General features: G+C 39.5%; 2 protein-coding genes across 7 annotated transcripts; both read left to right on the top strand.

The window, feature by feature from the left end:
• The first annotated feature begins 37,353 nt into the window (after positions 1-37,353).
• mpv17 (mitochondrial inner membrane protein MPV17) lies at positions 37,354-65,585 on the top strand. 6 transcript variants are annotated; one of them, XM_034302036.2, is made up of 8 exons: positions 37,354-37,485; positions 38,345-38,463; positions 49,869-49,984; positions 57,722-57,814; positions 58,825-58,920; positions 60,049-60,081; positions 65,082-65,134; positions 65,292-65,585. In XM_034302036.2, the coding sequence occupies exons 2-8, from the start codon at positions 38,385-38,387 to the stop codon at positions 65,359-65,361; spliced, it is 540 nt and encodes a 179-aa protein (XP_034157927.1). In that variant the 5' UTR covers positions 37,354-37,485; positions 38,345-38,384; the 3' UTR covers positions 65,362-65,585. The 6 variants fall into 6 exon arrangements, with proteins under 6 accessions (XP_034157927.1, XP_026773761.1, XP_026773760.1 ...); XM_026917960.3 differs by having other exon boundaries at positions 37,473-37,606; XM_026917959.3 differs by lacking the exon at positions 37,354-37,485 and adding an exon at positions 37,492-37,688.
• A 1,451-nt stretch (positions 65,586-67,036) lies between these two features.
• Positions 67,037-67,444, top strand: uts1 (urotensin 1). Its single transcript, XM_026917961.3, has one exon. The coding sequence runs from the start codon at positions 67,037-67,039 to the stop codon at positions 67,442-67,444; it is 408 nt and encodes a 135-aa protein (XP_026773762.1).
• The last annotated feature ends 4,645 nt before the right edge of the window (positions 67,445-72,089 follow it).

Here is a 72,089-nt window from a genome sequence, read left to right as displayed (position 1 = left end):
AGGTTTACAGTTTTTTTAGCGAACGTCTCAATCCTGAAAAGCTATAGCGATTAAATTGACAAGCAATAGGTATGCTGTTAACCATGCTGATAACTACAGCTAAAATAAAGCCACAATAAGCTTGGGGAGTTGCTATCTATCCATCTTGATGGTTGACCACGGAACATAAACAGGAGCACTCTGACCAATGAGAGGACAGTTTACTCACATGTGACTTGCATAAACACATTTTGGTATGCTTTGAAATGTTGCCTTGTGAAAGTGAACCGAGACAAGGAGAAAATGTAACATTGTCACAATTTAAGTTCCCATTTTGGAACAAAGCACAGATGTACAGGTCTGAAAACGCCCTTAGATGGTAGACCAACCCTAACTATCTGTCTTAGCTTTTGAGTTCATCAATCTCTGGCTCGAAAACCGAGGAAAAACTGGCTCATACTTTTTTTGTGATTCCAATGTCGATTGTTGGCATTCTTAACTTTTGAACATTTTTCACATATTTTGTACGCATATTAAGATAAGATACATGAAGATATGGGAAAATTTGTCACCATTCACATCCACCTTGGGGATCTGCGGAGTTATTTCCACTAATTCACCAACAGAGGTGCAAGTCTATGGTATCCAGGCATCCACTGAACCATGAAAATGAGTCGTAATGCAGAAAGTCAACAAAGCAGGGAGAACAGGGCAGGAACATGGATGATGAATCAGGGAGGTCTGATGGGCAAAAGGAGTCACAGTAGTAGAAAACATTATTAGGCATGACAGAAGCTTGCAGTAGGCTTAAAAGTGTGTGTTGCAGTATATATTGTGATCATAGTGCAAGCAGAGATTTTGGTAAGTCTCACTATGATAACTAAAAGGGAGACCAGAAATTGACACAGATTCAGGGCACCCTGGGACATCAACATCCCTTCACTCCTCCGGGAACGAAGTGCTCACATGAGAGGTAGCAACTGGGGTGACAGAATCCAAGTGCAGTGAAAAAGGTGATGAGAACATTTAGATACAGAAAAATCATTTGTTCACATGGGCCCTAGGAATGAGGTTTGAATCACTGGACGACGTGGTGGAGATAAAGTTTATCTTATCTTATCTTATCTTATCTTAGGAAGTGAGTTCCACTATTCTAACAGCCTCTTTTTGGTATCGGTTTATTTTGCATATAATGCAGGTTATTGAAAGGTGTGGAGGTCTTTTTTAGAAAGCTTTCCTCATATGATGAAAAGCATAGAACTCATGTAGAGGGTAGTGTCTTGGATACAATTTCTTCACTGATTTCTTTTGACTCACTGATTTCATATGGCACTCGGTCTGTATTAAAATACAAAACCAATCTTTTGTAACAAAGTTTGCATTCAATTAAAAACCTATCGCATCTGTCACTGTCATTATGTAATTATATTAATTTAATTATATTAGTTTATTATTATGTGTGTGTAACAGGAATGGTAGGTTTATATTAATGTGCTCATATGATGGATGCTGCACATAATCTAAGACTAATAATAAACACGGCCAATCAATTTTATGGTACCAAGAGAGCTGAAAAGACCCCATTTGCTCCCTGACTTTTACATTTAAATTCTTGGCTATTGGTCTGCCCTCTTGTTTAATTTTCAGTCTCTCCTCACATAAGTGTCAAAAGACTTTTCTAAATTCAGGTAAACATTCACAGTGTTTAACTGCAATATTTACAAATGAAAAAGATCAAAATAACAAGATACTGTATACTAGTGTGTAAAACTGTTTTGGATTATGCTACTCAACTAACTGATACTGCAGCTGCAAGAGATTCTGACTAGTGCTGATATGTTTAAAATGTCACCAGTCCACCAGTCAACATAAGGACATGCTTCCAGGCAGTACGAAGAAAGAGTGCACTGACCAATAAACTTTTTTTTCTTTTCTTTTCTTTTTTTTCTCTTTTTTTGCAAAAGCCAGCCATCAATCCCATTCACCCCCAGAGAGGCTTGGAATCTGGGCGGGACTCAAAATGGTACTCTGACGCCATTGGTTATGCTGGTGCTGTTGTTTTTCTTCCGGGTGCTCCCATTAGGGGTCGCTGCAGCAGATCATTGGTCCATATATTTGATTTGGCACAGTTTTTACACCTTCCTGGTGCAACCATCTCCAGTTTTATCCAGGCTTGGGACCAGCACCGGGCACTGCAGTGGCTGGGGTTGGTTGGAATCGAACCCTGGCCGTGATGTTGAGAGCACCGTGGCCTAACCATTAATCCTCCAGAGACCTTCCATTGGTTATGCAGCTAAATAATTGTATTGCTAAATAAATAATTTATTTTCGTATAGGTGAGTCAGACGTACTTCCACTTTTTGCTTCTGAGAAAGTCTTCTCTTTTTTTATCAGTTTAGTAGTCATTTTGCACTTTCCACTCTGTGAACTTTGCCCTTTAGGCAATTTTGTGGTCATCACTAAATGCAAATCATCGTTACTACTTGCTACAGCATTCAAACATCCCAGTTTATCAAAACACTTTCTGCCAGTGAACTCCCCCAGATCTGCACCTTTACCTAAGAGAAATGTTATACCAAAAGGCTTGACTAAACAAATAGCTTTTCAGCAAAACCTAACATTTTACTTTCCAATTAAATATTTTTGTTATGTTGTAGGTTAAGTGTGTTGTAGGTTCAAGGGTTTGTAGAACACCCAAATGTTCTTTGAAAAGACTGGAAGAAGGCAACCACATCTTTTGACAAAGTGCAAATCCAATGCTGTATTTACAAGGATGTATTTACTTTTACAACTCTCTCTGAGCACAGAAATAAAGTCTTCACATGATCTTGCCCCAACAACCACATATGGTAGTGTATTAAATACAGGAATATGAATACAGGAACTTGTATTTCTTAGTTGCCTGTTTACGTTAATTCCAACAAGATCATAGAAATTACATCAACTGAAAATACACTAAGACCTGTGTTCGTGCATTATTGTTGTTTAGCACATACATACACCTTGCATCAAAGAAGCAAACCAGCACTTTTTCTTGTTGTGAGAACGTTCTACAAAATGTTGTTGAAATGTTCAAGTTTCATGTTACATAAAACATCCCTCTACTTTCCCCTTAGGTTGCAGAACCTTTTATATTATCTAGGAATATTTATTGTGTCCTATGAAAACTACAAGTAAACACATAGCTAAATTAATCTTAACTCCCAGTGATGGGAGGACAGCCTAAATTTGGTCTTAGTGGGATAAGAACACAACTGTAATGAGACAAACAAAGGTTACCACAAGCTGATAAAATCATAAAATCTTTTGTCACATTGTATTTTCACTGAACAATTTGAACTGCCTTGAATTGCCCTGACACACAACTGAGATTAATGGGTTTGTAGCATTTATGTGAATCTCAGGGTTAGATATTTTCCTTATGCTGATTCCTGCCAAGAGCAGTGCAGCTGCATTCAAATATTTGTCAACTCTCATTTGATACATTTAAAAGTAATAAAATTTATGGCTGTTGTTTCCAAAGTATATTGCCAGCAAGGTGAATCATTGAAAATGGTAGTAAATGCTATGACTGTTTGCCAGTCGCACCCTGGCACAAGTGAAATCAGAGCAGGGTTGTTCTGACTTTTATTTACACTAAGCTCAACTACAGAGATGTCGCAATGAGTGAAACCAATGTACTAGTAAATCTTTAGAGCCAGCAAAGCTTCCTTTGTGAGCCTAACAATTTATTAAAGAAAAGAAAAGTGAATAGGGCAAATAGGCAATAGTTGAATTAAATGGAAAGCCAGTTTTTTGAGTATTGGTTTGAGTATTTCAGAAACTTCACATTCTCTATCATCGCATTCTCTAGCATAGCATTCTCTAGAGTTTACACGGAATGGTGTGAAAAAACAAAAAAAAATCATCCTGTGAGTAAACAGTCTGCAGGATGAAACACCTTGTTGGTGAGAAAAATCAGAGGAGAATGACTAGACTGGTTTGAGCTGACAGGAAGTCTATAGTAACTCACATAAATTCTCTTTACAACTGATGTAAGCAGAAAAGCATCTCAGAATTCACAACACATCAAACCTTAAGGTGGATGAGCTACAACAGCAGAAGACCACATCAGGTTCCACTCCTGTCAGCCAAGAACAAGAATCTGAGGCTATCGTGCACACAGATTCACTGAAACTGGACACTTGAAGACAGGAAAAAGACCAGGTGATTTATTTTTTCCTAATCTTCAACTGTCCTGTTTGGGTGAGCTTGTGCCCATGATAGGCTCAGATTCTTGTTCTTGGCTGTCAGGAGTGGAACTTGATGGGGTCAAACAGTCTGATTTGTTTTTTTGTTTGTTTGTTTTTTGAAGGAGTAATTTAAATAAAAAGAAAGAAAAACAGAGGCCAATCATGCACCATCCTGGTTGATCAGAGATTGGTGAGCTATGCTCACATTTCAACATAGTGTTACCAGTTTCCTAAGCACTTTATCAGGTATCAAAGATTTTCCTGGTAATTCTTGTGGAGTTGTTGAAACCAAGTGTTCTGTTTTTATTTGATTGTTTTTTCCAGTGTTAAGGCCCAGTAGTGTATGCCTACACAATTTCATGTAAAATATTTTTCTTAGCTGCATAGATTATACTAAAGGTTTTGAAGTGTGGCGAGCATGTGTGAAAGAGTTTTATCTCTTCTATAGTCCTTTACAATCTTTTACACAATAAATAATTCAACAAAAGAATGGACTGAGCACTAAATCAGCCACTTTCAGCTTGATGTGCAATGACACTAACAGACGGCTCCTCAGGAATGCACTGAAGCAGCACTTCCAATATGGAGTTCCCATATGGCATAGATTAGTATCTGGAGACAGGTAAAGCACTGATATCATATGTCATATTTTTCCATGGATATCAAAACATTTTTTTATTTTAACTTATCGTTATATATTTTTAAACATGCAAAATAGTGACATTTTTGGCAGTGGATTGGCAGTAGATTACTTTTGTCATGAACAGTGCAAAACTATATTATAAAAATGTCATTGATGTGTGTGCTGTAACACAAGGCTTAAGGGAAAAAGAATTTCTATACCTATCTTATTTTAAGGCAGCTAATAGTACACAAAATACTCTTACTGTTAACTGTGATCAAAACATTCTTTTCATCCTACACACACCTGTTCCCAATCACCCACACCTCCTTGAATAACAGAGGCCATTGAGCCACTCTTTGCAAAGTCTCACTCCTATTCAGTTCTAGTGACATTAGTAAGTGTCTTGTGTGTGCATTTATAGTTATGACTCTGTTTGTTTGATACTCTGATCTTGTGTTTGCCCTAGCCTATGCTGATTGCGTGACCCTTGCTTGTTTTTTGAGTGTGCTTTAGGAATTATGTTTTGCATTGTCTACCTGATTTTTACTAATAAAACTGCACTTGCATCCAACCTTCCCTTCCTCTGTGACAGAAGCCTTTGCTGCCCATGGATGCAGTGCAGCACGTTTTAGTGACACAAGGAAAACTTGTGGAACAACAACTTCCAGCTCCCAGTCGTGTGGCCTGATCAGACAAATATGCCTGCGATCCAGCTAAATGTATGAGGTTTTGAATTTTACAATGCTCCCTGTATTTTGCAAGTGATGATGGACTTACTGAGTCACAAAATGTGTCTCAATTCATTAACCTGTTAGCAGATAATGCACTTACCTGCCATGTAGTCACAAGAAGGAGAGCTTCATTTATCATTTATCACAGAACTAGCACACTGGCAAGATCAGACATCTTTGGATTCTCTCACCTCTGCATTTATCTAGACAAGGGGTCTTCAATCATATCTGCAAAGGGCCAGTGTGGCTGCAGGCTTTTATGTTTTTTTTTGTTTGTTTTTTTTGTGGTACCATCCACAGTAATCACAATGATCTTTAGGCTGTCCATTTGGGGCCATCCTCAGCAGCAGCAAGTGATTTTCAGATGATGAGAACTTCAACCAGTCCAACCATTGTCAACAAACCTAAAAGACTGGAGTCAATAATCATACCAAGGTCTTTTTTGCCTTATTTGCATTTTATCATTGAAAAAATTCATGAAGTCATTGCTACTACATATTGATGGTGTGCATGCTTCCATGGTGGTCTTATTCCTAGTAAACTTTGCTACAGTATTAAATAGGAATCTAGGATTATTTTTGTTATCTTCTATTAGGCTGGATAGATACATTGATCTAGCAGCACTAAGAGCTTTTCTACAGCCCATGAGGCTCTCCTTCCATGCTGTTTGGAATAATACTAATTTAGTTTGATGCCATTCATGTTCTAATTTTTGAGTGGTCTGTTTTAAGGTGCGCACGTGATCGTAATACCAGGATGCTTGTTTTTTCTCTCTAATTAATTTTCTTTCTATTTTTCCTTCTTAAGGGGAGCAACATTATCTAGAGTATAGTGGAACGCTGACTCTATGCATTCAGTCGCCTGATCAAGTTCTGTGGGGTCAGATGGAGACCCAATGAAAGTTGATAACTCTGGGACATTATTGATAAAACGTGATACGTTTGACACAGTAGCGTGATGCATATATTATGACTAAAACATATTTTAAATGAGATGAGGTAATGATCTGAGATAGTTTCAGACTGTGGAAATGTGACTATATTTTCTATATTTAATCCAAATGTTAGTATTAGATCAAGAATGTGACCCACATTACTGTATGAGTGGGTCCTGTTATGTTCTGATTAACCCCAACTGAATCTAGAATGGACACAACCGCTGTTCTCAGAGGGTCTTCTGGGTTATCAAAATGAATATTAAAGTCTCCATAAATTAATGCTTTGTCTAAAGAAACAACCACGTTTGAGATGAAATCTGCAAATTCACAAAGAAATTCAGCGTCTATAAGTAATAATTAGTGGACTTGAGTGGTGACTGATGAAGGTGTATATCATTAGCTTCTATGTGGAAAAAACACCTTTGAAAACCCTAAGACCCTAAGATTACCTGCTATGTCTGGCACCCTGGCTCCTGGTATATACCAAACTAAAGCTGCTGGTGTCCCTAAATCCCTAGCTAATTTCATGTGTCTTAAGGTAGATTATCCTATAACAAGAGCTCTTTCAGGTTTCTCAGCAGGAGAGCAAACCTGTTAGACACGCGAATTGGTGAGGAGTGGTGCTCCTGTGGGCGAGCCTTAGCATTAGCTTTAGCTTTGCGATTATGCTGCGGAGTTGTCATCCATTTGCCCTGCTGTGAGGGCTTTAATGCCAGAGTTGGGGAATTTGCAAACTGTGCCTAAGGTATCCAGACTTTCCCCACAGAAACTATCCTGCTTTCACTCTCGCTAACCCTCTCTAGAGTCTGGATGTGCACTTCTAATGCTGCAAGCTTCTCCTTTAGAGCGCTAACTAATATACACTTAAAAGCTACACAAATAAAGCTACTATTAACGACAAAGGAAGAATGACTAAATATCCTGCACTCAACACACTGAAAAAGCTGAATGTTTGCCTGAATAAGCTGAAAAAAACTAAAGCGTTCTTTGAGAAAATGAAAATGCCACAGAAGTGGAAAGTGAAAAATACAACAAAAGAAAACAATAGTGCAGAATTATTGATGAAAACAGGAAAAAACTGTATAGTTTAAACACTGACACAGGCAAAAAACTCCCGGCAAATGATTCAAAAACAGGTAATACGTCAACAAGAACTACGCTACCCATATTAAATGGTTTCTATATTGTCATAAGTCATGTCTTCAGCAAACCAGCAACATTGAGGCAGGCATAACCATTGAGAACCCAGAGTAAAACTCCACCCATGTATGCTGAGTTTCAGGAAGTATTCAGCAAAGCCAAAGCCAGTGGATTACCTCCTCACTGACATCATTCCTGGCTCCTCTCCTCCCCGAAATCATATACATCCCTCTCCACAGCAGAACAAAAGGTATGGAAGAATATAAACCTGAAACTCTACAACAAGAGTACATTCTCTCATCTGCTGGTTTCTTCTTTGTTCAAAAGAAAGGAGGAGGAGGACTTAAACTTAGACTTCTAACGATTATTGAGAACTTAACCAAGTCCCAGTAAAGTACAGATATCTCCTGTCTCTCATTCCAGCAGCTCTCAAACAGTATGAGTCCATACTTCAGGCAGTCATTGATTGCAAAGGATTTGCATCCAAGTATTAAAAAATAATCATTACATTTCAGTTTGTCCAATTACATTTGAGCCTGTGAAAATGGAGCGACTATATAAAAAAATAGCTGTAATTCCTAAATGGTTGATGCAATATTTTTGCTAAACCCCCTTGAATAAAGCTGAAAGTCTACACTTCAATCACATCTTTTTCTGTAAAGCTGCTTTGTGACAATGTCCATTGTTAGTCAAGTCAAATCAAGTCAAGTGGAGTTTATTGTCATTTCAGCCATATACAAGTACATAGTGAAACGAAACAACGTTTCTCCAGGACCAAGGTGCTACATAAGACAAACACGGAACTACAAGGGACTACATAAATTATACAATAAAGTGCACAAGTGCAAACAGCACAAGACAGTACAAGACAGTACAGTGACTACTGGACAGACAGTGAGCATAGTAAGTCCCAGTGCAGCGCCGACCAGTACACAGTTCTGTTTAAAGTGAACCTAGTGACAATAGTGCAAATATAGTGTAAACATAAGTGTAAACGTAAGAGTAGCAGCATATGTACAGTATAATATAATGAGTTGTGTAGCAGTATAAACATGTGCAAAAACTTGCAAATAAATTGCAGAGAGGATGCTCAGTTGTGTGTGTATTGGTATGTGTGTGTGTGTATTCCTTCAGTCCAGTTTCTGAGTATTGGAGGTATGTGTGTGTGTTCCTTCAGTCCATTTACTGAGTATTGAGGAGTCTGATTGCATGGGGGAAGAAACTATTGCACAGTCTGGTCGTGAGGGCCCAAATGCTTCGGTACCGTTTACCAGACGGCAGGAGGGTGAAGAGTGTGTGAGAGGGGTGTGTGGGGTCATCCACAATGCTGGTGGCTTTGTGGATGCAACGTGAGGTGTAAATGTCCATGATGGAGGGAAGAGAGACCCCGATGATCTTCTCGGCTGTCCTCACTATCCGCTGCAGGGTCTTGCCGAAACAGTGCAATTCCCAAACCAGGCAGTGATGCAGCTGCTCAGGATGCTCTCAATAGTCCCTCTGTAGAACATGGTGAGGATGGGGGGTGGGAGATGTGCTTTCCTCAGCCTTCACAGAAAGTAGAGACGCTGCTGGGCTTTCTTCATTATGGAACTGGTGTTGAGCGACCAGGTAAGGTTCTCTGCCAGGTGAACACCAAGAAACTTGGTGCTCTTGACGATCTCCACGGAGGAGCCGCCGATGTTCAGCGGAGAGTGGTCTCTCTGTGCTCTTTTGAAGTCAACAACCAACTCTTTAGTTTTGTTTGTTTTTGTTTTTAAAAGTGCTATACAAATAAAATTGAATTGAATTGAATCTTAATTGCTTCATTTCAAATCCATTGCAGTGGTATAGAGGCAAAATTATGAAAATTGTGTCACTGTCTATATACTTCTGGACTCTACAGTTTACAATACTGTGCAAAAATCCTATTCTTTCTACCCTATTTTTTTTAAATATAGTTTTTGTCTTGAATGTTTCTTTTATGACTCATGCATTATGTAGTCCGTTTAAAAAACATTTTAGGTTTTCAAACAATATTTTTACAACAAAAAATATACATATTATGGGAAAATGTTTGTATGCCAAGTAACATGTTATGTAATAGACCACTTTTCAGAAAAAAATATAATGAAGGCAGGAATCACCTGCAAATACAGAAGCAATATGATGGTCTCCAGAGGAACTGTGGCAGATTCTCCAAGATACCTAGAAAAACTTGCCATTCTTGCCAACTGCACAAAGTTTTTCTTTATTTTTGAAGGCGTTTTTGCTTTATGTGCGCCGAAGACCTTTGCATAGTACTGTATATACAGTGAATTCAGATTCCTTGAATTAAATTGACTTTTTTGCCATTGATCTACACATACAGTAATAATCCACAATGATAGTGAAATATGTTTTAGAATTTTTTGCAAATTTATTAGGATTCAATAACTAGAATCTCTCATTTAGATAAGCCCTCAGACCTCTAGCTTTAGCATTTCTCAATTCACAGTGTGTGTCAGACCAAAAACCAAGCCCTGAAGTCAAACAAACACTCTATAGCCCTCTGGGAACAAACTGTTTCGAGACATAGATCTGGGCAAAGGTATAAAACCATTTTAAAGCTTTGAATGTTCCCAGGAGCACAGTGAGTTCCATCATTGTGAAATGAAAGAAGTTTGGAAGTTTGGATCAGGACTCCGGGAGCATGGCATCGAGGAGGGCGCAATGGAGTTCTGGCCAAGAGTCATTGAGGTACTTCTTATTGAATATAAAAAAATTTAAAAATAGCAGTTGTGTCAGCTTCTTTTTTCTTTCTTTAGGGCTCCTGCAATGGGGGGTGGGGGGGTGACCCATCCCGGTGCGTTGAGCTGACCAGATGAACCAGTTTTTTCCAGCACTGGCGGTCTTGTGCCAGCTGCTCTGCATCCTCCACAGCAACTCCGTATTGTTGGAGGTCCCCCGCGACGACGTCAAGCCACCGGGTGCGTCCAGCCTGCAGCCCTCGGGTCAAACTGGAGAATGGCTTTTGTCGGATGGTCAGGAGGGAGACGGAGGACATGACCGAACCAGCGGGTGCGGCGTTGTGCGACCAGGCCAGATGCTCTGGGCTGGCACGTGTGGGCTCTAAGCGCCTCGTTGGAGACTCGCTGGGGCCACCTGATGTTTTCGATGGTTCTGAGAGCCCTGCTATCAAAGCCATCTATTCTTGCAGCCAGAGTCTTGTTTAAGGGCCATGTTTCCGAGCCATATAGCAGGATAGAGAGTACGGTGGAGTTGTAAATCCGGAGCTTCGTCTTGCGTGAGATGATCTGGTGCCGCCAGAGTGGTTTCCAGAGAGACTGCAGAGCTGATGCTGACAGGGCTCTTCTGCGGAGAATCTCTGGTTTTAGGTCCCCGTTATCTGTCACAGTGGATCCCAGATATACAAACTTCTTGGCGGGCTCTACGATGTTGTCCCCAAGCCGAAGGGGAGGTGGGTCCGGTCCATCACCGACACGCATGAACTTTGTTTTTGTCCAGCTCACATGGAGGCCAAGCTTCTCTGCCTCTTCACTGTATACGCCCAGAGCGTCTCTCAGCTGGCTGTAGGATGTGCTGAGCAGGATGGTGTCGTCAGCGTACTCCAGGTCAGTCAGGTGGTAACTGCCAAAGGGCACTCCGGGGACCCGTTCACAAACCTTAGACATCAGATGGTCAGTGATGCAGTTGAAGAGATCAGGAGCAGCCACACAGCCCTGGCGGACGCCACTGGAGATGGGAAACCAGTCAGAGTCTCTGCCGTTCACACGGACACAGCTCTGTGCGTTGCTGTAAAGCAGCTTGAGCAGGGCAACAATCTTAGGTGGTGCTCCAAGGGCCTGTAGGATACTCCAGAGTGAAGAGTGGCAGACGGTGTCAAAGGCAGCCTTCAGATCTACGAATGCCAGGTATAGATGGTGATCTTTACGGAATTCGTAGGTCTTCTCTATGAGCAGTCGAACGGCGGAGATGTGGTCTATTGTGGAGCAGTTGGGCATGAAGCCAGCCTGCTGGGGACGGCGGCTGCTTCTGATGGCTGGGAGAGCACGTGTGAGCAAGATCCTGGTGAAGAGCTTGCCAGGGATGGATAACAAGGTAATGCCTCTGTGGGTGCCACTGACTAGCCTGTCGCCCTTACGTTTCCAGAAGGGCAGGATGACTCCTCTGGTCCAGTCACTGGGAAGCCTCTCTGTCTCCCACACCTGGTTAAAGATGTGGGTCGGCCACTCGACAATGCTGTCCCCGCCTGATTTTAGCATCTCTGCGGTTATTGCACAGATGCCGGGGGCTTTCCTGTTGTTCAATTTTTTCAGAGCGGCTCTGACTTCCATGGGTGTGACAGGATCTGTGCTGCAGGCATCACTAGGGGCTGCAGCGTTTGCAGCCACTAGGATGGTGGGATCAGCCGGGGTGGTATTGTGCTGCAAGAGGAGGCTGAAGTGCTCTTTCCAACGTTCGAGGCAGTTTGCTTCAGTCATAATAATGTTGCCATCAGAGTCTTTCACCAGGGCTGTCTTGATGCGTGGGCCATTACGGGCTTGGCGCAACAGAGTGAAGACACGGCTCATGTGTCATTCCGGCTCATTCCGTCAGGTCGCCTCAGAGCTGAGCCTCACACCGCCGCTCGATGATGTCCAGTGTCGTCTCCGATATCCAAGGCTTGTTTGGGGATGATTTTGAGGATCCAAGGACATTATGAGCTGACTGGATGACACTTTCCTTGAAAGTCTGCCAGTCGGTCACTTTGTCAGTAGCCAGGGTATCGAGGGTGAAGTTGTGTCAGCTGTGCCATTAAATTAAGGGTGACTGGCATTCATCAACATGAGCGTTTTGAAAAGCATAATAAAATCAGCGTTTACACACACACACACACACACACACACACACACACACACACAAAGAGAATAGTCTTATGCCAGGTTTGAAAGTGATGAGTATAGTGTTTGCTTCACTTCTATTTTCCTTTTGTCTTCACCAAGTGAAATACAGCAATTCTAAGCTGTGAGGCATAGAGAAAACCTATCATGAGCTAAAATAAAAGTTATATCAAAACCATGTGGCTTCACCAGCAGACTCTCCTCAACCTTGCAAGTACTCTCAGAGGGACAGAGAACATTATAAGCTATGCAGTTAATATCATTGGGCACTAACAGACTTTTTTTGCCATTTTGATATGCCTAAATTTTGCAGGCATATCCTGTGGTCCATCAGGAACAGCCTTAGTTTCAATTTAGTGTCTCCCAGAAGGCCTTCACTTCCTATTTCTAGGGTAAATTGTATAACCCTCCCCCCTTACTGCACACATTTAACTGCTTCAAAAGCAGGGAAACCAGGAGATAACACAGGAGATACAATATTTTGATTTCAGAAACAGATAGCACCTGAAACAGATAGAAACAGAAACAGCTCTAATGTCTAATTGTCTCCTTTAAAGTTTATATTCTGTCATAACCATAGTTTTTGTAATTTTCAAAATAACGATTACAATTTTATATTTATTTTTGGTGGCTTTTTTTTTACTTACAAAATGCTTTTACTGATAAACTTGTCTAACAGATGTATAGAGGGCAATGTAAATATTTCAAGACAGTCATATATCTTTGATAGCTCTGCACTGTTAATAATAATTTAAGTGGATCTATACTTTTTTAATAATCATCATTTCTGCAGTCTTATTTATGATAAGGGGTTTAGGAGAGATTAGAGGAGCACTGAACACTATTGTTAGGAAGTTGTTTTTCAAAGCACAATAATTAAAAATCAACATATGTAAATGAATTGTGGCACTGCAGAAGCTTCACAAAAAAGACAAATTCTTTACTTAAATGCTTCATCCTTATGCAAGATACATAAATGCTGCTTCATTTAATCTACGTATATTATTTAAGTGTTCCGCATAGACAGTTCTACTATGTATCACATCTGAACTTCAGCATTACAAAGCATTTTATAGGGCCTGTTAAATTACCATCTGGCAGCAAACTGAATACTCTCTCAGGGAGCTTATGTGCATTTAGAGAATGCCACTGAAGATCCCATTCATGGCACATAGTGAACTGGGGCAGCCAGAAAGAGCCCATAGCAACTCCCCTGCTGGAGTGGAGCCTGAGGCTTAATTAACATAGCAAGCATTACAAGGATGACGTTAAATAATCACCAGTGCTTCAATGACATACTAGTTCCTGCATTTCAGCAACACTGAACTGGTAACCATATCCAGGCCAGCTGCCCCTTCAGGGAGGTCAGCATGTTGAACTTGACCTTTTTGAAGTACAAGTGCTGGAAGAGCAAACACACAGAGGGTAAAACAATTCAGTTAAGTGACTGAAGTATATCAGCATTTACTTCTTTTATGCTCAAGCATAATATTTTTGCTTGTTTTTTTTTTTTTTTTCATTTAAAGATAACATTTATTTACATTTTTTCAACACTGTCAAATTTAGAATATCTAGACAATTAAAATATATTATTGTGTCTAATGCAGTATAAATACTATAATCTTCTTAACATTGTACTGATTACACTTTTGATTATAATGTAAAGTATAATCTTTAAGACAACATTGATAATGGTTATTTCCTAATTGGATGTAATTAAAATAACTATGCACCGGTGATGCATCATGATTGTATACACATTAAACAATGTCTCCCATGAGTGGTTCAGTGATTAGCCTTGAACTTAGAAAGACCATCAGCTCAAGTTTCCCCAGTGGAGTTGCCTTCACCCACTTTGAAACAGTCCCCTAATGTTCTAATTAAGCTGTGAGTGCCTTCCCTGTGGGAGTGTGTCATTCCAAAATCATTCGGTAAGTCACTGCTGTGTTATGTTCTCTTAGTTTGTTGGCAAACTTAATTATATAGATAATTAATACTTATTAATTAATAAGAAAATATTAATTATAAAGATAATTCAATTAATTAAACCAGTGAGTACAGGCAAGTTAGAACAGTTTTGAAGTCCAAATAATAAAGTGCCCCTGTACTTGCTGCTGTACCCAGTGGATTCAGGTGGTGTGCCTTTGTGCTTGTTTATTCCAGTTGCTCTCCTCTTTGTAATGTCTTCCTAAGGTCAGCCTTGCACAGGTGCAACTGGTATGATTATTGTTTACATTTTCTCCAACCAATAAGTGAGGCCAATTAGCACTTTTTGTCCACAGTTAAATGTCATTCGGTGGAAGTTAATGTCATATTGATTAAAATATCACAAATTCTAACTACAGACAACTACAAATCTTCATTATTGTAATTGGAAAAGGTGAAGATCTATTTATACCTACCTTCAGATTTTTCCACTTCAGCTCAGTAGACTGACACATCTGTTCTCAGTTATCAAAAGTGCAGCACAGCACATAGTATACTAGACCTAATAATCGCCCATTTGAATTTTAATTGAATATATTCAGGTGGTAACTCTTAGAAATACTGAGCTCAATTAGTAAATTTGCATTCTGTTTTCGAACTTATTTTTATTTTGGTAAATAAAGCACAAAATGGTCTCTCACTTGTTGGTCAGAAAATTTAAAGCCACGATGGGTCCAATAAACCTCCCCTTGACCCTCCTTTGTCATCAGTCTGAACTAATTCCGCATAATGTCTGTAAGTTACCCAATAAAGCTCATGGATTCAAACAGAGCTGTTATCACAATGTGCTTAAAGATGCACGGCTCTGCAGCTTGTCTGGAAACAGGATGGCAAATGTGCTACAAGCTGAAAGATTAGATGGGGTCAGGGGGATAATTATACCGTTTTGTCAGACATTGTTGATATAAATATGACCAAATTCCTCCTTTTTTGCTCCCCCGTCTCGTTCCTTCTCTCTCACGCACACACACAGTCATTAATTTGTTTAATCATCATGTCCAACAGGTGGTGGGCAAATGTAGGGGGCAAACTGATACTTTGTTTCCTGAAAACAGACAAAAGCAGTAATTACACACAATTTTCTATACTTTATTCCAGTTTTTGTTCCTCTGTTGTCACCGATTTGCTATTCTCATGAAATACTAAGACTATATGGTCATCAACTACACATGTATATACACACACACACACACACATTTTATTTATATATATATATATATATATATAAAGAGAGAGAATGTATGTGTGTATAATGTGTGTTTAATTACAAATTTTGCACCAAAATTCTACCAGCATGTTGATTTCATGACCTGTGGAACAAACATTCTAGACCTTATTTACACCAACATTCATGGTGCTTACAAAGCTGCACCCCGCACCCACCTCAGCTGTTCAGACAACATATCTGTTATATGGAATATATCATATCTGGAATATGTTCAGAGAGCTGCTACATACAATCACACCACAGACTTGGAAGACTCCATCAGCAAGTGTGTAGATCATGTGACTTCCATCAAGATCACCATACGTGCAAACCAGAAACCGTGGGTGACTGCTGAAGTGCGCACACTATTGAAAAACCAAGACACTGTCTTCAGATCGGCCAATCTGTCCTGGGCTACCAGAGAGCATGTCTATGCAGAAAGAATCCATAGCCACTTCCTAAACACCAAGGACACATGGCATATGTAGCAATGTATTCAGGCCATTACAGACTACAAAGCTGCATCAAATGTCTGTGATGGTGATGGCTCACTCCCAGAAGCACTAAATGAATTCTTTCCACAGTTTGAAGCATAGAACATGCCAGCAGGTAAGACAACCACAAATTCCACTGACCAAGTACTCTGTTTGCATGCAGCAGATATCAGGAAAATTCTGTCCCGAGTTAACCCACAGAAAGCTACTGGTCCTGACAACATACCTGGTCAGATACTCAGGGAATGCGAGCCAAGCAATTGTCCCTGGGTGCTTCAAGCTGACCACCATGATGGTGGTCAGCTTGAAGCACCCAGGGACAATTGCATCTCTGTGATGAAGAAATTGTCTTTGTTCTGCCTGAATGACTACAGGCCCATTGCACTCACATCCATCATCAGGAAGTGCTTTGATCAGCTAGTCATGAAACACATAAAGAGGAGTCTTCTCTCCACACTAAACCCATTCCAGTATGCCTACGGTCCTAAATGCTCAACAGAGGATGCCATATCTGCTACCATCCACCTATATCTGAACCACCTGGACAATTATGTAAAGACTCTGTTCATAAACTTCAGTTCAACACAATCGTCCGACAACTGATAGAAGAGCTGAGCCTGCTGACCACTTTCCTCTGTAACTGGATCCTGGACCTTTTGACAGGAAGACTCCAATCTATTAGGAACACCACCTCTAGCACTACCACACTGAACTCTGTTGCTCACCAGGGCTGTGTGATCAGTCCACTGCTGTTTACACTGCTGACTCATGACTGTGCTGCCACATTCATTTCAAATCACATCATCAAGTTTCCGTACGACACTACAGTAGTGGGCCTCATCAGCAACAACGGGGAGTCAGTGTACAGGGAGGAGGTGAACCAGCTTGCAGAATGGTGTAGACAAAACATCTCTCTCTCTCATTGTTAATAAGACAAAAGAGATGATTATTGACTTCAGGAGAACTCAAGTCAACCACTCACCTGCACATCAACAGAACAACCGCAGAGAAAGACAAAAGCTCCAAGTTTCTTGGTGTAAACATGACAGAGGACCTCTCCTTAACTCTCAGCACCACCTGCTTAACCAAGAAGGCCCAGCAGTGCCTCCATCTCCTACAGAGGCTGAAGAGAGCCAACCTCCCCCCTCCCATCCTCACCATCTTCTATAGGGGGATGATAGAGAGCATCCTGACCAGCTGTCTCACCGTTTGGTACAGGAACTGCACAGTCTCTGACTGCAGGACCCTACAGTGGATTGTGAGAGCAGCTGAAAAGATTATCCGAGTCTCACTACCCAACATCAACACCTCACATAATGACCCCTCCCACCCCTTGCATGGACTCTTCACCCTCCTGCAATCTGGCAAAAGTACAGGAACATCCATGCCACCACCACTAGACTCTTCCGACAGTTTCTTCCCTGAGGCAGTCAGATTATTCAACACCTTGATTCCTTCCAACACTCACCTGGGCTAGTCAAACCCTAACCCAGTCTGACTCAATACCACTGCACACCACACTTTACAATGATGCATTAGACACTTTCTATTTGAGACACTTTTTTGCTGCTAACATTGCTGCTACATTGGTGCCACTATTGTTGCTACATTTATTGCTGCTACACTACACAATAGTTTAGAGTCCATCATTGAAGTAGCTTTCCCACACAACACCATTCTGTTGTCATTGCACTGCACGTTTTATCTTGATTTATTTATTTATTATACATTACTTTACATTGACCAGTGGTACATTGCAGGAAGGTACAATGAACATTGTAACAAAAAGCCTTGGCATTTTGGTTGGCATTGTATTTACCCATTGAGAAAAGAGGCGGGATAAATGAGGCTGGTATGGAGGTAATGGTTGCAAGCCCTAGCAACAGGTTAGTTCTCCTAGCAACAGGTTAGTTCACTTGGTGAACAGGAAAGTTCACCAAGCATGATGAGAATGGTGGCTGTTTGTTGTTGCTCACCCATAAGGTAGCTTTGGTTATTGATGGTGATGTGACTCTTGTCTGAACCTGTTGCACCCATATGTGGAAACATTGCCAGCAATATAATCCCAAAAGTATACCTTTTACAATCCAGCCATAAACCATAACAAGAAAACTAGACACAGGGTCAGAAGAACTCTGGTATTAGAGCACTAACAGACAGATCTCTTTTATATAAACTACACTTTCCATGTGTCTGGGATGGTCACAAAATGTACCACCTCCAAATCTCACTTGAGGTTATCAGCAGGATGGCCAGCAATCTACAACCCAAAAAAAAGATACCCAAATCTCTGATATTACATCACCACAGACATTTTTCTTTCATACACATCAAATCAGAGAATTGCTGAGGACACTTATAATTTCCTTTCTCGTGTACTGAATGTGTTATCCCTGTCCTCCTCAAAGACATGGGGAACTCAATAATTAGGTCACGAATCAGCAGTATCATATGGGGAGAGCTGGAACACTGACCTACCTCAACCATCCACTTGGATCTCTCATCAACAACTTTAGGGTCATGATTTTAATTCTAGAATCTGTCTGATTCTTCAGTGATCTCAGTCAGTTTCCACCACTACAATATGTAGAACTTCAGACTTTTAGACTTTTAGTGCAATCGCCACTGAAGAGTTGTGTACGGTGAGTCATGAAGCCTTCTCCATGATCTCTGGATAAACTGACACTGCAGCTGGACATCAGTGCGATTCTCGCTGAAATTGGTCCACACAGAGTTACACGTCTTCATCCGTGATCCCTGGACAAGCAAACTTGACACCACGGAGATATTGTATGTTCAGCACAATCTCTGCTAAACTGCAAACACTGAGTCCCAGGACTTTCTCCCTACAAGATCCATCAATGCCATGGCTGACTAGACTGACACCACTGCAACGGTTGAATCAGGATTAACCAAGGAGACACTATCCCAGCATAAATATAAAGCTTCTCTACTCACCTTCTTCAATGCTTCAATAATGTCAAGGTAGTCTAGCTTTAATTAGTTCAAGAAGATCCACTCTTTTGCACCCTTTTCATACTCTGTATGTCTGCAATTCAGTTTCATTCCAGTAGTCATCCAATCATCTTATCTATCCATAATGTCATTTGTCATAATGAAGCGTTATACCTAAAAAAAAAAAAAAAAAACTATTTCGGCTATATCCCTGAAAACACTGGTCCCACGAAAAGCAACTAATTCTGCTGTGTGTACTGGTGCAACAACTAGTTTCACATTAAAGTCCAAAATGACCTACCAAGCCAGTTAATCTTCAGTTTTCATGAGCATTGCCTCCTAATCTTTGTTGTGCTTGAATGAGTGTCAAACAATATGCAGGGAATTAATTTTATCTGTTCATTTTATAAGGGAATTTCTGGTTGGATTCACTGAGACTGAGGGTGAAAATCCTCTTGGAAATCAATAAATTGCCAGTATGCCAACTCAACTGCCTTCAAATATGTTAATGTCCAATATCAGATAGATATCACTATAATATATGCAGACATGCAAACAAAATATACTGTGTCTTTACACCACAACATGCTTTCTCAGTGTCCCTTTGTTGTCCTGATACGCATTTCATGCATTCTTTTGCTTCTGATGATTAATACAAAAAAACTAACATTCTTTCCCTGAATTTCAGACTTTTGTGCCATACAAAATTAGCACATGTATTCACCAGAAAAACCTTCAACAAATCCAGCAATTGCATACGCTCCCAAATTGTCTATGGTATTCTGCACAGTGCCCTTAAAATATGACCCAAACTAAATAAAATCTAAACTTAAACTAAAATCATCTATGGCTTCCCAAATCTTATAAGAACTTGCAACAAGGGCACTAGAGCCTTCAAACTTTCATACATATAATATCTGTACATTGTCTACTCTGCAAAGTTCAGCCAAAAAAAATAGATTAGATTTTTGTCTGGGATTTTTATGGGATAATAACCTGATGGTAAATTGCAGAGATTCTAATACACAATTACAAATTCAGTAATAGTCGCAGCTCATTTCCTATTATAAAACTGCTGCTCTTGAAATACAGCCCATCACAATAACTTATACGCAAGTTGTTCTTTTCTACTTCTGATATCATGTGAGTATCTAAAGCTTTGTCAAGAATGCAAGTGCTACTATAAAGCAGTGGTAAAACTGTTATCCAATTGTGCATTTTCCAGTTTCTATTTGAAATTTCTGTTTCTCACTACACTCTGAGCTAAGGGATATCGAGGTCACAGACAATGAAGTACACCAGGTTTACTTCAGAAGAAAATGAAGCAATTTCTCAAACTGCTGCTGATGCTCTATGAGGTGAAGGCCCAGCACTGCCACCTCCAGCTTTAGCACCCCAACATCTGCTGCATCCATTTTCTGGCTGAGCATTCTGTAACAATTCTGGCTGATGCAAATGTAAAGCACCTTTATTCAACAAATGCTAATAACCAAACAAAGGTAGGAATAGAACCAAAAGAACTAGAAAACTTAGAACTTAGAAAGAACAAGCTAAGACAAGGCAAGGCAAGGCAAGGCAAGGCTAGGAAAGCTAAACAGAAATGCAAGTTACTCACACAGTGAACAATGCCCAGCAACTAAGGTGCCATAAGACAGAACTTGAATATATGTTCACTAATGAGTGGGAAACACAAAACAGGTGTGCATAATGACAGGACCTGAGCCAGACAACAAAAGCAGAACTTAAAAACATGAGGTTGCCCTCTGGTGGTCTGAAACGGACTATGGTAGGTGTGATATAGGGATATAGGGATGGCATATTATGAAAATGATCATAAATTTCAGGGGATGTCTAAGTTGGCAAAATTTTTAAAGATTTTTTTTAATGCAGTAAGCCGTAGAATCTGGAGAAAAAATAACTTTCACAATACAACTTACTTTACAAGAGATATGCTTCTTTTTACATGCATAAACCTGTACAGCACTGTAGGACGAGGTGTAAAACTGTCATACTTTATCCACTGCCCTCCTAAAACCAACGACAGCAACAGGCACAAAGGTTAAATGTGTGTACTAATTTTATTACATCTTAAATATCTGACTCCAAATTCTAATGAATGATCTGACTCCAATATTAGTTAACCTAATTATCTGACTCAGATTTACTAGGTTAACATAATGTAACTGATGAAACAGTAACCCTTTAGTTAGTGTTGGAATGTAATATCTCAGCGTTTAATTAAACACTGAACATACTAAGATTTTTACTGGAATGTTATTGGTTATTGGGTCAAAGATTTACATACATTTATCAAGCCATTGTTCTATTAGCTCAGAGATTTGATTGCCTTGCAAGCATAGACATTATGTACTTAAGCTTGCAAGTATTCACCCTCTATATTAGCTTGAGGAAATGGTCTGTTTCAAACATGTTAACATAGCATTACTTTAATCAACATTATACATTAAACTGGACATTCATATCTGTAACATACTACCTTTCAATAAAAACTACTAAATACTTTACAGGCACATTTACAAAGTTCATTATAGACTACAAGATATGTATAAGAATACAAAAAGTGGAAAACTTATGGAAAATGGAATGAATGGCCCCATGTCACTAGCATAGGATGCAGATGGAATTGCATCGAAGAGAGAGATCAGATTTAAGGGTCTCTCTTGAGACTGGATGGTTAAAAACCTCTCCTCAAAATCACTCCCTATTGTATTTTGCCTATACTACTTATACCTCTGAACCTATTTGAGGTATATATTTATATTCAGTGACTAGTTTATCAAATGGGAAGGACACCATATACAGTTAGGTTCATAAGTATTTGGACAGTGACACGGTTTTCATAATTTTGCCACTGTATACCACCACAGTGGATTTGAAATGAAGCAATCAAGATTTGATTTAATTCAAGGGGTTTAACAACAAATATTCCATTAATCATTTGGTAGCTGTAAAAAAAATTCCTAAACAGTTAATGCAATATTTTTGCTAAACCCCTTGAATTAAAGCTGAAAGTCTAAACTTCAATCGCATCTTGATTGCTTCATTTCAAATCCATTGTGTTAGTGTACAGAGGCAAAATAACAAAAATTGTGTCACTGTCCAAATACTTATGTACCTGACTGTATTTTATGGCAGGATGGAAAGCCCCAACTTGGCAAACTCACCCCAAAGTGTTAGATAAGCTAATCAGTTCCTGGGAAAGAGTTTGGGTAGGAATGCCCAAAGTTTCAGATTTAAATTACAAGATTTAATTCACATGGTCTCTCTGTATCAAATTTTCGATCACCTTAATCTGACGAGTCCAGAATTAAATTACTGCCAATTTAGAAATCTACTACAGCACCCTCTAGTGACTAATTTGAGTGAGACTTCATCAGCTACTAGCGCACGTTTCCATCACAAAGCCTGCGTGAGCTTGGAAAAAATAATACTGAAACGTAGCACACTACTGCTCAAAATTTTCACATTATGCAGAATTCACAGCAGATCTGTAGCATAGCAGCCAGCATTGTAGAACATGCGCAGAGTCACATCTCTCACTGCTTAAAATGCAGTTTAAAATCGACATCTGTGTGCTGCTCTTGATTTAACACTTGCGTCTAAAAACGACTCAGAAGCATATTGTGTGTTGTGCTGGCAGTGGTGTAACCAGAAATTAATTTCAGTGGAAAGAGGAAATACACAAAATAAAATCACTCATCTGGTGAGAGTGACACGCTCGTGCCTTTCAGGTGGATGTCAGACAGCAGCAGGAGCGGTGAAGACACTAATTTGTTAATTAATCATTTAAGGCACCGACAAACAATCCTTACATATTAATAATTGCCATTAAATACTTTTATGACGGTTCTACTGAAAATGTTTAAAATAACCTGTTAATAAAAAGGGTAAATTACACCTTATATTTTAAATCATCTCCTTTTCTTATGCAGTAAACTCCAGCAAGCTACTTCACAGGCTCTCACCTCCTTTTCTCTGTGCTTATAGCGTAGCTATCTGGCTAGTAGCTTTCAAACAGAAACAGGAAAAATGCATCATCCAACTGGGTAATCCTGTTTCTTATACCAGCTGATTTGCAATAAAATGTGATTAAACAAAGGATTGCATTCATTTAAAAAAAAAAATTATTATGGCCCTTCTGGGTCTCATAAATTGCTGATGTGGACCAGGCAGAATTTGAGTTTGACACCCCTGTACTAGTGGATTCCTAAAGAGATGGACTATTCAAGTTTAGTAGCAAAAGCTCAATCATAACCCTGTTTTATGGCTGTTTGAATAAGTTAAGCTGTGCTATGCAATGCAGTGATTGAACCCAACGCCACCCCCTGTGTATGACCATGCCCCCACCTTTGCCTATCACCTCAGGATCTTGTACTGCATATGGCTTTCAAGTTTCATGCAACTCTTGTAACGCTCTGACCCGGATAACTCGTTAAATCCATGAAATGAAAGAGATGGAAAAGGAAGAGTTGGTGTCCCACACATTTAATGGCTGGTACACGGCAACGCGATCCCCTCATACATGAGCGATTACCTCTTTCTTGGCGTTACAAATAAAAATAAAGACAAAAATAAAAACAAGAAGGCAGAGCGAGCTTATCATCTACAGTGGTTCTCACTACACAGTCCTTCCACGTCACCACCACATAGCGCGCGTTATAAGTGAAGTGATCAGTCTCTTAAAGGGCACACCGCACAATAATGAGATGCATGCAAATACATAGTTTTGGCCATTACAGATTCCCCGCCGGAAAGAAAAATGCTGTCCCCAGCCGTACACAACATAAGGACAATATTTAAATTCAGCTCCATACATGGAAACTTGGAAATCCATCAACTCATAACATGTTTCACATACAGAAGGCAATAACTGGCATACATGTCAGTACAAGTTACACATTTACACAGTATGCTCTTCAAAGACATATCACATAGAAAACAAAATCTTGTGTAACCAAACCATATGTGTAAAACAATTTTCTTTTTTTTCCAACATAACACATCAAAACATAAGAATCAGAACCATGCTTTCTAGATTCCCATCGCTACGCAAGGAAAGAACAGCTTACTAGTAACATTCCAAACCAACAAACACATTACTACTTTAGATCCAATCTGTCAGTATGATGCTTGTTGGTCCATTTCTTTTCCGAACAACCTGAGGTGATTCTACGGGCCAGTCTAGGTCTGAGATTGTAATGGTGACCCTCAAGATCAGCGCCAAAGTCTGGAAGTCGTGTATGTCGTGAAGATGTGTTAATGTCAGTGTCAGCATTGTCATCATGTCATGCTTGGTCACGTCATGTGCATTGTCAATGAAATCGTCACAATTAGCCTCATTAGGCAGAGGAAAGCATGTGTCTTGAGGTTGGTCCTCATTCATCTGTGTCACCAGCAGACTGTCCTCCAATCCCTCATCGGGTGTTTCAGCCCCATCATGAGGTCCACTTGTTGTATGGCTGCTGCATGCATTCCAAGTGTGGAAAGGTTGCATATTCACCACATGATAGACACCAGCATCCTGTCCTGTGTCCAACTTTGCAAACCTGTAGTTAACATCAGACAAAACTTGAGTGACACGGAATGGACCATCAGACAAAACTTGAGTGACACGGTATGGGTACAAGGGTGCCAGTGTTGCTGTAAAATTGGCCAGAGCATCTGATTTAGGGTGGGTTTTCACTCTGACAAGGTCACCAATGGCATAAAAAACAGAGCGATGTCTTTTGTCATAGTGCTGCTTCCATTTGTTGTGACTGGTTTCCAGGGCTGCCCTTGCATGGTCATGTGCCTCTTGCAATGTCAATCTTAAGCTCTCGGGATAAAGAATTTCAGGTTCCTCCATTCCAACCCAGACAGGCTGTGTCATCAGATCCAGTGAAGTGTCCAGCTCCCTCCCATACAACATCAGGGATGGGGTTTGACCCGTACTCTCATGAGGTGCTGTACGTAGTGCGAAGCAAATTTGTGGGATATATCAGTCCCAGGTGGTGTGTTTATCATCCACGTATGCTCGAATTGCTGTCTTGAGAGTCCAGTTCACCCTCTCTGTGGCATTCGTCTGAGGGTGATATGCCGTTGTGAGGCGATGTCCTGTTCCCAGGAGTGTGAGCACCCTTTCGAATAGGTCGCTCACGAAAGGGGAACCTCTGTCTGAAATTAGATAAGTTGGGGCCCCGTGACGGGCAAACACTTCACTTAGCGGTTTGCTCACTGCCACTTGAGCCGTAGCTTCTCTCACTGCCACGATCTCAACCCACTTTGAAAAATAATCGACAAAAACCACATTGCCACAGGGAGTACTTGGCAAAGGGCCAACGAAATCCACCCCAACATACACCCAAGGTTTCTGGGGCCGAATTGGGACCATTAGACCGGCAGGTTTTCTCTGACTTGGTTTTGTTAGTTGACAAACCGTGCAAGAGGTTACATATTTCTTCACCTCAGATGCCATTTTAGGCCAGAAAAACCTGAGTTTGAGTCAGGCCAAGGTTTTGGTTATAACTAGGTGACCTGCAGTTGGGTGATCGTAATACCTCAGCAAGGTACCTCTGAGAGACGTAGCAGCATACAGCTTTAAACATTTCAAAGGGTGGATGCCACAAGCAGGATGAATGGAATATTGAGAGCAATCATCCTCATCGCTATCCCATTGGAGCACCACCTCCATTTTACGGAGGAGATCACCTGTGATTGGATCATCAAGTTGTAATTGTCTGACATGAGATCGATCCGTAAGAGTTACTGAAGATAGTGTACGGAGATCGAGACCACCAAAAACAGCATAGTCAGGAAGGAGGTCCATTGGTGGCACATCATCTTGTAGAGGATTCCTCGACATCGCATCAGGCACTTTGTTTCGAGATCCAGGCTTGTGGACAACATCAAAATCGAAGTCCTGAAGGCGGAGAGACAAACGAGCAAGGCGGCCGGTGGGGTTGGGACAGGACATCAACCACTGGAGCCCACTGTGGTCAGTGAAGATTGTAACCCTCAATGTAAGGCCTAAAGTGTTCAAGGGCCCAAATGACGGCCAGACACTCTTTCTTGGGCGTGGAATAAGGTTTCTCCAATTTATGTAGGGCCCGACTAGCGTACGCCACAGCAACCTCTCTGCCATCCAGATCTCTCTGCATCAGCGCAGCTCCTAGTCCCGCGTCACAGGCATCGGCATGAATAAAAAAAGGTTGAGTAAAGTCAGGAAAACTTAGCACAGGTGCCGAAGTTAATTTCTGCTTCAGAAGGTCCATGGCATCTTGGTAGGCACTGTCCCACACAAAAGGAACATCATTTTTAGTGAGCGCGAACAGTGGTTCAGCGTGGCGGGCGTAGTCCTGTATAAACCAATGGTAATAGCCTGATAGGCCCAAAAACTGCCTCACTTGCTTCACATTGACAGGGGCTTTAAAGTCCATAACAGCCTTCACTTTGTCCTGGTCCAGCAGGACGCCACATGGACAGACACAGTACCCCAAGAAGATGAGCTCTCTTTGACAAACCTGGCATTTGGCCAGTTTAATGGTCAACCTGGCAGACTTGAGCCATGAAAAGACTTCCCTGAGGTCATCGAGATGTTGCTTGAAAGTGGGCGAAGCCACAACAATGTCGTCCAAGTTGACTGCACAGCACCTATAAATAAGACCAGCCAGGACACTATTCATTAACCTTTGAAAGGTCGCTGGTGCATTGCACAGACCAAAAGGAAGCACACTGAACTGAAATAGCCCACAATGTGAAACAAAAGCAGTCTTAGGTTTTGAGTCTTCTGCCATGGAGCCCTGCCAGTATACCCCAGCAAGGTCGGTTGTGGTCAAAAATTTTCCTCTTGAAAGGAAGTCTAGGGACTCATCGACTCTTGGCAGTGGGTAAGAGTCCTTCATGGTGAGCTGGTTCAACCCACGATAGTCCACAAAAATTGTGGTTCACCACAAGGTTTCTGAACAATCACAACAGGGGTGGCCCAAGGGCCTGTTGCCGGTTCAATTATGCCGTCGTTCAACATTTTTCCTATTTGATCCTCAATCAAACGCTTTTTGGCTGGGGAGGTTCGATAAGGGGGAAGGTGGACTGGCTTGGCATTCCCCGTGTCTATGGAGTGCTCAATTAGTGATGTGCAACCCAGGTGACCGTCAAAGAGGTCAGAAAAACTTTCAAGTAGCCCTAACAGCTGTTCCTGCTCAGCATTACTCAGACATGCTTCCTCAACCTTTTCTGGAAGTGCAGAAGATGGGACTTCCATCAACAACAAGCTACTTTCCGACTCCTGTACTTCCCTGCCTTCCATCTCCTCCATTAATAAAGGATCGTTGCCTATGACCACAGTCCTGGATGGGATGTGAATGGTGATGGAGGCACGCAACATGAAGTTCATCCCCAAGACCAAGGTTGAAGGTAAGCGTGGGACAATGGCAAACCGGTGATAAAAACGCTGCCCCATGAAGCCAAAAGCCAACCATGTCAGCCCTAAGGGTTGACATGCCCCACCATCTGCTAATTGGATTGGGGGAGCAGACCATGGTTTAACATTAACCTTCACTTTGGCTTGATTCTGAACAATGTCCGCTTGCACCGAGGAAAGTGATGCGCCAGTGTCAAGTGTAGCATCTAACACCTGGCCAAGTAGGTTAATCTGAACTCTAAATGGAGTGTTCCAAAAGAAGGTGACGTGGAATCTTCCACATGACAAAGGACAGGTTGTTCCAGAACAGCAGCATTAGTCGGTTGAGGCGAAATTATCTTCTGGAGGGAGGATTGCCTCTGTGAATCATCCTCCCCCCCTTGGAGTTTCCCTTGTGCCTGACAAATGGATTCCCTTCCCCTGCATTGCCACTTTCGGGGTTGTTCGTATCCCTCGCATCAAGAGGAGGTTCCGAATGTGCATTAGGGGACTCACTTTGTCGTAAGCGCATTCCAGAAAGTGAGTTACAGTCTTTACGTGTACGAGAAGTGAAGCCAGGGCGCGAGCACTTGAAACAGTAGGTTTCTTTGCCAAATTTAGCTTTACTTTGCATTGAAGGCAGTGAACATTTACTTGGTCCCAGGACCACATGGAGCTCGTGAGCCCTCAGAAGAAGATTCATGCCTGAAGAAACAGAAGTTCCAAAGAGAGCAACTCTATACTTTTCAAGAGCATGTTTACAAATATGGTCGATTTGTTCTTGCTCTGGCGGAGGAGTTTTCAGTTTCCTGAATTCACTTAGCATGTGAGCCACAAATGTAGGAAGGGGCTCTTCAGGACTTTGTATACGGTCCAAGATGCCTCTCATTATTTGCTCCTGGCTGTCGGAAGGAAGAAAGACTTTCCTGAAGAAATCACAGAACTGGGCCCATGTAACGACGTGTGTGTCAAGAACAGAGAACCATTTCTTTGGCTCTTTTGCCAAAAATCGTGGCAGCTCAAGAAGAATCTGAGCATCGGTTAAATCAAAGGAGGTTCTGTAAACATTGACCGATTGTAGCCAATCCTCTGGGCTAACGTGTCCGTCTCCCACAAACACAGGTGGTTCAAGCCTTGACTGGTACAGTACAGATGCAAGGATTCTGCTAGTATTACTCACATCAGAAGAATTGGGCTGTGGCGAGAAAGTCACACTTCTAGGGGAAACACTATTAGTGGTCGTACCTTGTAATGACACTTGGCCTGGAGGAATACGACTGTGTGGCATAGAGCTGGCCATAGGAGGTAGCTGTGTATGTGGCGCCACAGGGGTGTCAACATCAGGAGGACCAAAACGTCTTAATATGCTCTGCTGCAACTTGAGAGAATCGTTGAGGCACTGTTGCAACACAGATATTTCAGCTTGTCGGAGTTCCACTTGAGTCTCCAGGCTCACTCGCTGTGGTAACTTTTCTCTCTGGCTGGGGGCAGAATCTGGTAATGAGTAGGTCAAGTCAGTGTTAAGGTCTGGGTGAGAAGCCAAAACAGTAAATGTGCATTCACATAAACAGCAATATAGCAATTGTAAAAATTTTAAATGTAACCAAGAAAAATATAACCTGTTATTAAAATGCACACACCATCAATAAAATCTTCAACAAGATTCAACAATCTCACATCAACAATCCCTCTGACTTGGTAATGTTAGTAAAAGCACACACCATTTTACTGTCTCTCTCTTATGTGAGCTTGGTGTTTTTACCTCAGTAAACCCAGAGCAAGAGAATATGTTGCTTTAAACTGAATAAAATGTGTGTGTTTTTTTCTTTTCTTTTCTTTTTTTAAGTCACTTGACCATGCAAATATGTCCAGAGTTAGAAATTACTCTTCAGTCCAGCTTAAGTAAATTCAGTTCACGGTGGAGAAAAGGAAAACTGTGTTCCAACATGTATATTATTTCCTCAAGTGTTCAAAACGCAGTTCCAATACACAAAAATGAAACACAAATAGTCTTTGGAAAGAAAAATCTTTGCTGTACGCTTGTGCAGTCAAGTTCAGCGCACACGCGCACACAAACAAATCCATGCAGAAATATCCCAGGAAGTTTATGAGCAAAATGTCAGTCTGCACTTGGAAAACAGGCAGGGAGAAACTAGCAATTAGATCACTCCCTCAAAAAGCAAAATAATCATTCGTTCCCAATCGAACTATTCAAAAAAAAAAAAAAACGTCCCCAATCAGCTTGTAATTGAAATCAAAATGTCCGATGAAGCACAAAATCTAAAGGTTTCAAATTAATCCACTGTCCTCGTCACATCAAAGAAAAATCGCATAATACACTCACACAGAAATACAGGCGTTCCTCGCGCACGTGGCACCTACCGTTAGCAAGCTAATCTCACTAGCTCCAACGATGCCGACTGAACACTCTCACAGCTCCGGTACTTTTAGGGTTTAATCGCCGCAGATTCCACATAAATGACGGATCCAGCTTCAGTTGTTCGGGCGCCAATTGTAACGCTCTGACCCGGATAACTCGTTAAATCCATGAAATGAAAGAGATGGAAAATGAAGAGCTGGTGTCCCACACATTTAATGGCTGATACACGGTAACACGATCCCCTCATACATGAGCGATTAACTCTTTCTTAGCGTTACAAATAAAAGTAAAGACAAAAATAAAAACAAGAAGGGTGGTTCTCACTACACAGTCACGTAGTCCTTCCACGTCACCACCACATAGCGCGCGTTATAAGTGAAGTGATCAGTCTCTTAAAGGGCACACCGCACACCACACAAGAGAACAAATGACAACTATAACAAAAGCTTGACCATAAGACATTGAAAAACTAGAACTTGCATGTAACATGTGACATGACGGGGCTGATGGGTAGTGTATTTCTGTGCCCTTTGACACTACCATGACAGAAACCCCTCCCTCCCCTTTAACGTGTGGCTCCAAAGGCACGATATGTCCTCAAGAGGGGGACATCTTGGGGAGCCAAGCCTAAAGTCTCTCCATTTCTGGAGGCCCTTGGGTCAACGAGGAGGGCTACCCTTAGTGTAGCAGGCCGGAGATGTGATGTCCTCCACTGAGCAGTGGAGCAGAGCCTTCTTTTCCGCATAGCTAAGGGGCGGCGCGACATCCAAGGTGGAGCCCGAGTGCGGAGCAGCAGCCACTGCATAGCCAGGGGGAGCGATGTCCAAGGAGGAGCCAGAGGGAAAGCAATGTCCTCTGTGAAATATGAGGGGAGAGCAACATCTTCCGTGAAGCAAGGGGGGGAGCAATGTCCTCAGTGGAGCAAGGAGGTAGAGTGACATCCTCAGAGGAGTAGCAAGGCAGAGCGATATCAGAAGCAGAGCCAGGTGGTGTAGTGACATAGATAGTTCCAGCCTGGGGTACGTTTCCCAAAAGCATCATTAGCCAACTATGGTCGAAAGTTCTGTCATTATCAACATAGTTCAACGATTTGGTGTTTCCTGAAACCATAGCTCCAATGAACATTCGCAAACTATATCACAAACTTGTGTGGTCGGAACTACAGCTCTCCGCCTGTGGTTAGAAGCACAGTTCCTTGTTAGTTTGCAGTGTCAATGTCATTGATTACCCCACAGCTGATGTGTAAAGACTTCCGCAAAAACTTTGAGGTTTTTGGAAGTGGCTTAATGTAGTGGTGCTCAAATTTTATGTAATTCACTGTTAACGTTATTTTTAATACAAATTCAGTTTGAAATGATCTTCCAGCGCGACTATCGCAATTGCTCTCCCTTCCAAGTCCCCTCCAAATGCATTGTTTATACTGTTTGGAATGTAGCTTTGGCCTTGTTTGTGAGAAGAACGGTGAGTTATTTTATAATTTACAAGTGCAAATCTTTGTTGCAACATTTCCAATGAGAAATTTCTCATATAGCAATGTTTTTAAAACACACCATGTATGTATGTTAATGGTTTTAACTTGTATATAAAACGTTATCTGTACTGTATATATGCAACGTATCAGCAGTGCTTTGAGTGAAGTGTCAGAAAAGCGCTCTGCAAATGTACAATGTATTCAGTGACATATTTGAAAATATTACACTTTAATATTAGTAAAACATAATTAAAATGTGTACTTTTTATAGGCAATATGCCCAAATAAATGAACAATAATTTTATACATGTCACTGTACGGCCATATATGTGATTTCGTAATGGGATTACATGTCAGTGTAAGTGGTTTTGTGTCATGTTCACAGAAGTAGAATAGAATATAGAATATTCTTAGCAGGCCTTGTAATAGAAAACAAATATATGCTCCTTGTTTGCAAAGTGTTTCTGTTAATGTTTGAAGGGAAAAAAATAGACAAAGGTAGGCAAATGCACTAAATGTTTATTAACACAAGTTATGTCTAATGAAATGGAACAAATAATAGAAAATAGAGTATCCAAATAGTATTTTAAAAAAAAAATTAGTAACCAAACATATTTTAAATTAAAAGTTCTCCTAACTTCTGCTTCTGCAGGATGCATTCTGCTTTGATGTGAGTTCAAAGGATCATCATCATCAGAAACAACTTCTTCATCATCAGCACCAGCATGATCCCCCTTTTTCTCCTCAGGAAGCTGGACATTTTCCCTGACTGCAATGTTGTGGAGAATTGCAGTAATAGAATAATAATAGACCAGCTTTTGGAGGGGTTCAGCTTCAGGTCACCACTGGACTTGCTGATGCAGCGAAAACGTTGTTTCCACACTCCTATAGCCCTTTCCACTATAGAGCGTGTGCTTCCATGGGCCTGATTAAATCTTTCCTCTGCAGTGGTGGCTGGATGCTGCACAGGTGTCAAGAGGTATGGAGGAAGAGGATATCCACCGTCTCCCAGCAGCCAGGTATCACCAAAGCCACCCTCTTCAGCCACCTGGCAAATTGCAGAATTGGCCAACACAAAAGAGTTATGAGTGCTTCCAGGCCATTTTGCCACAATGACAGTGAACATCCCCAGGTTATCACACACTACTTACACATTAATGGCTGGATAACCCTTAATACAAGGACTCATTTACCACAGGGTTTGACACTGGGATAAGGGTGCCATCAATAATGAAAAATCACTCTGGGGATGCTGGCAATCTTGGGGAACTGTTGATTGGCCAGCTGGATTGAGGAGTTTTGGGGAAAGTCAGCATGTTATTCAACATTTGTAACAGCAAAGGTGTAGCTGCTGTTACAGCCTTGTTGACTGAAGACTTGCTGAGCCCCAGGCCATCACAAACTACCTCCATAAAACTTCCAACAGCATAATAACACAGTGCAGCTAAGAACTGCACTGCTGGACTTAAGACGAAATTTCATCTCTTGGCCCTCTGTAGGTGTGCTTTCACAACCTGCAGCAATTCAAGAATCTTAGTCCTGGAAAGCCAGAATTTTCTTATGACCTTGTCATCAGATAGAGACTGAAATGGGGAAAAAGTGCTATTGATGCATCTTGGGGAGGGATGTTGGCTAATAATCATTATAAGTTAATTAAAGGTGAGTGATTCATCAATGATTTGTGATGGTAATAAGGCACAGTTTAATTTGAATATCAATTTATTATATTAATGTGTATTGGTTTTAAAATAGGCTATTGTCATACTGTTTTTTTCCCAGTATTCATGCTGTGGCTTAAGACAAAGAAAACCTCTCTAATTAATTATCTGAGTACTTTTGATTTGTGTCATGTTTGGCTTATATTGTCATGGCTATTTTGTTGTGTATTGACAAAATCTTCACATAGCCAACTTCAGTTACTTGAAGGTTGTAGTGTATGATGGCTCACCACTGCAAAGTAATAAAAGTTTGTATTCCATTCCACACATATGCTTCTTAAGTCTCATTATGTCACATTATTCAGGTATTTAATAAAGGATGAATGGTCAGCATGCTTCACTCAACAAGTGCTTACATTTTGACCTGGCATTACTATGGTACTTTGAATCAAGTTACAATTATTTGCTCATAAAGAGAGAAGTCTCCAGTGTCTTGCCTCAACGACTACCGTCCCGTTGCACTTACACCCATCATCATGAAGTGCTTTGAGGGGCTCGTCATGAGGCACATTAAGACCCTGCTGCCCCCCTCACTGGACCCCCCGCAATTCCGCTTACTGCCCCAACCGCTCAACAGATGACGCCATCACCACCACCCTCCATCTGGCCCTCACCCACCTGGACAATAAAGACGCATATGTTCGAATGCTGTTCATAGACTTCAGTTCAGCATTCAACACAATCATTCCTCAGCACCTGATTGGAAAGCTGAACCTGCTGGGCCTGAACACCTCCCTCTGTAACTGGATTCTGGACTTCCTGACTGGGAGACTTCAGTCAGTCCGGATCGGGAACAGCATCTCCAGCACCACCACACTGAGCACTAGGGCCCCACAGGGCTGTGTGCTCAGTCCACTGCTGTTCACTCTGCTGACTCACGACTGTGTAGCAATGCACAGCTCGAATCACATCATCAAGTTCGCCGATGACACAACCGTGGTGGGTCTCATCAGCAAGAACGACGAGTCAGCATACAGAGAGGAGGTGCAGCAGCTAACGGACTGGTGCAACAACCTGTCTCTGGATGTAGACAAAACTAAAGAGATGGTTGTTGACTTCAGAAGAGCACAGAGTGACCACTCTCCTCTGAACATCGGCGGCTTCTCCGTGGAGATCGTAAAGAGCACCAAGTTTCTTGGTGTTCACCTGGTGGAGAACCTTACCTGGTCGCTCAACACCAGTTCCATAACTAAGAAAGCCGAGCAGCGCGTGTACTTTCCGAGAAGACTGAGGAAAGCCCATCTCCTACCCCCCATCCTCACCATGTTCTACAGAGGGACTATCGAGAGCATCCTGAGCCGCTACATCACTGCCTGGTTTGGGAATTGCACCGTATCGGATCGCAAGACCCTGCAGCGGATAGTGAGGACAGCTGAGAAGATCATCAGAGGCTCTACCATGTTCGTTATTTATACAGCGTCGCGGGGAACTTACGTTCCTGTGGAGACAGCTGCTTACTGAACAGTCATGTACGGGGTAAACACTATGCCACTCGCACAGTACATCTAAGCGTGCAGGTATTTTGTGTATTCGGCATCTCACAATAAATGGCTTTCCAGTGTCAATGCGGCGATTTTGATATTCGATGTAAACGGAAGTTATTACTCCACCCCCTGCGTAACGTCATTATCAACCAACGTGGTTCACACAGGTACCACGGTTTTGGGAAACAGTCTTGATTAATTAGTTGATTTCTCCAACGATGCATTGTACTATGGTGGTTAAGCAGTGAGCTACATGGTTGTACAGGAAACGCACCCCTGGTCTGGAGCCCTCTCCTCAAAAAATTTCTTAAGGGAGCACAGTGTGGCACTGACCCAATCTCCGTTCCCCTGCTGTGCCCACATCAGGCGGTTCTTCTCCAGGAGCTGGAACTAAACAAACTTGAGTGATTAGTGAGGTATGTGACGTGTGGGGACTGATGGGGAATGTAGTTTTGCTCGCTTTGGTGCTTTCATGACAGTAAGCACGAATATCCCAACACAAAATACTGACGAGCACCTAAGGCATCTACTGTCAAACAGCCTAAAACAGCCTAAATGGTCCAAAAGGCTTTTTTATTGTTTCAGCAATAGAATCAAGCTTTAGTGTACACCTTATATTATTATATGCTTGTTTTGTATGCACAAACATGGCATAGCACCCCCAGTAGCTAATTTGAGTCAAATTGTATCAGACTGTACTCGGTCCCTACTCGAAACTAGCATTCAAGTTTCATGATGACAGCTCAGTGTTAATGCTCTCAAATGCCTGCTGAAAAATGATTGTTTTTTAAGTACTTAGGTCACCATCAAAAATCCACTTACACATAAGCACACAGATGAAGCTTACCAAGTTTCAACTCAAATGGACAATTATCTGACCTTAGCTCTGTCCCCTAAGTGGGACCACACCCCAGACTTTGCACATGACCTCAAAATCTTGTGTTATATATGCCATTCAGATTTTGTGTGAATCCACATAATGATGTGCTACAACTATTTGTGTAAATTAGGCTCTGCCTCATTAGAAGTGATTGACATATGGTCACTATATTGATGTTTTAACAATTATTAAGGCTCACACTTTCCTGAGTAGTTTGACACCATGTTTATGAAGATAGGCCAAAAATCTTAGGGCTAGTTCTCAAAAGGATGCTAATTAGCAAAAAATGTAAGTGGGCGGAGCGAAATGGTTCTGGAGACTTTTTTGTTTGGCACAACCCAAGGAATAAGTGGAAAAAAGAATTTTGCTTGTAGGCCTCATGGTTCATGAGAAGACTTTGCACTATTGCCCCACCATTGGGCCAATTGACCCCATCTTACTTGCCTTAATAGCGGGAGGGTGTACTACCTATTGCCCATGTTTCATCTCTCTACGACCTATGGTTTGGTCTGGACTATTCGTTGTAAGGCAGAAGAAGAGTGGTCTCATATCCTGTTTGACATTTTCGCTGTCAAGTTTGTTAGTGCATTACGGTGAAATGGTTTGTCCTATCACAATTCTTTGTAGATTATTTTTGTAAGAATGGTCTGTAGATGCTGCTTGCCAAATGCTGCAAATAAATAGATAAATGACCTAGGAGGCCATTGAAAAAGTAAAAAAAAAAATTCAGAAAAATCAAAATGGCAGAAAATCCAATTTTGCAGAGAAAGACGTCATTGGATGCAATGAATTGGCATGACCCAAGGATTCAAGAAAAATTTAATCTCTGCACCAGATGGTTCCAGTTATAAGTTATAAGGCCTTGAGGGGTAGAGACCAAACTGGTGACATGTTAGTTGTGCCAAATATCACAACTACTTTCCATATGGTTGTAGGGACTGCCATAGGCTTGAATGATCAAAGAATAATTATTGTGCTAAGCCATATTCATTTGTGGTCTTTGCCTTCCATCTAGTGGTCAAGTCTTGTAATATCCGTGAAATAATATTTTATGTTTGTGAAAAACATAAATTTTTTTTAGACACAATTAACAAAGGACTAATATATATGATAAAGTATCGGACTCATGTCTAGTGCATGCTGTAGATGTTATTTTTACAGGATTTTGGGAAGTCATATGTGCATTTTCAGAATACAACCTCACATCCAGTTTTGCATCTTCACTATCAAATTTGTTTGCATGCTATGGATGATCGCTTTTTGAGTATAAAAAATATATCTGTTAACTTTTGTGCAGCTTTGTATGAAGATGACCTGAAAAAATGAAGGCTGTGAAAAAACTTTCAGGGTTTTCAAGAAATTACAAATAGTGAATAACATTCAATGGTGGGCATGATTTTTTTTTTTTTTTTTTTTTTTAACATTAGAAGCTTTCAAGGAATCTCACAAAAACGAAGCATGATTCTAAACCAAACACTTCAAAAGTAATAGGAAAAACATAAATTATATAAATAAATTTATGCACAGTGCACAGGAAGGTGTGCTTGGGATACAGCAGAAAGCATGTGATTCTGCTATTTTGTGATGGTGAAATTTCAAGCATTTTTATTAAGAAATAAAATATTTTCAACTGTATTAGATTTAAAATGTTTCAAATGTACCTTATCTGGGGGAAACAGTTAATAATATTGAAGAAAAACGGAAGAAAAACTGATTCCATGGCATTATTTGCAATGCACTATGGGATCAGTAGTTCTTTCCCTCGTAAAAGGCAATAAGTATGTAGTCTTACCCTTTCCGCGTTACCCCACTTATTTGTTTTGTTTGTTTGTTTGTTTGCTTTGAAATAATCTCATTAGGTCATGGTTCATCTAGTAACTTTTTGGCTTGCTTAGACGTTTTTAACTCCTGAAGAATTGAAGGAGTCTAAGGAGAAAATGAATGGGAAATTTACTTCCGGCAGGCCGCTGAAAAGGTGGGCGGTCGGCGAGGATCAAGAACACTTCCGGGTTTGTAAATCTGTTCTCGGTACTTGTGTTCATGATATTGGAGTTCAACTTTAGAGAGGTCGAGAACAAGATTGTATTGAACGTCCTGTTCGACGTCGTGTTTCACTGTAACGGGCTTAAAGTGTGTGCTTCGTCGTTTGCCTTTTGTTATAAAAACCAAACAATTTTGTTGCGGTATATCCTATAGAACGTGTGCTGCCTAGGTGGGTTTAGCTCTCTGGGTACACTACACTGGAGTAAATAAGTATCTGAATGTTTGACTAAGTTATTTAGGCTAACATTACTTTCAGCAGGAGAGCGTAGATTATAGAAAGGTAGGACACGTTATTTCTTTGGCAGTATTTAATGATAGATGGTACAATATTACTTACGTGTCATCTGTAGCATAGGTATTTTGTAAACTGACGGAGTGTTTCTAGTTAGTGGAAATAGTCTTAATGATATTATTGCATCTGTGTGCTAGTTATTTGTCCAGCTTAATAAAAAAAATGTCAATGAACCAACTTTACAGTCTCTGTTTAAGTTCAGCAGCGCATGGATGTAACTTTAATAATTTATCTACAATACATTGATTTGGGCCATAAGGCAAAGATATGATCATGATACCTACATTTCACGACATAATATTTAGGTTTTCCAACAGAGGCCAGTAGTTTCACAGTATAAGTGACAAGTCCCGTGATACTAGCTGCTAATTTATTAATATTAAATCAGTCATCGCACAGTCGTAATATACTGTTGGATGTAGCTATGACATGCACAGTGCACATTCAGTAAACAGTTTTAACGTATATCTTCACATGCAGTTGTGTATTAAACTGCTTGCAAATGCAGTGTTTTTCTCATATTCTCCCTACAGTGATTTGTGGATCTTCAGCTGCTCTGCTTTAGAGAGAAAGATGAGTGTAGCAGGCCTCTGGAGATCTTACCAGGCGTTAATGGCCAAAAAACCATGGACTGTGCAAATAATAACAGCTGGTAAGAATCCCAAAGTCACCCATCAGTACAAAAAAAATAATCTTTTTTTTTTTTTTTTTTTTTTTTTTTTTTTTTTTTTTTTTTTGCTGGCCCCATAACATTGAGCATTAAAGCTGGTAGCATGGGTATAGGATGGTTTCCTGTAGTTCCAAAAGAGCTCACACACACAAAAGATGGATATTTTCAATAATAATTTATTCCCCAGTTTGTTTTGTCATATATCGTAGTTACTGATTGCACTTTCTTTTACTATCTTTTTTACTATCGTAGTAAAAGATTGCACTTTCTTTACAATATTCTATCATAGTCTAGCTTTTGGAAGGCAATATTGTCATCCACCTTTCCATGGTGGGTTATCTTTATTCCTGCATTTGTACTTTTCTGTCAGCAGATGGCAGTGAAAACATTTAAATAAAACCAGTTAGTTCCATCATGATGATTCCCTGATACTATTAAATTTCCAGTTATGCTGTCTAGATATATAAGCAGTCAATAAATACTCTTAAATATATTCTTGTATTTTCATTACTTTGTTGGTAATAATGATAACCAGGCATTTAGATAAGTTATGACCAAGTAAGTTATTATTATTAATCAGTTCTGAAGTTAATTATGTCTGTGGAAGGATCAAAACACAGGAAACACAAGACTCATGTATGTGAAATCAGTTTTGTCTTCATATTTGCTTAGATGACTAAAATAACGCTGTAGATTATTGAGCTGTCCTATTTTCAAGTATACTCAGGTATTGCTTAATGCAGTTCTTGAAACTGAAATTGAAGGGTGTAGAATTAAGGATGGGCAGAAATAATTCCAACAGTGAAAAGAAAACCTAACAATTGAAAGGATCAGCAAAAAATGACTTATCAGGTGTGGAGACATTACAGTTAATGTATAACTAGTGTTATCTGTAGTTTACAACAAAAAATCAGTGGTGTGCAAAGAGCACATTCAAAGGTATTTTCAGTGTCCTGGTGTTGTATCAGGCTCATCAACTAAATGGTTTGTGCTGTGTTCCCTGTGGATCAATTAGCATGCTGAGGTGAGGTGTGTGCTAAATTGATCACAGATAATTTCACCTGAAATGCAAAATGCATTAGTCATGGCTCCTAGCCACCAGAAGTATTTTTTCAAGGACAGACAGTGGAGAATGTTGTGCTGATTTCAGCAGTCTACCAGTCTCCATTCAGCTGAGTGCCATCCTCCTGGACAAGAATAATTTATTCAGAATATGTGGTAATTACCAGTGCATCATGTAAATGTGACAACAAGCAACTATTTATATGATCTGAAGTTTGCTGGTTTCTTTTATAGTTAACGGTGATATTTTTTTTTAATTGACTGTATTTTATTTCACTTACAGTAGCCAGGTTTGTGGACCCCATTAGCAGTCTTTAAGCCTAAAAGAGACAAATTCTACATTGTGTATTTTGTCAAAGGTTATTCAGAGTGTATGCACTTTCCCCTATGTGTACTTGTCTTCTAATTTGTAGTAGAACTTGTGTTAATTCTGGATATTTCAGAATTGTAACACAAGTCAAGTCCAGTCATCTTCACCTACTACTATTAGATATCCAAAATAAGCTGGGTTGATTGTTTCCATAACAATGATGTGAAGATTTTCAGAGAAGCCCCCTGCAGGTTGCTACCATATTTTCTCTGAAGTGATCCCCAACCCTTTTATATCTGTTAAGAGAGTGAAAGACAAATGTCTGTTTATTGTCTTTGACCTGCTGCTGCTCTTTCTCCTTGTGTTGCTGCTTGCACCATACGGTGTATGGAGTAGACCTGCTTTAATAAGATGAGCCAGTAAATGCATGACCAGAGTTCCAGTCTCTTTCCACACTGCTATTCTGGATTATTAGTTGTCCCCTGACATATTATGAAAGGTTACATTACGTAAGAGGTACTACATTTCCTCGCCAAGATCTGCCATTAATACACAATGACCTTTGTAAACCATGATATTTGGTCAGTGACAATCCTGTAAATTTCAGGATGGATCTGTCCCCAATCCCCCCTTAATATCTGAGTTGTGCTAGTGTTTATTTCAACACTGACCAACTATATATAAAGACTGGAAATGGGCATTTACATAGTATAGAATAGTACGAAGAAAATTGACTCATTGTCTAGTAAAATATCGTTTGTTCTATTTGTAGAGAACCAAACAGAGGCCACTAAAAGCATTTATACTGTGGTTGTGGAGAATGCTTTTTACTGATAGGCTGGCAGGTGTGTATGAAACACCTAAAGTAGATCCTAAATCAGTTATTTAATTACTTAAAGCCCAGTACAAAAAAAAATGGCGATAAAATAAATTACTGTCCTAGCAGGGCAGCTGTGACTTTGTGCTAAATCTTATTCATGTCTTATCACCCATGTGTGTGTGTGTCTGTAGACATTGCAATCATTGTTCATGTCTGAGGGATGAGGTATGAACTTGCCTGTTTTCAACAGGACTTGATAAGTGTGCAGGGCTTTTGGCCTCAGGCTACTGCACACATGAAATCTGATATGCTGGTAAGCCAGAAAGCCAAGCACCTAGTTTTCTTTCATCTCTCACTGCTATTCCTGCTTCTCTGCTTCATTATATACAGCTCCAATCCTTTTGGAACTGAGCTGCACTCTTTTTTTTTTTTTTTTTTTTTTTTTTTTTTTTTTTTTTTACAATTTTCAAGCAGTGTAGAGAATTATACCGTACTGTTCAGAATTGTTAGACATGTTTTTTAAGTCTTTTGTTTTAAAGTCTTCGGCAGAGTGTCAATCGAAAAGGGCACATTTTAGAATTTTCGTAAATTAATTTTCCAAAAGTTTCAAAGTTACAGAGAAATATGTCTTTAAATAATGTAACATGTTAATAGATCCCTTTACAGTTGAAAATCCTACGGATACACAAGCAAGTAAGACAGTCTACAGAAGTCTGCAGAATTGCAAGAAGTTCTACACAATGTTTTGAACAAACTTCTGGTCTATTTCCTTATAAAACTGCACAATAGTTTATGTAAGAGAATTGATGCAGTCTTAAAGGCATAGGGTAATCGCAGCTATTGATTTATCTTAATTATTGTAATTTTATTTATTTCACAATTTCAACTTTTAACTCTCACTTAAGAACGCAGACAATAGCATACTGATATCTGTGGTTTTACAAAACCTGATTTGATAGGCTGCAAAACACAGGCTAGTCATCATAAAATACTGCTTATATTGTGTGATGTGTAATTACTAGAACAAGGCAATAAGTAATTAGCCAGTGTAATAACACACATACACACAGAGCAAAGTCTGAACTACTTCACTCAGGTGGCCTTTTTTGCCTGATTCAATACAGGGTAAGCATGGTGATTGGGAAGTTCATAGCTGAAATATGAGACTCCACTCAGTATAGCAGGCATTCCAAAAAATGTACAGCTAGTTGCATGGCTTTCACAGCACCACTAATAGCAGAATGGAAAATAAAGTATTTCAGACACTCTCTCATGAGTCACAGCAGCAGGATTCCATTTTTTTTTTTTTTTTTTTTTTTTTTTAAACAACAAATCGGGTTAGTTTTTAAAAAACAAAATATAAAAGTGTGCACACCACGGTGATGCCACAAAAATGCATCTCCCTTTTCTAATTTCTAAACTTTTTTTTTTTTTTTTTTTTAATAGTTTCAGGTCTTTTGTGCATTTTATTTGTACGTTGTTAGTGTGGACATTTTGCTGAGACCATTAGGCAACCCTAATGTTTACTTAATTTTGTTACATTCTAATGCACATCTTTTGTTTTGTTATATGCTGCTAAGAGTCTGAATTATTCACACAAACACTGTCATTTTTAAGTTTTGCTTATTGTACATTTGTAATGTTGAATGTTTTAATCAACTGAAAATGGAAACCTAAGACGCATATTGAGGCAGTGTGTATGCTGTATCGAAAATGTATTGCATCAAGACATCTCTGTATCAAATTTAAATTTGCTGTATCATTACATCCTGAACATATAAGGCTGATAATTACAATAAGTGTCAGTACTGCATGTGGAATGAATCCATAACATGCATCATAACATATCAGTTACTTTGAGAAGTTAATGAACTGAGAAACTCTTGTGTTTTACAATCAGTGCTTTGCCTTGGTGTATGCATATTGTATGAGTGTTGTCATATACCTCCAACTATGTAGCTGAAATTAACTGAGGAATTATTTGCAATTCCTGAAAGACTGAGAGATTAGGAAGATTGAAGGTGTATCATAAAAGCATATACAGAAGCAGTATACACGAAGTAGTCACAGAAAGCTGCATATTTCATTATGCTAAAATATTCTGCTAATATAAGAGATCTCTATTTTACCCCTGATAGTTTTACTTTTGGTGTATTTATGATTTCTGTCAGCATTCAGCATATCCACACATGCATAATTGATGGTTTTATTTGCTGCTGAGTGCAGTAAGAGAACACCTGTGACACTTACCTTGAATTAGTTTTGTCAGTATATTAGGTCCACATGATGTATATTTATTTATGCATGTGTGGTAAAGTGGACACGAGACAATATTAGTCATCCATGTGCAACAGCATCAGTTAATCAAATTCCTCTCACAAACTATACAGTATATTGTACTCTGGTCTCAGAGAAATATTAAGAAAAAAACTGCCTAAAGGAATCTATCTTTACACATAGATGCTGTCTACACTAACAGAAAGCAAGATTTATATATGTACAGTGGAGATCAAAATTAAAGAACAACCTACAATTTCCTAAATTTCAAGGTCACTGCTTAGTCCTATTTGAAATTATCTAAACGGGAGTAAAAGAGCAGTTTTTTTAAGCATATTTCATGAGTTACATATATTTTGAAGCACAGAATAAAAAACTTCAATGAGATTTGAAAAAGAACACTGATCAAAATTAGAGAACACTTTCAGATACCTCCCAGTTATTGGTGTTAATCTGGCACCTGGTGCTAATTTCTTTAATTATCTGACAAACCCTATTTAACTGGCAGCCTAACTTTCCAGTTTTCACTGAAAACTTTTCTACTTTTCTAGTCAGTGAGCCAAGATGGTGAGCAGTTCTAAAGTGACTGAAACCCTCCGGCAGCAGGTTGTCCAGATGAAGGCCAAAGGGATGACCCTTTCAGCCATAGTAAGAGAAGTTGGTCGTTCCAAGTCTGTGATTTCTAGAATATTGCATCTTTACAATGTCACAAACTCATTCAAGTCCCCCAAGAAGCCTGGTTGTCCACGAAAGACAAATGCAAGAGAGGACAGGATAATGCGGAGAATCTCAATAGGCAGTCAGTTCAACACTGCAGCTGGGATTGCTCGCCAGTCAGCGCTGAACGGAGTAAGGATCTGTCTTGTCATACAGTGTCTCGACGTTTAAGAGAATTTGGACTGAAAGCCCACTCTGCAGTGACCAAACCTCTCATTAGCAGAAAGAATCAAAAGGCTAGACTAACTTTTGCTGAGGAGCATGCTGTGTGGACAGAGGAGAACTGGTCCAAAGTTCACTTTAGTGATGAAAGCAAGTTTAATTTATTTGTTTCCGATGGGAAACATTATGTTCGTCGTCAAACTGGGGAAAGACTGAACCAAATGTGTGTAAAGAAGTCAGTGAAAGGTGGAGGGGAAGTGTCATGGTTTGGGGGATGTTTTCTGCAGCAGGAGTTGGGCCTCTAATACAGCTACATGGCAGAGTGAATGCAAATGTTTATCAGACCCTTCTTCGACAACATGCGGTTCATCACCCAATCAGCCAGCAATTTTCATGCCCGACAATGCCCCCTGTCACACAGTAAAACGGGTAAAGCAGTTCCTTGACACTGAAAACATTGAAATAATGAAATGGCCAGCCCAGAGTCCTGATCTAAACCCAATAGAAAATCCTCTGGAAAATCCTTGGCAACAAAGTTATGGCCAAGAAACCCACTACAGTCACTGAACTGTGGAAGAGACTGGAAGAAGAGTGGACCAAAATCACACCAGAGCAGTGTGAGAGACTAGTGACGTCCGGTGGCCGCAGATGTCATTCAAAGCAAGGGCCTGTACACTTCCTACTAATTGTCGACTGTTGTAACCTTCAGAAATTTTAGTTGTAATCTTTCTCTGTGCTGCAGTCATTGCTGTTCTCTAATTTTGATCATTGTGCTTTCTACAAAATAAAGCTTTTTTGTTGAAGTGCCTTGGTTATTTTGTAAAACACTGTTCTATTAGCATTGTATAGCCACAAAAATTACTTCAAATGTTGAGCAATGAAAATTACATTATTCCTGAAAAAATCAAGCGTTCATAAATTGTTCTCTAATTTTGATCTCCACTGTGTGTGTGTGTGTGTGTGTATATGTATGTGTGTATATATATATATATATATATATGTATGTGTGTATATATATATATATATATATATATATATATATATATATATATATATATATATATATATATATATATATATATATATATATATATATATATATATACACACATATATACACATATACATACATACATATACATATATACATGTATGTACAATATTTCACAAAAGTGAGTACACCCCTCACATTTCAGCAACCATTTTAGTATATCTTCTCCAGGGACAAAACTATAGAAATGAAATTTGGATATATTTTAGAGTAGTCAATATGCTGCTTGTATAGCGGTATAGATTTACTGTCCTCTGAAAAATAACATACAGCCATTATTGTCAAAATAGCTGGCAACAAAAGTGAGTACACCCTAAGTGATAACAGCTGTACGTCATTTAACCACGCAAAGCCACATGTCCTATTCAACATGTTCATGTTTTTGTCTGCTTGACAGGACCATACAAATTTGTGTATCTTGTATTAGAGCAGTTAAAATTTGGTGCATTGAGTACAATTCTCTCATACTGACCACTGCATGTTGAACATGGCGCCTCATACCAAATAACTCTCTGAGGATTTGAGAATTAGAATTGTTGCTCTCCACAAAGATGGCCTAGGCTATAAGAAGATCGGTAACACCCTGAAACTGAGTTACAGTACAGTGGCCAGGGTCATACAGAGGTTTTCCAAGACGGGTTCCACTCGGAACAGGCCTCGCAAGGGTCGATCGAAGAAGTTGAGTCCTCGTGCTGTGCGTCAGGTGCAGAAGCTGGCTTCAAAAAATAGACGCATGAGTGCTGCCAGCATTGCTTTAGAGGTTGCGGAAGCGGAAGGTCAGCTTGTCAGTGCTCAGATCATACGCCGCACACTGCAACAAGTTGGTTTGAACGGCCGTCGTCCCAGAAGGAAGCCTCTTCTGAAGCTGGCTCACAAGAAAGCCCGCAAACAGTTTGCTGAAGACAACCTGTCCAAGAGCATGAATTACTGGAACCATGTCCTGTGGTCTGATGAGATTAAGATAAACATGTTTGGCTCAGATGGTGTCCAGCATGTGTGGCGACGCCCTGGTGAGGAGTACCTAGAAAATTGTGTCTTGCCTACAGTCAAGCATGGTGGTGGTAGCATCATGGTCTGGGGCTGCATGAGTGCTGCTGGTACTGGGGAGCTGTGCTTCATTGAGGGAAACATGGATTCCAACATGTACTGTGACATTCTGAAGCAGAACATGATGCCCTCCCTTCAGAAACTGGGCCGGACAGCAGTTTTCCAACATGATAACGACCCCAAACACACCACCAAGATGACAACTGCCTTGCTGAGGAAGCTGAAAGTGATGGAGTGGCCAAGTATGTCTTCAGACCTGAACCCTATTGAGCACCTGTGGGGCGTCCTCAAGCGGAAGGTGGAGAATCGCCATGTGTCTAACATCCGTATGGAGGAGTGGAAGAGGATCCCAGCAACAACCTGTGCAGCTCTGGTGAATTCCATGCCCAGGAGGATTAAGGCAGTGGTAGACAACAATGGTGCTCACATAAAATATTGACACTTTGAACACAGTTTTGACATGTTCACTTAGGGTGTACTCACTTTTGTTGCCAGTTATTTAGACAATGATGGCTGTATGTTGAGTTATTTTTAGAAGAAAGTAAATCTATACTGCTGTACAAGCTGCAAATTGACTTCTCTAAAGTATATCCAATTTTCATTTCTATAGATTTGTCCCTTGAGAACATATAATAAAATGGTTGCTGAAATGTGAGGGGTGTACTCACTTTTGTGAGATGCTGTGTGTGTGTATATATATATGTATATATATATATATATATATATATATATATATATATATATATATATGTATATATATATATATATATATATATATATATATATATATATATATATATATATATATATATATATGTCATAGGCTATACCTCTCTGATGCTGCCTGTCACTTAATTGCAATCATTTTTCAAGCACAACAAATTGTTTGCACTTGTAACTGTCTTTGATTAGTCAGGAATTTGTCTGTGTATGCCTTGATGTACACTTGTTGGTTCTCACTGAGGGCTAGTTTTCCTCTGCAGGTCACGCAGGTGCATTTTTATTAGAGATAAACACAAAAAATATAGATATTAATGAGTTAATAATATGCCAGTATTACTAATGGGTCTATTTGCAGTTAAGAGCTATTTTTAGAGCTATTTATAAAATTTGAATACCCATCATTTACGGTCACATTTCTAAATGCTTGTATGGAGCTATTATTAATTTGAGACATTTCTATTGTTCATTGTGATGATATTCCTTACTGTAACATATCACACACATTTAAAGGAAAACAAATGTGTGCATTGATCTGTATCATCGATTAAAAAATACAGTTCGTTTGATGAATGTAAAATTAACTTACTTAATGGTGGTGGTACATGCTCTGATTTATTCTGGTCACAAGTGACAACCTGAACCATGTTTCTGTTACACCCATTCTAACCATTACACCTATTACACCAATTCTAACCACCTCATGTATCCAGAACCGCCTAGATACATTCTTGTGCATGCAAATGCCAAGAAATTTCAACTAGGTTACAAAGTGATAGATGCAGTACAGTGCCCTTCAGAGTTTTTGTCACCCTTGATAAAATTGAGCAAAAATTATTGTATAAAATAATTAGTATATAAATAATTGACATCCCAAAGAAACGTTTTAAATGAAATCAAACAAATTGTAATTTGAAAAATGTATTTTCCTTTGCGCTCATTTTCCTAGAGCTTTGTTGTTGCCTTTAACCATGTCTTTTTTCCCTGGGATGTAAATATGTAGTTGACACATGTCAAATCCTTTTTTTTAACCATCAGGAAGCAATAAAGATCTTTTTTTTAACACAAAAGATACAGATGGTTGTTGACCTGCATTTATCAAGTAATAGATATTTTAAAAAGCAGTAAATTGTATTTTATAATTGTATTTTAACTATTTGTGTAAAATAAGTTGTTAAAATACAGTTAATAGCTACTGTAAAATATAGAGGTGGATCATTGATACTTTGTGATTTTTTGTGGGTGGTGGTTCAAGGGCTCTTGTGAAGATTGATGGCATCATGAATTCTACTGAGTACAAGGATGTTTCTGCCAGTGATTCAGACTTGGCCATAAATAGAGCTTTCAACAAGATGATGAGCCAGACATACAGTCAGGTCCATAAATATTGACAAAGTTATAGTTTTTTTTAGCTGCCTTTTTTTTATTATTATTTTAAATTAAATAATGGATATGCACTCAAAATGCAGACTTTCTGCTTTATTTTAAGGGTGTTTACATCCAAATTGGGTGAACGGTATAGGAATGGTCCCTCTCTTTTTAAGGGACCAAAAATAATTGGACATACTGCTAATAATCATAAATCATAATCATAAATTAAATTGTCATTTTTGCAGTCTTCACCTTTGCAGTCAATGACTGCCTGAAGTCTGGAACCCATAGACATCACTAGATGCTATGATCAAAAAATACAAGGTAACCATACACACCCACACCATTAGATGAGGTGGTATGTGTTGGATAATGAGCAGTTCCTTCCCTTCCTCATACACTTCTCTTCCCATCATTCTGGTAGAAGTTGATATTTGTCTCATTGTCCATAGGATGTTGTTCCAGAACTGAATGGGCTTTTTAAAATGTTTTGTTTTGTTTTTTTTTTTTTTTTTTTTTTGGTCTTTCTGTTTTTGAGGCTTACCAATGGTTTACATTGGTAAACCATGTGTATTTACTCTGGTGTAGTCTCCTCTTGATAGTTTGATTTTGATACAGACATACCTACCTCCTGGAGGGTGTTCTTGATCTGGCCAACTGTAGTAAAGTGGTTTTTCTTCACCAGGGAAAGAATTCTGTCATCTACCACAGTTGTTTCCTGTGGTTTTCCAGGCCAATTGTTGTTCCTGAGCTCACCAGAATGTACCAAACAGTTGATTTGGCCACAACTAATGCTTTTGCTGTCTCTCTGATGGGTTTGTTTTTATTTTTTTAAGTCTAATGATGGCTTGCTTCACTGGTAGTGACACCTTTTCGGACTTTATAGTTAGACATAACAGCAACAGAATGCAAATGCCACACTTGAAATCAACTCTAGACCACAGTACTATATATATATATATACAGTGTGTGTGTGATAATAATTATATATAATTATATAACTTTGTCTCTGGTTGAATTATGTGGAAAAGAGAGACGTATTTCATTTCAGCAAAACCTACAGTTTTCAGAAATATATAAAGCAGAAAATGTTTTTTTTTCCAGGCCACCACACATTTATATGATCCACACCATATTTAATCGACAACTTTGGTATTTGGGAGCTTTAACGGCTTGTTTTTGTAGTTACACTGCAGTCTAATATACTACTAAATCTCATGATTTTGATGGAAGGTCTTGGGACATTGGAGCATGTGCACAAGAAGGTATCCAGGTGATTGTCACCGTCACTAGTGCTTATCCAGAGTTCATACAAACATAGTTACATATGCAGTGATGCAAACAACTGCATTCACTTGGCTGAGGACAAGAGCTGCAATTTTTTTTGGTAGACCAGGTTTTAGTTGTTCAGCTGTGGTATTCATTTGAGAATGCATAGAGTATTCATTCATTCCTTCATTCAGTAAGCTCTTCATCCTGGTTAGGGCCTCGGTGGATCTGGAATCAATCCTGGTAACCCTGGGTGCAAGGCATCAGTATTCATCCCAGATAAGATGCCAGTCCATCACAGGGTGCTCTGCACACACTCATTCACACCTATGGGCAATTTAGTGTAGTGAAGCTGCCTACCTCAATGGGTGGAAACTGGAGAACCTGGAGGAAACCCTCATTAAAATGAAAAGAAAATGCAAAACTCAGACAATAAACTGTGCTCAAGAAAAAAATCCAGGAAGTTTGGAGCTGTGAGGCAGCAATACCTGAAAAGGATCAAACTACTGAAAAAATTTGATTTGTTGTTCAAGTTTTCTTCTTCTCTCTCTTTTTCTCTTCTCCTTAATGTCGTCCTACAGGCTCTCTGATGGGGGTGGGGGATATCATCTCCCAGCAGTTGATTGAGAGGCGCGGCTTGACCAAGCACAGCATTAGACGCACCTCAAAGATGATGAGCATGGGCTTCTTTTTTGTTGCAAGTCAATGTTTGTTTTTATTGTATGCCATGGTTCATCCAAGGATGTGTGGGCATAAATGAAGGGCAAACAAACTGGGACTCATTTATCAATCTTTTAGTAAAATTGTGTGTAAATGTTTGGGTAAGTAAAAATGTTACTTATGTGCGTGTAGATGAATGCCAATCATCCGTAAATTACCAGGCATGTGCATGGCACAGTTCATTTGCATTTGGTGACACCCAAAAAACTTCCTAAAAGGCAAAGCTCACAGACTTGAAATGAGGAGTAAATGGCAAAAAAAGACTTTCTCAGAGGTTGAAATAAAAGTTATTTTGACTCATGTCAATGCCAATAAAAATATATATTATTTAATAGCCTAGCATTTCCTAAAAAAAAAATCTAGATCCAAATGACAAAAAAAAGCAAATTAAGTGAGGTGAAATGGTAATGGCACCAACCACATCACATCTCTTTCTTGCACTTCATTGCACCCTCCCAAATCTCACGACTCTATGCTGGAAAGGCAGGAGGGTGTGTGTCTTAAGGAAGTCCATGTTGGCACGCAGCACACTTGGACATATACAGAATATTGCAGCTTGCGCCACACCAGATCAGTGACTTATGGGTCACAAAGTGCTGGCTCTAATAAAATGTTGAAGATGTGTTAAATAACCTTTGGAGATACTGTGGCAAATAGAACCAACTTACACACCATCTGAGTCATTGCAGCATGTCTTTGGAGGCATTTGTTCTGAATGACTGATGTTATTTGTCTTAACGGATTTATGTTGGATTGCTTTGTTTAATTTTTATTCATATTTAATGTTTCTTTAGTTAATTCCATTAATATGAATGGGTTTGAATGGGAATGACTGGGTTTCACAAAATTTTCATTCAATTTGTATGTGTAAGAAATACATAAGCTATTAAAACCTGACAGCGTAATCAGTATAGTATATAAAAGTGCAGTCACTCATTGCAATTACATGATTTGAAACCAATTAATTAAGGCTTACATTAGTAGGTTTTCTTATGCATAAATTTACACACACTCAGGAGCATGGATATAATACAAACATTTTTCTGAAGATTTTCAAGAATACCAAATTTCTTATATAAATGCTCCTACAAACGATTTTTGAATACATCTGGTCATGTCCAGCTTGATAAATGAGTCCCATTATTAGTATTTTTAGACTGGTAAAGCCATCAAAGGCTTTATGATTATATAGTGTATATGTACTGCATGTTTACATCTATCTATCTATCTATCTATCTATCTATATATATATATATATATATGTTTTATTAGGAGCAATAGTACACCTGCACATTCATGGATTTATCTAATCATGTGGCAGCAGCGCAATGCATAAAATCATGCAGATATAGGTCAAGAGCATCAGGTAATGTTTAATGATCACATCAGAACTTCAGAATTTGTTATAGCATGGTTGTTGGTACCAGATGGGCTGGTATGAGTATTTCAGAAACTTCTGTTCTCCTGGGACTTGTCAGCCAAGAACAAGAATCTGAGGCTATCATGGGCACAGGTTTCCCCAAACTGGACAGTTGAAGATTAGAGGGAAAGAAAATCACCTGGTCCTTTCCCAGTCTTCAACTGTCCAGTTTAGGTGTGTCTGTGCTCACTGTTGTGTGTGAAAATCCAAGGAGATCAGTAGTATCTGAAATACTCAAACTAGCCCATCTGGCACCAACAACCAAGCAATGGTTAAAGTCACAGAAATCACAATTTTCTTCATTCTGGTGTTTGATGTGAACATTAACTGAAGCTCTTGACTTGTATCCGCATGATTTTATGTACTGTGTTCCTGACACATGATTGGCTGATTGGATAACTGCATAAATGAGCAGGTGTATAGGTGTTCTTATTAAAGTGTGTATGAGACCAAGATAAATCATTTCAGAACTTTTTCCACCTTTGATGTGACCTATAACCTCTACAACTCATCTGAAAAACAAACTGAAATCTTTTAGGGGGGGGCAAGTAAAAATAAAAAAACAAAATAATGTGGTTGCATACCCTCTTATAACTGGGGATGTGGCTGTGTTCAGAATTAAGCAATCACATTCAAACTCATGTTAAATAGGTGTCAGTACACACCTGCCATCATTTAAAGTGCCTCTGATTAACCCCAAATAAAGCTCAGCGGTTCTTGTAGGCTTTTCCTGACATTTTCTTAGTCGCATCTTACAGCAAAAGCCATAGTCCACAGAGAGCTTCCGCAGCATCAGAGGGATCTGATTATTAAAAGGTATCAGTCAGGAGAAGGGTACAAAAGACTTTCCAAGGCATTAGATGTACCATGGAACACAGTGAAGATCATCATCAAGTGGAGAAAATGTGGCGCGACAGCGATATTACCAAGAACTGGACGTCCCTCCAAAATTGATGAAAAGACGAGAAGAAAACTGGTCAGAGAGACTTCCAAGAGGCCTACAGCAACATTAAAGGAGCTGCAGGAATTTCTGGCAAGTACTGGCTGTGTAGTACATGTGACAACAGTCTCCCGTATTCTTCATATGTCTGGGCTATGGGGTAGGGTGGCAAGACGGAAGCCTTTTCTTACGAAGAAAACATTTTCTTACAAAAACACATTTGAAGTCTCCCAAAAGCATGTGGGAAAATGTGTTATGGTCTGATGAAAACAAGGTTGAACTTTTTGGCCATAAATCCAAAAGGTATGTTTGGCGCAAAAAAGAACACTGCACATCACCAGAACACCACCATACCCACAGTGAAGCATGGTGGTGGCAGCATGGTGGCAGGGCTGTTTTTCTTCAGCTGGAACTGGGGCCTTTGTCAAGGTGGAGGAAATTATGAACAGTTCCAAATACCAGTCAATATTGGCACAAAACCTTCAGGCTTCTGCTAGAAAGCTGAAGATGAAGAAGAACTTTATCTTTCAGCATGACAACGACCCAAAGCATACATCCAAATCAACAAAAGAATGGCTTCACCAGAAGAAGATTAAAGTTTTGGAATGGCCCAGCCAGAGCCCAGACCTGAATCCGATTGAAAATCTGTGGGGTGATCTGAAGAGGGCCGTGCACAGGAGATGCCCTCGCAATCTGACAGATTTGGAGTGTTTTTGCAATGAAGAGTTGGCTAATATTGCCAAGTCAAGATGTGCCTTGCTGATAGACTCACCCAAAAAGACTAAGTGCTGTAATAAAATCAAAAGGTGCTTCAACAAAGTATTAGTTTAAGGGTGTGCACACTTATGCAACCACATTATTTTGTTTTTTTATTTTTACTCACCCAACCTAAAAGATTTCAGTTTGTTTTTCAATTGAGTTGTACAGGTTATAGGTCACATTAAAGGTGGGAAAAATGTCTGAAATTATTTATCTTGGTCTCATTTTTTTACATCACAGAAGCCTGGCATTTTAACAGGGGTGTGTAGACTTTTTATATCCACTATATATACATATACACTATATTACCAAAAGTATTCGGTCACCCATCCAAATGATCAGAATCAGGTGTCCTAATCACTTGGCCTGGCCACAGGTGTATAAAATCAAGCACTTAGGCATGCAGACTGTTTTTACAAACATTTGTGAAAGAATGGGCCGCTCTCAGGAGCTCAATGAATTCCAGCGTGGAACTGTCATAGGATGCCACCTGTGCAACAAATCCAGTCGTGAAATTTCCTCACTCCTAAATATTCCACAGTCAACTGTCAGCTTTATCATAACAAAATGGAAGAGTTTGGGAACAACAGCAACTCAGCCACGAAGTGGTAGGCCACGTAAACTGACGGAGAGGGGTCAGCGGATGCTGAAGCGCATAGTGCAAAGAGGTCGTCGACTTTCTTCACAGTCAATTGCTACAGAGCTCCAAACTTCATGTGACCTTCAGATTAGCCCAAGTACAGTACGCAGAGAGCTTCATGGAATGGGTTTCCATGGCCGAGCAGCTGCATCCAAGCCACACATCACCAAGTGCAATGCAAAGCGTCGGATGCAGTGGTGTAAAACACGCCGCCACTGGACTCTAGAGCAGTGGAGACGCGTTCTCTGGAGTGATGAATCACGCTTTTCCATCTGACAATCTGATGGACGAGTCTGGGTTTGGAGGTTGCCAGGAGAACGGTACATTTCAGACTGCATTGTGCCGAGTGTGAAATTTGGTGGAGGAGGAATTATGGTGTGGGGTTGTTTTTCAGGAGTTGGGCTTGGCCCCTTAGTTCCAGTGAAAGGAACTTTGAATGCTTCAGGATACCAAAACATTTTGGACAATTCCATGCTCCCAACCTTGTGGGAACAGTTTGGAGCGGGCCCCTTCCTCTTCCAACATGACTGTGCACCAGTGCACAAAGCAAGGTCCATAAAGACATGGATGACAGAGTCTGGTGTGGATGAACTTGACTGGCCTGCACAGAGTCCTGACCTGAACCCGATAGAACACCTTTGGGATGAATTAGAGCGGAGACTGAGAGCCAGGCCTTCTCGACCAACATCAGTGTGTGACCTCACCAATGCGCTTTTGGAAGAATGGTCAAAAATTCCTATAAACACACTTCTCAACCTTGTGGACAGCCTTCCCAGAAGAGTTGAAGCTGTAATAGCTGCAAAAGGTGGACCGACATCATATTGAACCCTATGGGTTAGGAATGGGATGGCACTTAAGTTCATATGTGAGTCAAGGCAGGTGACCGAATACTTTTGGTAATATAGTGTATATACATTTATATACAGTCAGGTCTGGAAGTATTTGGACAATGACGAAGTTTTTGTGATTTTGCCTTTATACACCACCACAATGGATTTAAAATAAAACAATCAAGATGTGATTGAAGTGTAGACTTTCAGCTTTATTTTAAGAGGTTCCACAAAAATATGGCATTTACCATTTAGGAATTACAGCCATTTTCAACAAAGTACCTCCATTTTCAGGGGCTCAAAGGTATTTGGACAATTGACTGACAAGAAGTTCATTGACCAGGTGTGATCCATTCCCTCGTTACTTCAAGACAAATGAAGCAGATAAAAGGTCTGGAGTTGATATCAGGTATTGAGTTGGCATTTGGCAGCTGTTCGACTGGAGCTACCAATATGAAGTCCAAGGAAATCTCAATGCAAGTGAAGGAGGCCATCATTAGGCTGAAAAAACAACATAAATCTATAAGAGAGATAGCAAAAACCTTAGGTGTGGCTAAATCAACAGCTGGGTATATTCTTAAAAAGAAAGAAAGCACTGGTGAGCTCAACAACATCGAAAGGCCTGGAAGACCATGGAAGACAACTAAAGTGAATGATCGCAGAACCCTTTCCTTGGTGAAGAAAAACCCCTTCACAACATCAACAGACGTCAAGAATGCTCTGGAGAAGGTAGGCATATCATTGTCAAAATCTACAATCAAGAGAGGCCTTCATGAATGTAAATACAGAGGGTTTGTTGAAAATGGCTGTAATTCCTAAATGGTAAATGCCATATTTTTGTGGAACCTCTTAAAATAAAGCTGAAAGTCTACACTTCAATCACATCTTGATTGTTTTATTTCAAATCCATTGTGGTGGTGTATAAAGGCAAACTCACAAAAATTCCATCATTGTCCAAATACTTCCAGACCTGACTGTGTGTGTGTGTGTGTATATATATATATATACATATATATATATATATATATATATATATATATATATATATATATATATATATATATATATATATATATATAATATGAGAGAGAGAGATAGGTCTGTAAGCATTTGGACAGTGACACAATTTTAGTAATTTTGCCTCTGTACACCACCACAATGCATTTGAAATGAAGCAATCAAGATGTTATTGAAGTGTAGACTTTCAGGTTTAAATCAAGGGGTTTAACATAAATATTGCATTAACCGTTTAGGAATTACAGCCTTTTTTTCAGATTTGCTTCACTTTCACAGGCTCAAAGGTAATTGGATAAACTAACACAAAAATAATCCTAATATTTATGATTAATGCTTGAATGCAAATCCTTTGCAGTCAATGACTGCCTGAAATCTGGAACCCATGGACATCATCAAATGCTGAGTTTCCTCCCTTGAGGTGCTTTGCCAGGCCTTTACTGCAGCTGCCTTTAGTTGCTGCTTGTTTGTGGGTCTTTCTGCCTTCAGTTTTGTCTTCAGTAAGTGAAATGCCCAATTGAGTTGAGGTCATCAGACAGTTAAGAACATTTAATTTCTTTGGCTTAAGAAGCCCTTGGGTTGCTTTCGCTGTGTGTTTTGGGTCATTATCCATCTGTACGTGAAGTGTCGTCCTATCAGTTTTGCAGCATTTGACTGAGCAGAAAGTATAGCAGAAACTATAGCACTTTATAATTCATTCTGCTACTCCTATCAGCAGTCACATCATCAATAAACACCACTGACCTAGTTGCATTGGCAGCCATACATGCCCATGCCATAACACTTCCTAAACCATGTTTGACAGATGATGTGGTATGCTTTGGATCATGAGCCCTTGCTTTTGTTCTCCCAACTCTTTTCCCATCATTTTAGAACAAGTTAGTCTTGTTCCAGAACTAGGCAGGCTTTTTTTTTTTTTTTTTTTTAGCAAGTTTAATCTGGCCTTTCTGTTCTTTGAGTGTTACCAGTGGTTTGCATATTGAGTTCTGTATTTACATTCATGAAAGTGTCTCTTGATTATAGATTTTGATAGTGATATGCCTACCTGCTCGAAAGTGTTCTTGATTTGGCTAGATGTTATGCAGTGGTTTTTCTTCAAAAAGGAAAGAATTCTGCATTCATCCACTTTAGTTGTCTTCCATGGTCTTTCAGGCCTTTTGGTTTTGCTGAGCTCGCCAGTGCATTCCTTCTTTTTAAGAATGTATACTGTTTTGTATTTCAGCCTAATGATGGCTTCACTTGGCATTGACACCTCTTTGTACCACATATTGAGAGTTCCCATGAACAGCTCCCAAATGAAAATTAAATGCTTGGAATCAACTCCAGACCTTTTATTTTTAAATTTATCATGAAATAATGAAGAAACAGGCCACAACTGGCCATGAAACAGCTTATCAGTCAATTACTTTTGCGCCTGTGAAAATGGACAGACTGTAAAAATGGCTGTAATTCCTAAATGGTTAATGCATTATTTTTTAAACCCCTTGGATTAAAACTGAAAGTCTACACTTCAATCACATCTTGATTGCTTTATTTGAAATCCGTTGTGATGATGTATAGAGGCAAAATTACAAAAATTGTGTCACTGTCCAAATACTTATGGACCTGAATGTGTGTATATTAGTGATAGTGTGTATATCCAGTCTATCATCCTGGATCTCCAAAAATCTAGGGTTTACACAGCCACTCAACCCCCTATTTTAAAATGCTGTCTATACAACGATCTGCCATAACATTAAAACCACTGAGAGGTGAAGTGAATAACATTGATTATCTTGTTACGATGACACCTGCCACGGGGTGGTATATATTAGGCAGCAAATAAACAGTCAGTTCTTGTAGTAGATGTGTTGGAAGCAGGGAAAATGGGCAAGTGTAAGGATCTGAACAACTTTGAAAAGGGCCAAAGTGTTATGGCTGGATGTTTCCCATATGCAGTGGTTAGTACCTACCAAAGGTGTTCCAAGGAAGGACAACCAGTTTTTAATGTTATTGCTGATCTTGTATACAAAATATGAAGTGAAAAAATGAGTAAAGTCTGTAACACTTTTGATGATTCTGTATTTTATGACCCATAAAACCTACTTTTTTTTTGTGTGTGTGTACTATAGGGACCAGTTATTGGTGGATGGTACAGAGTACTAGACAGATTTATCATTGGGGCGACCAAAAGTACTGCACTGAAGAAAATGCTAATTGACCAGGTAGGATTGTGTTTTCAGTTCCATTATGTCTAAAGGCATATTCACACTAATCAGGATGCAAATAAAGTCCCAATAATGTGAAATGTTATGAAGTATACACACACAAGTTTTTTCACAGTCCAGTTGCATTGACAGCATTGAGTCCAGTGTGTCTACATTCATATTACAAGCTACTTTACACAGTTACAAATTTTGCTCAGATCAGATGTGTCTATCTTGATGGTTCTTATCTGTAATTGCAAGTGACCCATATCTGTCTTTAATGAACTGTCCCCCTAAATGTCCCACATGTACACATCAATGTCGTGGGCAGTTGTTTCTAACACAACTCAGTTTCGGCAGTTTTGTTTCAGTTTTGCGTGAATTGATTTCCTAAATATCCAATAAATCACCAATTTCCCCATCCTTTAACTGATTATAATCACTGCTGTTGCTGTTGATTATAATCACTGCTGTCCATTTTGCTGCACTGCTGACACTGGATAAAGAGCATGGACAATTTTGTTCTCTTGTCTCCTGGCCGTGGATAGCTATGGTATCATTTTATTCTGTGCCTTTAAAATCCTTTGCAATCAATGATTGCCTGAAGTCTGAAAATTTATAGACATCATCAGATGCTGATTTAAGCATTTGGCTGAACCTGGGCAGATCATATAGCCCTATACACTTCAGAATTCATCTTCCTGGTTTTGCCAGCAGTCACATCATCAATAAATACAAAGGAGCCAGGTCCATTCTAGATTTGAAATCAATTCTGGACCTTTTATCTGCTTACTTGTAAGTGAAATAATGAGAGAATATCCCACACCTTGCCATCAAACAGCTGAGCAGTGAAATACTTTTGTTCACCCAAAGGGGGTGGAGGGAACCACATCTAAAAAGTGATGTAATTCCTACACCATATAAATACTCTCAAATTAAATCTGAAGGTCTGCTGATAAACAGCTAAAATAAGTTTGTTAATGTCCAAATATTTATGGACCTGACTGTACTTCTCTCTTTGTTTACAGGGGTGCTTTGCTCCTTGCTTTCTTGGAGCTTTCCTAGGAATCTATGGAACACTCAACGGACTCACTGTGGAAGAAAATGTAGCTAAGCTCAAGAGGGTTAGTGTGCAACTTTCCCAGTAGGTCTATACCAGTTCCATATATTAAAGTCCCTAAGATTATATAAATCTATGTTTATATTTTACAAAATATTTTTTGTAAAAAAATATTTTGTAAAAAATAAAAATATGATCCAAGCTTTAGTATCACAAGTTTCTAGCTTGCAGTAAGTAAAAAAAAAAAAAAAAAACAGCCATTTAATCAGTATTTATCTTATGACTATTCTGAAACTTGGGATGACACATGCTTTATATTGTATAGATAGAAGGTATTTATGCTGGTGTATGCTGCAAAAATGGCTTATGCTATCATTTATGAACTGTGTGTACACATAGTTGCATACACATGCTTCTGTGCAGAGAATGTGATCTATCAATTTAGTTTCTTGTGCGTGATAGTGGTAGAAAAGTGTTATTGTGGGTAAACTGATTATTAGGAGCTGTAATCACACTTACTATAAATCATATCAGTATAATTGACAGTGTAATTACTGATTTCAGTGCTCACAAGGTACAGACAGATGACAGACAAAATCATCTAAAGATTGATTGGAGATGCCTTGCTTAAAGATTAGGCACATGCAGCTTTGCACAGGGAAAGTGTTTTTAGGGAGCAAAGGAAACTCTTTGCTGAGAGTGATATCAATGTCACTAGGAGTGAATTATGTAAAGTAATTTGCTCAAAACTATGAATTTCTAGAAAATGGTATACATTGCTGTAGTCCGCTTTCACATTTGCTTTTAATATGTCTACCCTTGTAGGACTAAATTACTGTGACATTACACAGGAATAAAACATAATGTTGTCTCTCACCTGAAGCTTCTTTACCACATATTTTTAGCTCTTGTCAAAAAATAATACAATATTGATTTATTTTATACAACCAGTCTTTCTCAGTTGACCTTTTGAAAGATTTCCATTTCATGTGAAATTACCCTGTTCTAAAGGAGGTAGTTTTTATAAGGCACTTGAAGAGGCACTGGTAGTTACAGTTTCAATGTGATTGTGGAACACTTGAAAAAACTTAGATTAAATTTATTATAACTTAAGTAAAGAAGAAAGATTATTATCTGCAGTTACTTGAATACATGTGTTAAAATAAAAGACTTTGTTTTGCACTCCCATTAGGACTATAAGGATGCCTTGATCACCAATTATTATGTAAGTATTTGTGATGTATATATTTTTGTTACAATCAGCTCCAGAATTATTGGCACCCTTGGTAAAGATGAGTAAAATTGTTGTGTCTCAGAATTTTATCAGCTCTAGCATTTGAGGTCTTGTTACTCAAATAGTGAAAATGGAGAAAACCACATTTAAAGATTGCACTCCAATTCCACTGAAAGACACCCTGCCTTCTTCTACATTTGTAATCTAATCTATTTAAGGAAGAAGTACAGTGCTGCTAAAAGGTTTGTGAACCCTTTGCAATTTTCTGTATTTCTGCATAAATTTGACCTGAAATGTGATCTTCATCTAAATCCTAAAACTAGATAAAGAAAGCCCAGTTAAACAAATGACAGGTTTTTATATTTATTTATGGAGCAAAACTATCCAACATTAAATATCTTTGTCGGAAAAAAGTATGTGAACCTATAAGAGTAGGAGTTCATTTAAAGGGGTAATTGAAGTCAGGTGTTTCAATCAAGGGGATGGCAATCAGGTGTGAGTTTAGCAGGCCCTCCCATGTTTCAAGAACATAAACTAGGGTCTTCACTATCAAAGTCTGGTCTTCACCACACAGGTTTATGGAAGTGTGCCATGCCTCAATCAAAGGAGATTCCTAAGGACTTCAGAAAAAGAGTTATCGATGCTCACCATGCGGGAAAGGGTTACAAAGCCAGAGAAATTTGGCCGCCACCAATCCACTGTGAGGCAGATGATATACAAATGGAGGAAATTCAGCACCACTGTTACTCTCCCAAGGAGTGGTCGTCCAGCAAAAATTACTCCAGCGGCACAGCTAATAATATTACTGGAAGTCACAAAGAACTTCAGCGTAATATCTAAGGACATACAGGCCACTCTTGCATTGAGTAATGTCAATGTTCATGAATCCACCATCAGGAAAACACTGAACAAGAACAGTGTGCGTGGCAGGGTAGAAAGGAGGAAGCCGCTACTCTCCATAAAGAGCACTGCTGCCTGTATGAATTTTGTTCAGGACCACGTGGAAAAGCCAGAAGCTTGTAGGAAGAATGTTCTGTAGACAGATGAATCCAAAATAAAACTTTCTGGTTTAAATGAGAAGTGTTATGTTTGCTGCCTCGGGTCCAGGATTGTTTTCCATTATTGATGGACCTATGAATTCTGGATTGTAACAGTAAATTCTACAGTGGAATGTTAGGCTATCTGTCTGTGCACTGAATCTTTAACTGTAATTAAACCTTAAGCACACAGAAAAGTCTACAAAGAGATAGTTAAAGCAGAAGAAATTTAACATTTTGGAATGGCCAAGTCAAAGTCCAGACTTTAACCTAATAGAAATGTTGTGGAAGGACCTAAAAAGAGTAGTTCATGCCAGGAAGCCCACCAGTGAGTTGAAGCAGTTTTGTAAGGAGGAATAGGCCAAAATTTCTCCTACCCACTGTGCAGGATTGACTAACAGTTCCTGGAAACATTTGGAGCGTAAACGTATTGTAATGCGTTCAGAAACTTTCTAGCAGTACTGTAGATTTCAAAGAATTATTTACACTCATTGAGTACTTTATTAACACCTACTCATTCGTGCAGTTATCTAATCATTTGGCAGCAATGCAATACATAAAATAATGCAGATACAGACCAGCAGCTTCTGATAATGTTCACATCAACCATCGAAATTGGACAAAAATGTGATCTGTCATTTTGACCGTGGCATGATTGTGGGTGCCAGACGGGCTGGTTTGAGTATATATTCTATAACTGCTGATCTCCTGGGATTCTCTAAAGTTTACTCGGAATGGTGCAATAAAGAAAAAGCATCCAGTGATCAACAGATCTGCGGATGGAAATGCCTTTATGATATGAGAGGTCAACGGAGAATGGCCAGACTGTTTTGAGCTGACAAAAAGACTACAGTAAGTCAGATAGCTACTCTGTACAATTATGGTGAGCAGAAAAGCATCTCAGAATGCACAGCACGTTGAACCTTGAAGCGGATGGGCTACAACAGCAGAAGACCACGTCGGGTTCCACTTCTGTCAGCCAAGAACAGAAAGCTGAGGCTGCAGTGGGCACAGGCTCACTAAATCTGGACAATTGAGGACTGGAAAAACATAGCCTGATCTGATAGATAAATCTCGATTTCTGCTAAGGCACACAGATGGTAGCGTCAGAATTTGGCACCAACAGCATGAATCCATGGACCCAACCTGCCTTGCATCGACAGTTCAGGCTGGTGGAGGTGGTGTAATGGTGTGGGCAATGTTTCTTGGCATACTTTAGGCCGTTAGTACCAAGCAATCATCACTTGAATGCCATAGCCGATTTGAGTATTGTTGCTGACCATGCACATCCCTTCATGGCTACAATTTACCCATCATGTCACGGAGCAAAAGTCTTCTCAAACTGGTTTCATGAACATGACAATGAGTTCAGTTTTCTTCAGTGGCCTTCCCAGTCACTTGAACTGAATCCAATAGAACACCTTTGAGATGTGGTAGAATGGGTTTTGATTAGGCTTGAAATTGATTAGGCTTATGTCCAGCTTTGTGTTAACTATGGCACATAGCTGTGAGTACAATTCACTGCATGAGAAAAGTGCCCTTAGTCTGTAGGCAGAATGGCCACAAATTTGCCAAAATTAGAAAGCATCCTAAATTTAAAACAGCATGTTTCTTTAAATAGATGTCAATGTATATTATTGGTAGAAAAACAAAATTTTGGTCAAAACCAATATTTTTCGCTGTGGCTAAAGTGGGTTTTCCCAGACTGCCACAAAAATGTTTTGTGATCGCACTGAGAATATGACAAAAATCTAATCTTTAATTGAAGTAAATCTTTTCTAAGAATATAAAAATCATTTCAAAAGTTATTAAACCATGCCACAATTTTTGGCACACCTGCATTTAGAACTTGTACGTGTCACCTCTCTTTGTCAACATAACAGCACTGAGACTTCTCCTGCTTAACGTGGTCTGAGACAACAGAATCTTAATAAAGAATCTTAGTCTTGGGTCTAGCTCTTGTGGTCTCTCCTCTTAAGCTCACCTCACAGGTTTTCAGTGGGGTTTAGCTCAGGGGACTGGGATGACCACATCAAAAGCTTGATTCATGAGGGGTCCTGAGTGGTGCAATAGACAAGCGTTTGCCCTGTTGCAAGATCGAATCCCGATGTTGCCACATCCATCCATGGCCTGGAGTCCAAGAGAGCAAAATTGGCTTTGCTCTCAGGGAGGGAGGGGTGGCATACTGTTTCTCCGCTATCAAACACAGCAACCCTAGCCAATCGTGGGTGTCTGTGATCTCATGCATGTGGAAGTGGGTGGATTGCCTCTGAATGTGTTATACCACCCCCTGATGTAGGAACAGTTCGAAAAGATGCGGTCAGCTGGAGGAAGCATATGATAGCCTTTGCCCTCCCTGGTTGGTAGCTGTTAGTGGGTGAGAGTTGGCCATGACTAAGTTAGAAAATAATTTTTAAAAAAAATTTACTGAATCATTCTTGTGTGGGGTTGGACTCATGTTTTGGATAATTGTCTTGCTTGATGATATAATCGTGATTCAGTTGTGGCTTCTTGGAAGAGACAGATTATAATTTAAAATCTCCTGGTATTTCATGCATGATTCCATGGATCCTAACAAAGTTCCCAGGGTATTTGGAGGATGACGAGCCCCACATCACAGAATGTCCACCCTGTGGATAAGCTCCTTTTCTGTATAACTATCCTTCTTTTTATGCCACACCCACCTTGATTGTTTATTACAAAAAAGTCCCATCTGACCATAGAACCTGGTTGCAGTCAGTTAGAGGATAGAAAATGCTTTCTTTTGGCACACCTTCCAAACAGATTTCTGATATGGGAGTGGTGCATTTGGTGCACTTGATAAGACCAAAATGTTCCTGCCTTTTGCAAATCTCCAACTGTGATCCTTAGAGAATATTTGCCTCTTTTTTACCAGTTGTTTTAATTTCTTCGTAAGCACAGTTTCAGGCATAAGAATTTCTAGGGATACAAATAAGACGTTTTTTATATACAGTGTTTTTTGTTTTCTTCAAATAAATTTATTTTTGTTAATTTTCAAGTAAGGTTAAATTATTCTCATATTTTCAGCAGGAGACCAAGCTAATTAACCACAAATGTTTTTCATAGCCTTCTTTTTAACCCATCTTTAACAAAGGTAGCAATAATGTACCTGACTGTATAAAAAACAAACCTTCATAAAACCTAAAATATTTTGTGATTTTCTCGATTAATCTGGTTAATTCAGATTAATGTTTCAATGTGGTTTTCAAAATTTTCTAACATATATATATATATATATATATATATATATATATATATATATATATATATATATATATATTTAACATTTTATTTAAAACATCTATAAATGCTATTTAAAAGTTTAAACCAATACGAAGGAAAAACATAGCCTTCTTACCATGATGAATGCCTCCTACAGTCTGTGCTACCTTCAAACACTGTGTGCTTACATTTAAATAAATAAATAAATAAACACCAAGATAAACAGGCAGCAGTTCCCCGAGGACTGTGTTCATAGTGAAGAAGTGTTCAAATATCACTTCAGAGATATAGAATTCACTATGCTGTACATAGTAGTAATGGCGCCATCTATAGCAAATAGTGTAAATAATGTTTTTTTAATATCCTTTCTATAAATATCCTTTATTTTAAAAGTTTGCACTATTTGCTGTAGATGGTGCTGTTACTATTTTTCCAAAGTCTGTTCTAATAAATAAGACTTTATAAATAAATTGCATAATTTTTCGACTGCATTATGTAAGAACAAAAAAAATTGTAATCGAGAATTGTTCATAAGGTTGAAAAAAATCGTGATTTTTTTTTTTTCAATATCATCCAGCCCTAATTAGTACAGATTTTGTTTTCATATTTTGTGTACTGCATGTGTATTCATGCAATTCAATTCCACTGTGTTCAAAGTCATTTCAATATTTGTCTTCTTCTTTTTTTTTTTTTTTTAACCATTTTTGTCAGTTGTGGCCTGCTGTTCAGATTGCCAATTTTTATTTCATCCCCCTTCACCACAGGTAAAATGATCTTTTACCCCTGACTTTCAGATCAGTTGAATGATTTTGAAATTTACATCTCTGAAGTAGTTTCTACTTTAAACCTGAATGCATTTTAGAAGCAACATAATTTTAATTGCAGTCTCAAATCTCACATTAAAAATGTAATTATTTGCAGACTGGCTGTTGTGCAGATTGTTGCTGTGGCCTGGAATTCCTACCTCTCATGGAAAGCCAATAAAATGTAGGGAAATCTATTGCTGCCCCACTCATTATACATCTTTGAGGAAATTTACTGGTGACACAAATGAACTATAATTAGTTACTGGCACACAAGGAGAACATGTGAAACTCCACACAGTCATTCACCCGACGCCAGGATCAAACCCAGGACACTGGAGCCGTGAGGTGTCATTTGATGTCATATTTTATTTGATTTGTGTGTGTTGTGATTAAAGGTTTGAAAGAAAGAGGTTTGGTCTGGGATTAAAATATCATTTGAGTAATTAAAACTTGAGTCACATGAGATGTGCTTAATTAATTGCAGTTCAATTCGATTTTATTTGTATGGCGCTTTTAACAATGGACATTGTGACAAAGCAGCTTTACAGAAATCCAGATATAAAATTTTGATTTAAATTCATCCTCATTTGGCTGACACCATGGAGTGTGATTATAAATCATTACTCTTCTATAACCATATACTGTAAAGTCAAGCAGTGCTAAGTGTGTTAAAAAGAACCTGACTATGTGCATCATTAGAGTTTTAAGTTTCTTGTATCAAACTGAAGTTATCAACCACTCAGTGATGGAGACTTGAGTGTAAACTGTTTTTAGAAATTGCTGTCTTAAGGCTATCCAATACAGAACATCTACAGCCATGTCTATCATTTTACACTGTATGTGGCAATGACTGTTCCTTAAGCACTGCATAGTGGTCAGACTAGGGTTGGCCCTATCTTTCTGACTTTATAGATTCTAATCACATGAAAATTGAAACCTATTGTTTACAAGAAGAAGATCTACTTTTTACTGAATTGAGAGTATGCCTGCTAAATATTGAACAGTTATAGTGTAATGAAGAGGTGCTGCGTTAAATCAAGTAAGACTTGATCAACAGTGTGAGCCTCGGGATATTTCAGGACCATGGCCAGCTCCCAATCTCTCTCACACACACTCTCTCTCTCTCTCTCTCACACACACACTATGTTTTCGACAGCGGTAGACAAATAACGAGGGTGAGAGATGCTCATCGTCGGCACAAACTTTACGTCTGATGATAATATAAAATTTGTAAAGTGTGAGCATCTAGACATACAAATAGTTTTGTTTGGGAAGTTCTCCATCCGTGTCCGTTTCTTTGAAGTCTTGCTGTGCGTAAGATTCACACAACCATCCGGCCGGCCAGCTATCACTCCAGAGCTTGTCTAATTTACAGGCAGTTTATGCACTTGCACTGACGTCAGTAGAGCTTTCTTGGATGTATATAACCACTGCACTGGAGCCTCTCCGTTCCCAAAGCCATTGGGAAGGATTCGTCTACTTTTATCCCGACTCCGACTTGTTTGTCAGAACTTTTGAAGCAGAAATACGACAGAGTAAGTGTCCTTTGACAAACCGTTCAAGACTCGAGGCATTTCAGATTTTAATATAACGTCAATGTTTGTCTTGTGATCTCGTTCATGGAGTTTATGTATTAAATGTTCTTTAATGCATAATTTAGTGTAAACCTGTTTTAACAGTGAATAATTCCAGTAAATATGTCAACACTAACCTGTTACCTACATTTTTTTCTGTATACTGTAGTGAAGTCCTAGGTCATAGTTCATACATGTACATAATTATTTAATTATAGTGTACATGCACTTGATTAAGCATTTGGCTTTTGTGTCTGGTGAATCCAGGGTGTCTTCACTGTCCAGCATGAAGCCAGTCCCCTCTGTCTTGCTAATAGCGGCTGTCTTACTATACACTCACATTCCCCCAAGTATATGTAGACCACGGGATTTAAGCCTCTTTGATCGTCATGATGACTACAAGAACCAGCTGGATGAAGTTTTGCTTAGGGCGGGAAAGGGCGAGGCGATGTCCTTTCTCAGTGGCGGAACCAGTCGAGGGCACGCGCTAAGAAACGCCTCCCGCTCCCCAACTTTACTCATCCCGAACAGTTTGGAGGAGCTCGTCGGTTTTACTAAGAGGAATGACGATCCGCCGATATCGATCGATCTCACCTTTCATCTGCTGCGCAATATGATTGAAATGGCGCGGATCGAGAATCAGAGGGAACAGGCAGAACTGAACCGCAAATATCTGGACGAAGTCGGGAAGTAAAAAAACCCATTCTCGAACAGGAAAATCAGCTCGACGCACTCCCAGACCTCAGTTTGCTTTCTTGAAGTTTTTGCTAAAGCATTATACTACTCTACTGGGAAAGAAATAAGACTTAACTGCCCTCAGTGCAATGGGTAAACAGCCTAATGAGGAAAACGCGACAAAGTGGAGAACTGAACTCCAATCACACAGGAATGTCCACGGATAGCAGTGTTTGTGCACGTGTGCTGCATATGCAACAACCCACCATTGTAAATGGAATAAATAAATTTCAGTTGATAAGCTCTTATGTTTGCTTTATTTATAGCTTCTACACACCTTGCAACTTATTCAGCATATAATGGCTTGCAAAGCTTCATGAAATAAAGATGTTCTGGATATCTTATTAATGATATCTAGGATATAATGAATGTAGTGCCTTGTACTCTGTTGCAGATGTGTCATTTCAATATTATAATAATAATATAAGTGATTAAAACCAATACAAACACACATAAACTGAACTTGGTATCATGTTAGCCTGAATTCTTTCAGTATAGCTACCCCACTTATCTGCATAAACCTGTAAGAAATTCTTGGTGAAAATATAGTACTAAACATTTGCATCCACTCTATCACACACCTTCAAAGTTATAAAAGATAGAGTTTTTTTTTTTTTTTTTTTAAACAAAATCTATCCACCTGATGCAATGGTACTTCCCCAACTGTTGTAAACTGTTGTACTGATTTAGAATTTTGCATTTAGATCACAGTAAATTAGATAGATAGATAGATAGATAGATAGCTTTATTCATCCCAGAGGGACTCCATATATTACAGCAACACAGAGAGTTAGAAAGTATACAAAAAGTCATTTAACACTATAAACGAAACTAAAATAATAAATATTTAAAAATGAATACAGTCTAACAGAGTGGTAGTGCAGTGTGGTGTAAACATTGTAGATATAAGCAGCAGACTTCAGTGGAATTAAAGTGGCAGTGCAGTGCAAACATTTTCAAAAGTGTATATGAGTGAATATGAGAAAAAGAAAAAAAGTAAAATGAATAGAATTATAGTGGCAGTGCATATGGGTATGAATAATGGATAGTTGTAAAGTACAACTCTCATCCAATGAGCTTATCTTAAGACTGGCTCAGTGCAAAATAGTGTCCCAGCACAGTGATGAGCTTTTGTACAGTGTGATCCTGTATGCTGCTTATTGTCAAGAATGGCTGAGTTTACTGAGTGTCCACTTTACCACCACCACCTCAAAACCATCCAGAGAGCAGCCAAGACCGTGTCAGGCTTCTTGATCAGTTTGTTGAGGGTTTTTTTTTTTTTTTTCGTCTCCAGCTTTGATGCTGCCTCCAGCATACTGCTGCAAAGAATACCGCTCTGGCCGCCATGGACTGGTAGAAACTGTGTAACATCTTGCTGCAAACATTGCAAAACTGCAAAACTGAGTCTATGGTCTCAAAGCAGCCCTGCAGAGCCTCCTCTGCCTCTTGTGATGTTGAATGATGGACACATAAACAGAGTTTAAATAACATACTTTCTTTACTGGAGAACTGAATAGCAGCATATGCTTATCACATGTGACTTCTGGTAACCACAACTTCCGTATACATCCGGGCTACTATGGACACCATAACTACGGATACTCGTTAAGTACAAATGCAATTGGAATATAACAAAGAACATTAAACCAGTGTTCCACATCCCCTTTCTTTAGTAGTCTCTCATCAGTTTGTGACAACACAACTATTGCATCATTAATCCACCTTGACTCAAATTCAAAGCATGTACAACCAAATATGCTATTGATACTTAAATTGTCAAATTTTATGAATAAATGAAACATCTCACTCTAAATGAGTTAACAGTTTCTTTCAAATGCTCTACAATCTCTAAGCAGCTCACTGGATATACTTTGGGTTAGGTTTTGAGATTCTGTCTGATCGAGTCACATAGAGATTTTTTTCTGATTCCGTGGCAGGTGCAGTTGTCTCTGGTTTTATTTTAGAGTCAGTAAATATTACCTGTGCACTGGTGTGGTTTGAGAAAACTTTGATTTCGACTTGGTGTTTGATTCCACCACATACAATCTTGGTTCCTTGCAGACATCTTTGATGGTCCCCATTTTGTTGTACCCTTGAGGGGTTTGTAATCTGACCGCTTTACCTTTCAACAGTGGATGGAGAGGCTTGCTGGTCCTGTCATAATAAAGTTTCTAATGATAATGCTTCTGTGCAAGTCATTTTCTGACTGTGATATGATTTTTGGTAGAAGGGAACAGCAACTTTGTGGTGTCCATATTTGTCTTGACAGAAGCCTTGCCGGTGGTGATCCGAGAATCCCATCATGAGGCATGAACGAGCACACTGCTCGTTCCGCTAGTCCATTAGATTGCAGACTGCTTGATACAAGTATGAAATCCCAGGTACTTGCAAAGTTTTTGAATTGCTGACTGGAAAATTGCATTCCGTTGTCTGAGGTGAATTTATGGGGACTGCCATGTACTGAAAAGTGTCTCTTTAACTTAGTAATCATGGCGGTCAAGGCCAACCCAAATATGAGTCCACTAGATCAAGATAATGTTGGCCATTCCATTCAAATAGATCAGTTGCAACAATCAACCCGGGGAGTTCTGGAGTATCATATAGGTTCAGTGGTTATTTTTATTGATGTTGTTTCATGCTATAGCAGACAGGGCATGAATTGCATTCTTTCTCAATGTCCTTGTTCATTGAAGACCAAAACACTATACCTCGTGCTCTGCATTTCATTGATTCTACTCCAGGATGTCCTCTGTGAAGAATAGTGACGTATTCCTTGCGCAGTGACTTGGGGTTCACAGCCTTTCATCACAATCCCATCTTTCGTTGTGAGCTCATCTCAGTATGGGTAGTACTGATGGAGTTCAAGTGAAAGCTTTGCCTGTCGGTCTGGCCAGCCCTGGTGTATTGTTCTGCATAGCTGTTGGAATGTTGGATCTGCAGATGTACTGTATGTTCTTTCAACTGCGAGAAGTTCTTTCTCGATTTGAGCATATTGAGTCTCGGTTTGCATCAGGGTGCATGAGGCATATGCTATAGGAGCATTTTGCTGAAGGCATGCCGCACCAAGTCCAAACTGTAAAGCATCACATGTCAGCATAACAGGCTTTTGGACGTCATAATATCTCAGTGTTGGTGGGCTAGTGATGCACTCTTTCAACATGTCATATGCATCTTAATGTTGTTTAAGGCAGCACCATCTGACATTTTTATGAGTCAGCTTTCGTAAGGGTGCTGAAAGGTTGTTGAATCCCGGAATGAATTTTCCAAGATAATTAACCTTCCCTAGAAAGCGTTGTAGGGCTGTGACATTTTCTGGAACTCCCATCTCTGTGATTGCCTTAATCTTTGAGGGGTCTGGCTTTAGTCCTTCATTTGTGAACACATGTCCTACAGAACATACCTCTAATAGCTGAAACTTCTATTTGAGAGGGTTTAGTCTAAGGTTAACCTTTCATGCATGATCCAGCACTTTCCTGAGCACTTTCCTGAGACGCGTCATGTTCTTTCACATCCTTTCCTTCCATGAAAATATCATCCACTATAATAGCACATGGATAGCAGGCAAACATTTGTTCCATGCTTCTCTGGAACACCTCACTGGCTGTGCTGATTCCAAATGGCATGCGTAGAAATTGGAATCTCCAAAACGGGGAGTTAGATGTTGTCAACATTGATGATCATCAAGAGAAACCTGCCAAAAGGAACTTTTTGCATCTAAGACAGAAAAGATAGAGGCAACTTCTTCCACCATATGCATGGGGTGGTGCGAAAGTAGAAGGGTTTTATTGAGGTCTCTTGGGTTGATGCATAGCCTGTGGCAATGTGGCAAGGCCTGCTGTGAGAGTCTATTTACCTCCATAGGCTATGAGCTTGGTGTTCTTTGATGAGCTCAATTCCTCTCTGCTTTTTACTTTTATGAATAAAGCTTCAGAAATAACATTACATTTGGGTCCTGTGTCCACTTTAAGATCGACTGAATGTCCATTAATGTGCACCGTGCATATTGGATAAAAACTCCACAGTTTGTACAGCAGTCTTTTCAACTGACACACCATCCATATAATAGGATTCATCCATACTATCTGTGGAATTTTCTTTTGGTTTGATCTGGTTCACTGCCTTGCTCTGTCTATTTGGCTTGTGCTTTTGTGTAGTTTACAGCACTGTTTGAAATAGTTCCATTTATAACATTTATGGCACTGCTGACCATAAGCTAAGCATTTTTGCTTTCTGGCTTCATCCTTGCCTCCACAACTGCTAAAATTTACTATGATTTGAGAGGCTATTTGTTTAGAGTTTGATCTTTGTTTGAATGCTTGTGTTATTTTAGTCTTTGTCTTGTGGTGTACCCTGTCCACATTAGTGTTGCTTTGCTTAGGCACTGCAAGAGTCTTTGTGTGCAGATCAGTCAGCTCGTGAATTTGACACAATTATATTGCTTTGGCTAGTGTTAACTCACTGTATCTCAGTAGAATTTTTCTCATGCCATCATTAATCACACCACACACAAGGCTGTGTCTTATGAGTTCATCTGTTAGATCAGTAAATCTGTGTGTCTTTGCTTTGTTCTTTAAGTCACTCATGTATGCTTCCATGGTTTCACC

Source organism: Pangasianodon hypophthalmus, chromosome 30, assembly GCF_027358585.1.
Source record: "Pangasianodon hypophthalmus isolate fPanHyp1 chromosome 30, fPanHyp1.pri, whole genome shotgun sequence".
In the NCBI taxonomy this organism is placed as follows: domain Eukaryota; kingdom Metazoa; phylum Chordata; class Actinopteri; order Siluriformes; family Pangasiidae; genus Pangasianodon; species Pangasianodon hypophthalmus.
This window is presented reverse-complemented; position numbering and strand designations above follow the sequence as displayed.

Coding starts and splice junctions, on each gene's coding strand:
- uts1 (XM_026917961.3), top strand. CDS start 67,037: ATGAAGCCAGTCCCCTCTGTCTTGCTAATAGCGGCTGTCTTACTATAC.
- mpv17 (XM_053231827.1), top strand. CDS start 54,972: ATGAAGCAGATAAAAGGTCTGGAGTTGATATCAGGTATTGAGTTGGCA. Junction 57,815..58,824: donor AGAAAATGCTAATTGACCAG/GTAGGATTGTGT, acceptor CTTTGTTTACAG/GGGTGCTTTGCTCCTTGCTT. Junction 60,082..65,081: donor CCTTGATCACCAATTATTAT/GTAAGTATTTGT, acceptor CATTTTTGTCAG/TTGTGGCCTGCTGTTCAGAT.